At 38.8% G+C, this 72,089-nt stretch overlaps 1 non-coding gene across 1 annotated transcript; it reads right to left on the bottom strand.

The window, feature by feature from the left end:
• Positions 1-56,424: 56,424 nt before the first annotated feature.
• On the bottom strand, positions 56,425-56,531 carry LOC136204396 (small nucleolar RNA R71). The gene has a single exon (XR_010675238.1). It is a non-coding gene; the product is annotated as a small nucleolar RNA R71 (small nucleolar RNA).
• Between the last annotated feature and the right edge of the window lie 15,558 nt (positions 56,532-72,089).

Below are 72,089 nucleotides of genomic sequence, written 5' to 3'. Positions count from 1 at the left end.
GGATACACATACACAAATTTTATTTTATGAACTTAAGTTTTGAGAATATTTTATAAGGTTTTGTTGACTATCTTATAAACTTAAGTTTGAGTATATTTTATAAGGTTTTGATTAAATCCCTTTACAAATGTATATATATAGCTATGTTAAGTAAAGTTGGTTTTTATAGCTGATAGTTTCTTACTGAGATTTCTGTCTCACGTTTTTAAATGTTTTAATATTTTTAGGTGAAAAAGTACAAGTATAGAGAAGATTACCGACCGATTAGGCGAGGATTGGAAGTTGTTACTTATTGTTAGAATTATTATTAGAACCTTAGTATTTCAATTGTAATGTAATGGAGTTGGTAAATATGTTGATGTTCTTGAATGACTAGTGTAGTAAGGATATTGATTTATTCAGAATATATATCTAAGAGGAATACTTGAAAAGTTTGAAATTTATGATATTTGGATAATTTGGAGACTCCTAAGTATTGATTGTGATCTTTCTATTTCACGCCCGATGCCGATTGAGGTCGTCTAGGGTCGGGTGTGACATACCCTATCTTATCGAACTTCAAAACGATTTTGAGGTTGCGATATCAGTCAGTGAAGTTTGAACCGTTCAACTTGTTATCGGTAAGTATATTTTGTAGATTGGTTTTAGTCATGATTTTAGGAGTGTTTTAATTTAACCTGAGAGTGAGAAAGAGTAAACGTATGTTATTCATTTGCTTTAAAGTACATCAATCTAAAATTATAGGTCTTTTAATTCATTTTAAATTTCTCCCACTATTTTGCCAAATTAATAGCCTTCCATATTAATTCGAAGAATTTCACAAATCCTTTAGTGAGCTAGGAGCCTAACTCCTAAAATTTCACCTTGAGTTTACTCAACAAGCTAGTCTCATTTGTTAGGTAGATTCATACACCAATCACATCAACAATGTGATTCCTAGGTTATTGGGTTACTAAGCACATTAGTAACTAATATGTTATTCATATTAATCCCAACCATATTGCCCATTAGTTTATGACAACATGAGTTTACCCATCCAATTATCATAATCTAATTTAAGTATTACCCCATATTCATGAAAAAGCGATTTTCGACAATTCAGGTGTTACCATAAGACCCCGAGCTTGAGTTTACTCAACAACCCAAAGGCCCCCAGTACTGCCGGCTGAATTATAATATTAGGGAGGGGCAACCGATTTTAATAACTTGCTTATTTACTTAACTTTTAATTAGTGGGAGATTTTTATTTTAAGTCTCATAATCAAACCTAGTCTTGATTTGCTTTAGCATACATCAGACACATACATTGGCGTTATGGACATATTATCTAAATTATTCCGTTGAGCCAGAAACGGAATAAAAGGCCAAACCTAGGGAAATACTAATTATTACATATTTCTCTTTAGGTCATCCGTCTTCTCCATGGCGCCTCGAAATTACATCAATAATAATTTCTATACTACTAAAGAAAACTTCAATTAACTTGAAGGGAATTAGATGAGAGGAGAAATTACAATAGATAATAGATAGGCAGGACACGCATGTCCTATTTCAAAAATACCAAAAGACTAAATAGAGGGTCCAAATATGTTCATAACTCCAAACATGCACAGACTCAATTAAATAAATTTAATTGGTTGATTACATAAAATATTTATGTAATATTTACGCTAATCACATTAACTTGTCAAATTAACTTTCATCCAATTTTAATTCTATTAGTTCTGTATCTTCTATATTTAATCTAATTAAAATGTAACAATTACATATTAGATTAATACAACTATACAAAACTTTTGTTATGCATATCCCGGTTATTTTGTTTTAATTCATTTAACACTTTTGATTTACAAATAAGTAAAACAAACTTTTAAATAAATTCTTTTATTCGATAATCAAAACAGAAAACTATTAATTTCTGAAACATATATATATAAATATATTTAAAATTATTTTATTTTAAAACGGTTTAAAAATTAAATGGATACGATTTCGGGCCGGGCCCTTGAAGGGCCCCCGAACACGACCCGCTGCTGCCGTCTGGCAGCAGCGCCGCAACTGGTCGCCGCTGCATTATGGCAGCGATGCCCAGTCGCATTCGGTTGCTGTCGCGAGGCAGCAACCGCGAACAGTAGTTCGGGTTGCTGCCTCGCGGTGCAACCTGGACTACTGTTCCTTTTTTTTATTAAATATAAATATATACATATATACATCAGTTTTAAAATGGTTTTAAAACGATTTTTAGAATATTAGAAAAGCTTTTAAAGATTTTCTATTTTATCTTTAGAATTGATAAAACTAACTTTTATCAATCTAACTATAAAACTAATAGATTTTGTTATAATGATTATCAACCAAAATAATTAGGAACATATGCATAATCAATTTTAATTAACAATTAATTAAAACTTATTTATCTTTAGAATTAATTAATCAAAACAATTTTGTTAATTAACCTAACAATAAATATTTATTCAATCTGATTGAAAAACCTTTTAATTTTCATGTATGAAATAACGGATTTAACACAGGCTCTGATACCACTGAAGGAAAATAGCCAAACGTTTGGTAGCGGAAATATAAAATTTTTAACCTATTTCCTTTAACCAAGATTCGTTAATCGTTATTTCATATAAAGAAGGATAGAAGGAAATACCTTTTGAAGTTCTATCTTTTGTTGCAATCGAAGTGCCCTCAACTCTTACTCCGAGTTCACGAGCACAAAACAAAAACACAATTCAAACAAAGATTAGAACCCAACCGTATAATGGCAACCAAAGCAGATTGCCTCTAATTAATCAACATAAGATCAAGGAATAAAAGAAAGAGATGAAAATCGATTGATCGGAAGCAAGCGGTGAACGATGATCCACTACAGTAGGGGGTCGAAATTCACTGTCTCCGGGATAGCTAGGCTGCTCGAAATTTACAGTTAAGGGGGGTATATATAGCCTCTTCCATCTAAACCCTAGTAAGATAGAATTAGGTTACTGAATAAGAATTTAATTCGGAATAAAATTCTTATTGTTATTATCTATAATTATATTTAAATATAAAGATAATAATAACTTATTGATAGGATAATAATAGAAGCAATTTAATCTCATTAAACCTCCTAACTTATTTATCTTATAATTAATTTAATTCATAATCATAATCTAATTATAATTGTTTGAATTAAATCAATTCCTTTGTGTATTTAATACACTAAATTCGCCCCCTATACTACTGGGCCTTAGTGGACTCAGTTGGGCTTCCTTCAATTAATTAACATCTGTTTCTCTTTTGGGTTCCAAGTCTTATGTGTGACCCATTAGGTTCTTATTGCTTCTAACTGTATACACCTATTAAATTAATTTTCTCAGAATCATATTTAATCTTTGTATAACGGAATGAGTACGCGAACTGTGATTGGTAGATCCGAAACATTCCCCTAGAGCTATAAGAAGACAGATTGATTCTGTCGTTGACCTTTCCGTATTAGTTACAGTATAATTCGATCCTTCATCAACTACATCCTTGAACAGAATCTTATGACTATGGGCAATGTAAAGTCACATATAGCGAGACGTTCGTTTTACTTGTACAGGCCGAGTTAACTCTAATTAGATAGGTTTAAGTGAAATCTGCATTTCAAGTCTTAAGCTATCACCTTGCAAGGATTTAGAGTTAAGTCTTCCACAAGCGATCCTTGGACGTATCTCCCATTTATCAGGAGTGACAAATGCTCAATCCAATGTATAACTATCCTGCAATTACTTTTTATGATACCCAACGTCTGCCGCACACACCCCAGAGTCATCCCTGTTATGGATCGTGTTACAACAGGATCAAAGCATCACATTCCATAATCCAGAATCACTAATTAACATTCCTTTGAGTCTTAGGATTACTTATACCTATTAATACCAATGAGATGAACATGTGACAATGATAAATCTACCCATCCTGTTATCTCAAGTCGGGTCCCCAATCCTAATGAACTCCTTTCATTGGATCCATGTAACTGTCCAGATATCTGCATATCTGAAGCTTATGAGATCAGCTCTCTGTCTCGATAGAAAACATTGTTACATGCAAGTGTCAACAATGTTATGTCAATCCCTATTCAAAACATATCATTTGACTTGGGGTGAATTTAAGTTTATTAGTGTATTATAATGTTTCGTCTCACTTCATTCTTGTATGAACACTTTATAATCACTTTAAATAAACTTAAGGATTTCCTTTTATTAGACTTATTTAGTTCTTTAAGGAGGTTGCCTTTATACAGTTATGAAACCATATCTTATTAAAACAAATGACATAAAGAACAATTCATTTACATTAGGTTTATATCCTGGAACAATTGTCTATAGGACACTAAACCCCAACAAAGTCTGCTGAGTAATATTTTCTAACTCTTACTCCTTATATACTTGCTTTGTGTTGTGCCTAGTAAAACGTAAAACCTATATACTGAGTTGCGTGATCTAAGCACTGAGTTCAGGAATAGACTTAAGTGTTATCTCTTGACTCACGATAGAAGCAGTTTTAGTTACTAGTTAACTAAACTTGCCTCTGATCTTACTCAACATCACTGTGCTAAAAGACTAAGTAAAAGTCTTAACTTAAAAGAAGTCAGCCTTAACATGGAATTTTTTTAAATAGTTCCTAACCCCCCTTGGAACTAATCTTATCACGTTACATGGGACCAACAAGTCGTATCAGAGCTCAGTAGCTCAACGCACAAGATAAAACTATCTTGAGCTGATCCCTATAATGGCTGTTAACAGCACTCGTTTCCTTCCTGGAAATGAAACAACTCAGATTCTACCTGAGGGTTTATCTATCACTAGGCCTTCCCTATTCTTCGGGTTAAACTATACATTCTAGAAGAATAGAATGAAAAATTTCATCCAAGCAACAAACATGAGTGCATGGCTAGCAATAGTCCAAGGCCCGTTTGTTCCCTATGAAAATATTGACAACGTAAAAGTTGTCAAGCATGAGGCAAAGTGGATTGAGGATGACCTCAAGAAACTGCAAAACGACGCTGTTGAGCGATTTCCGCAAGTACACGGTTTCGCTTGTAGTAATAAAAAGATATCGATCCCACAAGGAACGTTTTTTCACAAAAACTTATTTAAATGTAGTATAAATACGACTTAAGGTTTATAAAATAGATAATCGTTATTTGAAATTGATTTTGAGATTGATTAAATAAGAATTAGGTTAGAATATATGTAGAATGTTAGAAATCAATTCTGTTTTGAATATGAATTACAAAATAGAAACGTTTAGTGTTTAAAATAAGAGATTAATTGTATTCCTTTGCATTAAGCAAAGAAAACAACTTTAAACTTTGTATAAATTATAAAAGTGTAATAACGCAAACTCCTTCAATTAAAAGGCTTTGAACCGCAGACAATCCTCCTACGGTCGGGTTAGATTGCTACCTTAACCAAATTAATACTTATTTCCGATAAGCCGACTTAACGATCATATCGTCCTTAAGAATGAATTTGCCTAAGTGTTTAACAAAGTTTCCTTGTAAAGATATTGAATTTAACTACGTTTTAATGAAAACACCAGAACTCACTTCGGATCCTTTACCAAAGTGCTACATAAAATTATATTGAATTGAATGAACTTTATTAGATGAAGTGTGAATTTGATACAAGTTTATAGAGAATAAAAAGCATGGAAGCATTCAAAACGACATTGGAGTTCCGGGTCGTCAATCCTTTCCTCAAACCTCGTTAAAGTTTGTCAGGCTCCGGGGTCGAATCCGCTACATAATCTTCTCGCTGAATCTTTGGAATAGAGATGGTTCTTCTACTACCAAAATGTAAACTAGTTTGAACAGATCTTAATCTAAATCTAATTGCTACTGTGTTTGTAATTAATGAATAAACAATGTGTGTACATCATATCGTTTTTACAAAATCGAATTTCTAACTCTGAATCGTTTCTGACTCAGAATTTCTGCATAAATTCTGTACTTAATCTTAATAATCTAACTCTCCTATACAACTCTGAAATCAACTCTTTATTTATAGATGTTGAAGAGTCGTGTTCAAGGGTCGTGTCCGCTGCGAAGAGACGTTTCTATCCACCCGAACGGACGCGTTTCTTTGAAATTAAACATGTGAAGGATGTGCTGCAGGAATTTCTGATGTTACCGAGATCGTGGAATCCCTGCTGAGATTAGGGGAGCAATTTTTATCCTTCGAAACGAACAGGAGAAGTGCCTGAAAAAGGCGTGTCGCGACCGAGATTAGGGAATTTCGGTCGCGACCAAGAATCTCTACCGAGATTCCAGAATCTCTACCGAGATTCCAGAATCTCTACCGAGATTCCAGAATCTCTGCCAAGATTTGGGATTTTCCTCTCAGTTCTGACGCCGTTCCCGTCTTCCTCGTATCGGTGTGCTGAATTCTTCGTCTTTTGGCTCGTAACTTAGGGTTTTTCCTTCGTTTTTGACCTGTTTTCGTTCTTATTTGGATTTTACCAAATATTTAGGTACCTTGCATGAAAGAAACATATTCGGACGTAAAAGTACTCTAAATAGATATAAACAGCACAAATTCATAACAAAACTGATGTAAATATTAATGATATTTTAGGTATATTTTGGGCTTAACAGACGCCTCGCTGTTAGGCACGAAAATGACTACAATTAAAATACCATTTGTGATAAATTGGGGATATTATAGGCGTAATATTGCTTAATAGAAGGACTAATACGTGTTTTATGCAGATTTGAATTGCTAAAGTCAAAAAGGCTGTTATACAGCCTGTTTTGCAACTACCAAGAGGAGAAGAGCACACTTTGATCCAACGGATAACGCTGCGTACTGATGACGGACATCGACGTTACAAGCGGGCAGGAATGGGTAGAAATGGGTGGCTAGGAGCAACATGATGACAAGACCAAATCGACTATTGAGTGTTCGAGAGTCAAAACATATTACCACCACTTTTAGCAATCTCCTATCTTTTGAACAATCTTTTCGGTTTTGTAATATAATAATTTATTTTGTGTACTCTATATCTTTTTCCCTCCTATTTATATCGGTAGTGGAGGGAAAGAAAGAAATATACTTTTGAGGGGAAGATAATTTTGGTACTGAACAATTTTAGAGAGAGAAGCTCTCTACGAAAGACATTAAGACTCCTTCCATGGAGTTCTGTAGATACAACTCAGGATGTTCACTCTTTAGCATGAGTGAGTAGTCATTTTGAACTGGTTAGGCCAGCAAGGGCTGGTTATATAAGTCTTCTATTTTCCCTTTTATGAATGAATGGTGATATATGATGTTGTGTTTGATAAAGCTTTTATTCCCATGTTATATGCATGTATCTTAGTGTAAGATGAATGATAGGGAACTGCTTTCATCTTCATAGAAATTTTTATCAAACGTCCAAGACCCGAAACAGGAATGTTAGGGGATTGTATCAAGGGTTTTCTAAAACAGAAATGTTGTTTCGCTCGTAATGCAAGAAAGAACCAACATTAAGGACGCTTAAGGTTGTAGTACATCTTAGAATCTTAAGAACACATGGAAGTTGACTTAAGTGAGCTTTAAAAGCAGAGATCTTGACTTCACTTTACGTCATTCATGAATAAATAGGATGTTTAGAGGCTGAGAGTAACCTGTTCCGCTATGGCTTAACCTGTTCTCTCTTTTTATTATAACAAAACACATTTTCTGAGACTAAATCTTTATCATTAGTATTTCTATTCATAATATCAAATCATTTCTCAACTAAAGAAAATCACACACCATGAACACCCTGTTCTGCAAGGTTTTTCTATTAAAATTTGGTCATCAATCCCTGAGGAGACGATACTCTACTTATCATTTTATTACTTGTATCTAGTGCACTTGCTAGAGTCTGTTTCGAGGACAACAAGTTTTTTGGTTCCTACTGGTGTCTTGTATAAACATGCTTCACTGTGCTCTAAATGCTGCAGAGTACAATAAGATTTCAGGTTGTGAGTCAGCACAAGAAATCTGGAAGAAGCTAGAGGTCACATACGAGGGAACCAGCAAGGTCAAAGAATCAAATGTGAATCAGCATATGAGGATGTACGAGATTTTCGAGATGAACGAAGGTGAAGGGATCTCTGAGATGAACTCAAGATTTACCAACATGATCAACGAGCTCAAGAGAGTTGGCAAAATCTTCTCTGAAGAGGAGCAAGTAAAGAAAATAATGAGAAGCCTCCTCAAGAGCTGGCAGGCAAAGAAAACTATCATTGAGGAAGCTCAGGACTTGACCACCTACAAGTATGATGAGCTCATTGGATCTCTGATGACCCATGAGATCTCAATGAAGAACTTTGAGGTCAAGGAAAAGTCTGAGGACAAGAAGCAAAAGTCTGTTGTCATGAAAGCAGACTCCACCGACGACAGCACATCAGATGATGAAGAAATGGCCATGTTCACAAGAAAGATGAAGAGGCTATTCCGGAAGAATGAGAAGTATGGCAAGAAGCCATTCCGGAAGTATGACAAGTACAAAGCTAAGCACAACGACAGCAAAACCAGAAAGGAGAGCTCAAAGCCAATCACCTGCTTCGAGTGTCATCAGCCTGGCCATATCAAGTCAAATTGCCCTACACTCAAGAAAGATAAGAGAAACGACAAGAAGGCAATGGTGGCAACCTGGAGTGATAGTGACGAGTCATCATCCTCTGAAGCTGGTGCCACTAAGTCAGCAAACATCTGCTTTATGGCTGATGAGTTTGCTGAGCCTCACGTTTCTGAAAAGGGTGAAACCTCCTATGCATCAGACAATGAAGAAGAAACCACTGAGGTAATATCTCTTCATATGCTTAGGAATGAAATGATAAACGCACTGAGTGATCTTTACTCATTAGTCAAACGGTGTAACAAAAAGGTAAAGGCACTCAGTAGGCGGTGTGATGAGATAGAAGAGGTCAAACTCAGTGACCTTCGACATCTCCTTCAGGACAATACCGGGCAAGATGAAAATCTAAAAATCATGCATAGGTTTGTCACCGAGGTCCAATCAGATTCTAAGAAACTGAGAAAGGACATCACATCTATTCAGAACCAACTCGGGGTTCTGAACAAAAGAAATTCCCATCAGAACGCTCAGTACCAACGTACTAGTTGGTGGAGATGGAATCCCCAGCAAAAGGTTGATGCGTCCTCACCTAAGTTGGGATGAAGACTCACTAAGGGATAAGTGTACCCCGTCATTATCAAGTAATAAATCTGGAAAGTCCAGGTATCGAATCCACAGGACTTATTTACCACAAGTATCGAATTACTAGGTTTCAGGTGTTATCTAGGCTTTGTGGGTTTTGAGTTGGTTTTTCTAAGTTAATCTACTCCTAGGTTGAATTATACTATTCCTAGCTAAGTTATCTGATTCTAACTAAGTTATTCTACGCCTAATTAAGTTACTCTACCCCTAATTAAGTTAAACTACTCCTAAGTGATCTTTTACCAAAGCCATTATCCGAAGGAACATGAAGGGATACGATGATAATGAAAATAGATTGTTTAAGCAATTGAATTAAAACCTAAGTCACTTGTGACCGAGGCGATTAACCCGACCTATCCTCCTAAAGTCCCTAGTTCGTGATTCCCTTGTAAGGCCGAAACTAGCTCCAAGGCTCAGCAATTTGGGCTTAATCTTCTATAGGGTCGTCAATCCTATAGGCACTGACTAGGTCAGATTCAGCTCGCAATATGTGCCAACTTGATTTTGGGATTATCGAATGAGTTAAACCAATCAGACAAAGCGTAAGACAAAGATTAAAGCATTAAAACAATTGAATGAACAAGAACTATAATATATATCAAAGATGAAAGTATTGTCACGAAGTTACAATGAGCCTAGGATTCATAACATGTATCAGAGGCTAGACAGAATATAAAAGAAGAAAAATCCCTTTCAGGGAACCTGTCTACCAATGCAGCGTCTTCCTAGGACTTAAGGATGGAGCTTGAGCAATCCTCGGTGAACGGAGCTTCGGAGGTGTCTTCAATGGAGGTTTGAAGGATATGGAGGAGGTGGAGAGGATTTCTCAAGATGAAAAGCTAAGAAAATTACAAAGATAAAAGATGCCTAATTTACATTGGAAAAATCCTATTTATAGACGCGGTTCGGGCCCTTTTCTTGACCTAATTCGTGTCCTTATGCGTGTAGGAAGTCGTGGGGTCCGTAGTGGCATCGTGGGGGCGGAATTGGTCTTTTTGACCAATTCCCGCAGGTCTGCTCGCCGAGCAGGCACTGCTCGTCGCGAGCAGGCACAGTGCCTGGGCGGTGCCTGGGCAGTGCCTGGGCAGCTCTCCGAGCAGCGCCTGGGCTGCTCGCCGAGCAGCGCCCGGGCTACGCGCCGAGCAGTGCCTGGGCTGCTCACCGATGCTCAATTTGCCGAGCGACTGCCGGGGGTCCCCGAGACACGATTTTTGCCTGAAATTGATCATGTTTTAACCTGCACACGCACATAAACTCCAAACAACATTAGTCCAAAGGCTAAATTGACCCGCCAATCGCTTATTTTGAGCAAACGCTTCGTTTGGTGCGACTTTTAACGGATCAATTAGCTTCAAAAGATAACGGAATTATAATATGCATGCCATTTTGGCCGTATTTGCCTAAATTGATCATAAAACGAGCCTGAACAACGAAAAGTAAATAAAACATTTCCAATTTCTAACTAACTCACACAAAAGCATTTAAATGCGAGAATTGCTCGCTTATTAACTAAATAATGCTAAAAACCGTTCTAAAACCGTACCCAAAGATAGGGGTTTTTGACCCCTATCAAAGGTCCAATGTGACTTTTGTGGGAAGAATGGCCACACTACAAAAGTGTGTCGCCACCGAGTGAAATATAATGTATCACCTGCTGAGCCTAACAAACGAGGACCCAAAAAGATTTGGGTACCTAAAAGTAACTTGTTGTATTGTAGGTGGGCCTGAGGTGTGCTGAGAAGTCAAAGTCGTGGTACATTGACAACGCATGCTCAAGGTATATGACGGGTAATAAAACTCAGTTCATCACACTTGTGCATAAACATGGAGGAAACGTAAGTTTTGGAGACAATAAAAAGGGTAAGATAGTTGGGTCAGGAACCGTAGCTCAGTTGTGTGACAACGGTAGGAAAGTTATATTTGATGCCTCTGGATGTCAAATACTCGAGGGTAAGACCAATGAGTTAATATTAACTGCTCCGCGTGTCGATAATGTCTTTATGCTGAATTTGGAAAAGAAGTTTTCAAAAGATATATGCTTAGTGTCAAAGGAAGAAAATTCCTGGCTATGGCATAGGAGACTTGGTCATGTAAGCATGGACCTCCTGGCCAAGTTAGTAAGAAAGCAACTAGTTAAGGGACTGCCCAAACTTAAGTTTGAAAAAGATCAATTATGAAATGCTTGTCAGTATGGAAAACAAACTAGAAAATATTTTCAAAGCAAAAACATTGTCTCAACCAAGCGTCCATTAGAGTTGCTACACTTGGATCCCTTCGGACCAGTCCAGCTGATGAGCTTGGGGGGTAGAAGATTTTCCTTGGTTATTGTAGATGACTTTTCTCGGTATACTTGGGTCATCTTGCTCAGTAGCAAGGATGAAACATTTGAGATGTTTTCTACACTGTGCAAAAAGCTTGAAAATGATAAAGACCTAAAAATTGCTCACATTCGAAGTGATAATGGTGGAGAATTCAAAAACCAATTGTTTGATGAATTCTGTGAAGCCAACGACATTGACCACAACTTTTCTACTCCTAGAACTCCTCAACAGAATGGGGTAGTTGAAAGGAAAAACAGAACTCTGGTTGAAATGGCCAGGACAATGCTGAGTGAGAATAGGCTTCTGAAGTACTTTTGGGGAGAAGCTGTTAACACAACGTGCTATATACTCAATAGGGATCTAGTCAGACTATACTGAGGAAAACCCCATATGAACTTTGGAAACGACGAAAACCTAACATAAGTTATTTTCGTGCCTTTGGTTATAAATGCTTCATTTTGAATACTAAAGACAATCTTGCAAAGTTTGATTCAAAGGCTGATGAAGCCATCTTTTTAGGCTACTCAACAAACAGCAAAGCATATAGAATTTTCAATAAACGATCTCAGGTTTTAGAAGAGTCTGCCCATATTGAGTTCGATGAAACTAACCCTATAGAGAAGGTCAATCAGACAACTGAAGATGATCCCAACTCAGCACCTGCTGACTTAAGCGCAACTACTGAGTCACTCCCTCAAGGACTGACTAAAGTAAAAAACGGAACTGAAATCATTTTCACTGACCAATTTACACCTGCAAAGATTGTTGAAACACCAACCACTGAAGACATTACACTGCCGAGAGAGCTCAGAATCCCAAGAGGATATTCTGAAAGCAATATTCTCGATGCTGCTGAGAATCACCTCATGACAAGGAATCAACTCATGAGGTACCTCAACAATATAGCCTTCATGTCAGTTCTAGAACTGAAGAACTTTTCAGAAGCTAAGAACGATGAATTCTGGATAGGTGCAATGCAAGAGGAGCTTGACCAATTCAGAAGGAATGATGTTTGGGACTTAGTGCCAAATCCTAAAAGCCAGAAGACAATAGGAACAAGATGGGTCTTCCGCAACAAGCTTGATAAACAAGGGAACGTAGTCAAGAACAAAGCAAGACTCATAGCTCAAGGCTACAATTAGCAGGAAGGTATTGACTACGGTGAGACCTTTGCCCTAGTGGCAAGGCTAGAAGCTATTAGAATACTGTGTGCCTATGCTAGTTTTATGAACTTTAAATTGTTTCAAATGGATGTCAAAAGTGCATTTTTAAACGGAGTTATAACTGAGGAGGTATATGTTAATCAGCCTCTAGGGTTTGAGGATCCTAAGTTCCCAAACCACGTTTATAAGCTCAAGAAGGCTCTATATGGTCTAAAGCAAGCACCACATGCTTGGTATGAACGACTAATAAGCTTTCTGCTGACTAGAAATTACGTCAAGGGAAAAGCTGATACAACCTTATTTATAAAGAAAAAGGGTAAAGATACGCTTCTGGCACAAATCTATGTTGATGACATCATGTTGGTGCTACTAATGAGTCTCTATGCAAGGAATTTAGTAACCAGATGCAGACTGAGTTTGAGATGTCTATTGATAGGCACGAAATTGATCCTATTTAAGCATACTGATAGGGGTAAAAAACCCCTATCTTTGGGTACGGTTTTAGGACGGGTTTTAGCATTATTTAGTTAATAAGCGAGCATTTCTCGCATTTAAATGCTTTTGTGTGAGTTAGTTAGGAATTGGAAACGTTTTATTTATTTTTCGTTGTTTAGGCTCGTTTTATGACCAATTTAGGCAATTACGGCCAAAATAGCATGCATAGTATAATTCCGTTATCTTTTGAAGCTAATTGGTCCGTCAAAAGTCGCACCAAACGAAGCGTTTGCTCAAAATAAGCGATTGGCGGGTCAATTTAGCCTTTGGACTAATGTTATCTGGAGTTTCTGTACATGCGCAGGTATAAGTTCGGACGAAAAAGGCATCGACGGCAGTCGGCAAGCACACGGGGGCATACCAGGCAAGAATGCTCGACGAGCGGACCTCCGTAGGCCATTCCTGATCGCCGAGTAGGCCGCCAGAGGCCTGCTCGCCGAGCAAGGCGCTGCTCGTCGCGAGTAGCGCCTGCTCGCCGAGCAGCTCGTCCTGCTCGGCGAGCAGACCTGCGGGAATTGGTCAAAAAGACCAATTCCGCCCCCACGATGCCACGACGGACCCCACGACTTCCTACCTGCATAGGGACACGAAAATAGGTCAAAAATAGGGCCGAGCCACGCCTATAAATAGAGTTTTTCCAATGTAATTTAGTATCTTTCATTATTTGTAAATTATCTTAGCTTTCCCCTTGAATTTCCTCTCCATCTCCTCCATCTTCATCAACCTCCATTGAAGCTCCTTCAAAGCTGTTCTCGAGGAATATTCAAGACCCGTCCTTAAGACCTAGGAAGCCGATTGCAGAGTAGACAGGTTCCTTGAAAGGGATTTTCGTATCTCATTTTACTTTTCCTTGTTTTTACTCTTTGATACAGTCTATGAATCTTAGGCTAATTGTATCCTGTGACATTATCATTCATCTTTAATAATATTTTAGCTCTTATTTTGTTCTATGATTAATTGTTTAATCTTTATCTTACGCTTTGTTCAATTGGTTTAACTCATTCAAAAGCCCCAAAATCGAGTAGGCACATATTGTGAGCTGAATCTGACCTAGTCAGAGCCTAGGAGATTGACGACCTCTTAGTTGATTAAGCCCAAATTGCTGAGCCTTAGACCTAGTTTCGGCCTTACAAGGGAATCACGCACTAGGAACTTCAGGAGGGTAAGTAGTGTTAATCGCCTTGAATACAAGTGACTTAGATTAGGTTTTTAATCGATAGACCTAATAACCTAACCTCATTATTATCGTTCATACCATGTTCCTTCGGGTAATTGAATTAGTGAAAGATCAATTAGGAGTAGTTTAACTTAATTAGGAGTAGTTTAACTTAATTAGGCGTAGAATAACTTAGTTAGAACTAGATAACTTAGCTAGGAGTAGCATAATTCAACCTAGGAGTAGATTAACTTAATCAAAACCAATTCAAACCCCACAAAGCCTAGATAAGTCCTGAAACCAAGTAGCTCGATACTTGCAGAAATAAGTCCTGTGGACGATAACCTGGACTTAACCAGAAATTTATTACTTGATAACGACGGGGTACACTTATCCCTTAGTGAGTCTTCATCCCAACTTAGGTGAAGGTGCATCAAGTTTTTGGCGCCGTTGCCGGGGATTTATTTGTTCTACAATATCGAACCAAAGGTCGATTTGTTAGTTTAGGCATTCATTGTGAATACCTTTGTTTATATCATTCATACTTATACTTATTCATATCATTGTGTATATATATACTTGTTTATATCATACTTGCTTATATTTGACTATAACTTACACTTGTATATACAAATACTTGTTGATATACTATTACTTCAATTCTGTAACATTACTTGTACTTATAAAATCATTCTTCCAGCAATTATGGACAATAGAGCTTCAAATCCGTCCATGAACGATCTCAACACAAAAATGGATTTCCTTGTGGCTTCATACAACCGTAATAACCAACCAAGGACACCATTTTGCGAGAGATGTGGCCAGAATCACCCCGGTAAGGTATGCCACGTCAACTACTACGTACCTAGAGGTGAGAATGTAAGTTACTTGGGTAATCATCAAAGGTATAATTCTGAAACCCCAACTTACAACTATTATGATCAGGAGCATACACAATATCCACCGGCGCCCTACATGGCACCCGTGGATACCCTTCCATGTCCCCATTCTATCTCTGATTTTTATGGCAGGTAAACAGAGTGCTCAGAAGGAATAATGACCTCTTAAGAGAGATATCCGTCCGACTGACAGCCAACGAGGAGGCATGCAGGACCCTGAGCAACCAGCTTGCCGCAATCAGACAAGAAGAAAGGGAATGCCAAGAGGCGTTCCTCTTATAAGAGGAGGCAATTCAAGCCATCGCCCTAAGGAGCGGCAAGGAAGTGGACACACTCGTGGCACCTCCATCGAAAACACATCCGTCACCTCAGGTAAGTAGGGAACCGGAAGTGGTAAGCAACCCCGGTCCCGCATCTGAAACTCCAGCTCCTGAAGTAGCTGTAGAAAAAGTAGTTAGGCCTTATGCACCAAAACTGCCATTTCCTCAGAAACAGAAAAAGGCCAACTTAGATAAGAAATTTGCTCGGTTTTCGGAAATCCTTAGTAGATTAGAAATCAATATTCCATTAATGGAAGCACTAGAGGAAATGCCGAACTATGCAAAATTTATTAAAGACATGTTGTCGAAAAAGAAAAAGTTTGGGGAAAATGAGATAGTGGGTTTAACAGAACAATGCTCGGCCATAATCACCCATAAATTACCCCCCAAACTTAAAGATCAAGGGAGCTTTACCATCCCGTGTAGGATAGGCAACATGCACATAGATAGGGCATTATGCGATTTAGGAGCAAGTATTAATCTTATGCCTTTATCAATTTTCAGGAAATTGGGACTCGGAGAGCCTAAACCTACAAACATGACACTGCAGCTAGCGGATAGGTCGATCGCACGGCCTAGAGGCATAGTTGAAGATGTATTGGTGAAGGTGGACAAACTGATCTTCCCGGTCGATTTTGTGGTCCTCGACATGGAAGAAGACGACTCCGTCCCCATTCTTCTTGGGAGACCATTCCTTGCAACCGGTAGGACACTGATAGACGTCCATGGAGGTAAATTGGTCCTAAGGGTGAAGGACGAAGAGGTAACATTTAACGTTTATGGGTCTATGAAATTTCCTCAAGAACGCTCCAAAAGTTGTAACTTTGTAGATGCGCTAATAGATGAATGTATTGAGGAAGTTGACCTTAACATGAGAAATACCTCTTTAGAACTCGGTCTAGGTGGTGAGGAATGTGAAAACTCGAATGAACCATTTGAAGATCTCCCACCTGAAAAATGTTATTGGGTCAAGGGTAGAAAAGAGGACCTTGATCGTGAGATCAAACCTAAACCCAAAACCTCATTAGAGGAACCTCTAGAATTGGAGCTTAAGCCCTTGCCCAACAATCTGAAATATGTTTTTCTTCAACCTCCCACAGATTTACCCGTTATTATTTCTTCTTTGTTGACAGTTGAACAGGAAGAAAAATTGGTGGAGGTGCTGATGCAACATAAAGGGGCCTTTGGATGGTCAATCCACGACATCAAAGGCATCGACCCCAAAATCTGCACGCATAGGATTTTCCTTGAGGAAGAGATCAAGCCATCCGCCCAACCTCAATGACGGCTCAACCCTAACATGAAAGAGGTGGTAAAAGCCGAGGTTATAAAACTCCTCGACGCAGGTATCATCTTTCCGATTTCTGATAGCCAATGGGTAAGCCCGGTTCAATGCGTGCCCAAAAAAGGGGGAACAACGGTAATGGAAAATGAAAAAGGGGAATTAATCCCAACTAGAAAGGTTACGGGTTGGCGTGTATGCATAGATTATAGGAAATTAAACGAGGCCACCCGTAAAGACCACTTTCCTTTGCCATTTATTGATCAAATGTTGGAACGGTTGGCAGGGCACGAATTTTTCTGTACTTTAGATGGGCTATCCGGCTATATGCAAATTCCTGTGGACCCTTTGGACCAAGAGAAAACCACATTCACTTGCCCCTATGGGACTTTCGCATATAGGCGGATGCCTTTCGGATTATGTAATGCCCCTGCCACATTCCAGCGTTGTATGATGGCTATGTTTTCTGACATGGTCGAGGAGTTCCTAGAAATTTTCATGGATGATTTTAATGTTGTAGGACCTACTTTCGACCAATGTCTTGAAAACTTGGACCGAGTCTTAGAACGTTGTGAAGACAAAAACTTGGCACTCAATTGGGAAAAGTGCCAGTTTATGGTCCAAAATTGTATAGTGTTAGGACACAAGGTGTCGGGAAAGGGGATCGAGGTCGATCCGACAAAAATTGAGGTCATTGAAAAACTGCCACCTCCTACCAATGTAAAATTGGTTAGGAGCTTTTTAGGACATGCGGGGTTTTATAGACGGTTCATAAAAGACTTTTCAAAAATCACTAAACCCCTCACTCAATTATTACTAAAAGATGCTAATTTTAATTTCAATGAAGAATGTATGTCTGCATTCAAATTACTGAAAAAGAAATTAATCGAAGCACCTATTATGGTAAGCCCGGATTGGTCCCTTCCCTTTGAGTAAATGTGCGATGCCAGTGATCTGGCTGTAGGAGCCTGTCTTGGGCAGAGGGTGGATAAACTTTTTCGCCCAATCTTCTATGATAGCAAAAACTTGAATGATGCACAGCAAAATTATTCAATAACTGAAAAGGAATTGCTAGCCGTAGTCTTTGCCTTTGACAAATTTAGATCTTATTTGGTGTTATCTAAGGTAATTGTTTTTACTGACCATGCAGCTCTAAGATATTTGATGAGCAAGCAAGATGCAAAACCTAGGCTGATTCGGTGGATCTTACTACTCCAAGAGTTTGACATCGAGATCAGAGACAAGAAAGGGGTGGAAAACGTAATATCAGACCACCTATCCAGGTTAGAGTCAGATCAACAAGCCTTAGAACATGAGGCAATCAAGGAGGTATTCCCGGACGAAACATTGTATTCGGTACGATCTCTCCCCTAGTTTGCAGACATCGCAAACTACAAAGTCGGTAACATTCTTCCCCTTGATTTAGATGCAAGCAAAAAACGTAAGTTTATGTTTGAAAACAAACAATATTTTTGGGAAGAACCATATCTGTTTCGATTCTGTACTGATGGCATGATTAGGAGATGTATACCCAAAGAGGAGGTAGATTCGGTGATTAATATATGTCATTCTAGGGAACCAGGTGGCCACTTCGGGCCAGATAGGACAGTGGCAAAAATCCTCCAAAGTGGGTTTTGGTGGCCACAAATGCATAAAGATGTTAATAACTATGTTAAATATTGTGATGCATGTCAAAGAGTAGGGAATATCTCTAGGAGAAATGAGATGCTTCAACAGGGCATACTTGTGTGTGAGCTATTTGATGTTTGGGGCATAGATTTCATGGGACCCTTCCCCATGTCCCACAACAACCAATACATTCTTGTGGCGGTTGACTATGTTTCCAAATGGATAGAAGCAGAAGCTCTACCCACAAATGACGCTCGAATGGTGATAAGATTTTTGAAAAAGAATATTTTTACCAGATTCGGCACCCCCCGGACCATTATCAGTGATGGGGGGTCCCACTTCTGCAATAGACAATTTGACACGTTGCTTCAAAAGTATAGCGTAGCTCATAGGGTTGCAACACCCTACCACCTTCAGACGAGCGGTCAGGTAGAAGTGTCAAATAGAGAGCTAAAACGTATTCTTGAGAAAACAGTAGGGAATGCTAGGAAAGACTGGAGCCTAAAGCTGGATGATGCCCTTTGGGCATATCGGACAGCTTTTAAGACTCCCATAGGAATGTCCCCCTATCGTTTAGTTTTCGGTAAATCTTGTCACCTACCTGTTGAATTAGAACATAAGGCATACTGGGCATTGAAATATCTAAATTTTGACCCTAAGCTTTCAGGTGAACTACAGTTAACTCAGCTGCACAAACTGGATGAGCTCCGGTACAATTCCTACGAGAATGCCAAACTGTACAAAGAACGGACCAAAAGGGTGCATGATAGGAAAGTACAAAAGAAAACTTTTCAAATAAGCGATCAAGTACTTTTATACAACTCCCGATTGAGATTCTTCCCTGGCAAGCTCAAGAGTAGATGGTACGGGCCATTCTCAGTCATCAACGCGCATCCCTCCGGAATGGTCGAAATCGAGGGGAAGAATGGGATTATCCAGAAAGTAAACGGGCACCGTCTGAAGATCTATCTTGGCAAAGATGATTCGGACGTACAAGTTCTGCGCCTACAGACAATCACATACCCCCCGGCCGATCAGTAAGTTGTCTTCTCCACCCTAACTCTTTACACTTGTTCTTTATGATTTGTGATGCAATGTTGGAACTTATTGCATATTTTTAGTGTGAGGAGGAGGGGTAGACAAACTTACAAAAATTGTATAAATTTTTTAATTTTTGTTGCATCGTGTCTAGTTTAGTTTTGCGTTTTTCGGGTTTTATTTATGTTTTGCATGTTTAGGACCTAAAACCGTGAACCTCATTCGAATCTAAACTTCGTTATTTGTCCTTGAGGGCTGAGAACCGAATCTTAGATTGCATGACAACTAGTTTAGGTGTAGGACACAATCCTTGTATCTGTAAAAGCATGAGCTAAAGTTTGCATTTAGACCCTACTTTTGAAGAAATGCTAAAATCAGTACTTAGGTAGATAACTTAAGAATTGAAGGCATGTGATGTTAAACTTGAGTTTGGGGAAAACTAGTAAACACAAAATTGAAACCCAAAGAATTGTGAGTTGAATTTGAGCCTAAGAGCGAACATCAAAAAGCTCTTTTTCTTGACATTTTTGTGTGAACGCTTTGACTTGTGGAAGATTACAGATTTTGCACCTAATACTGTGTTGAACCTACATGCAATGATTTGAGATGATAAACGATGAAATCAGCCTCATTAGAATTAACCCTTTTTCTTTACCTTATTTTCTCTTTTTCATCTACTCTAGGAAGCCCCTTTGAGCCTATATTTTTGTAGTTTGTAGATTTTTCTTTCCTCCTAACCCAATTTTTGCAAACCATCACTTGGTTTGTTACTTAACCCTAAGTTTTTGCAAAGCTCACATCGAGCCTTTGTTTTCCTCTAGCGCTTTGTCTTTGTTTATGGCATCATAGTAGCAAGCCAAAAGGCTAAGAAGTGATTGAGCATCACTATCCAAAAAGAAAAAAAAAGAGAAAAACAGAAAAAGAAAAGAAAAGAGACGAACAAAAAGGAGAACTTCATTCCTCAGTTCTTAAAATCAAAATGTCTCAAGAAAAAAAAAAGGAAAAAAAATAATGAATAAAAAGCTCAGTCACTTCACATTTGCTAAAGCCATTTTAACTTTGTTTTTCTAGCGCTAGAACTATTAACCCTTATTGTACCTTTAACCCTCTAACCACATTACAACCCCAATTCGAGGCTGTTTTTGATATCATCGGAGTCATATAGCATAGTAGAGGAACTCGGATGAACGTGCAAAATCAACGTAATCCTAAGCAAGAACATAAGCCGAGAGTAAACACTTTAGCCACCAAAATTGTGTGAATTGAGTGAACTACCTATGGTGAGGTGTTTTACTTAGCGATCCCCTCAAGCTCATTTAATTGAACATGTGTCCTTTTGCTTAAAACTATGGCCTATGATAATTGAAATGCGGCTTTTGGATATCGTGTCTCTACTTTGTATTTCCGAATGCATGTAATTATAAATGCTCGAAATTGTGTCAAGCACCTAGTCAAATCGGGAGGTTTTCTAGCTTGCTTGTGATTGCGGGTTTAGTTTTTTTAGTTTACTTGGGGACAAGTAAAGTTTTAAGTGCGAGGAGGTTTGATAGGGGTCAAAAACCCCTATCTTTGGGTACGGTTTTAGGACGGGTTTTAGCATTATTTAGTTAATAAGCGAGCATTTCTCGCATTTAAATGCTTTTGTGTGAGTTAGTTAGGAATTGGAAACGTTTTATTTATTTTTCGTTGTTTAGGCTCGTTTTATGACCAATTTAGGCAATTACGGCCAAAATAGCATGCATAGTATAATTCCGTTATCTTTTGAAGCTAATTGGTCCGTCAAAAGTCGCACCAAACGAAGCGTTTGCTCAAAATAAGCGATTGGCGGGTCAATTTAGCCTTTGGACTAATGTTATCTGGAGTTTCTGTACATGTGCAGGTATAAGTTCGGACGAAAAAGGCATCGACGGAGTCGGCAAGCACACGGGGGCATACCGGGCAAGAATGCTCGACGAGCGGACCTCCGTAGGCCATTCCTGCTCGCCAAGCAGGCCATGCCTGCTCGCCGAGCAGGCCACCAGAGGCCTGCTCGGGCGAGCAGGATGCCTGCTCGCCGAGCAACTCGCCCTGCTCGGCGAGCAGACCTGCGAGAATTGGTCAAAAAGGCCAATTCCGCCCCGACGATGCCACGACGGACCCCACGACTTCCTACCTGCATAGGGACACGAAAATAGGTCAAAAAGAGGGTCGAGCCACGCCTATAAATAGAGTTTTTCCAATGTAATTTAGTATCTTTCATTATTTGTAAATTATCTTAGCTTTCCCCTTGAATTTCCTCTCCATCTCCTCCATCTTCATCAACCTCCATTGAAGCTCCTTCAAAGCTGTTCTCGAGGAATATTCAAGGCTCGTCCTTAAGACCTAGGAAGCCGATTGCAGAGTAGACAGGTTCCTTGAAAGGGATTTTCGTATCTCCTTTTACTTTTCCTTGTTTTTACTCTTTGATACAGTCTATGAATCCTAGGCTAATTGTATCCTGTGACATTATCATTCATCTTTAATAATATTTTAGCTCTTATTTTGTTCTATGATTAATTGTTTAATCTTTGTCTTACGCTTTGTTCAATTGGTTTAACTCATTCAAAAGCCCCAAAATCGAGTAGGCACATATTGTGAGCTGAATCTGACCTAGTCAGAGCCTAGGAGATTGACGACCTCTTAGTTGATTAAGCCCAAATTGCTGAGCCTTAGACCTAGTTTCGGCCTTACAAGGGAATCACGCACTAGGAACTTCAGGAGGGTAAGTAGTGTTAATCGCCTTGAATACAAGTGACTTAGATTAGGTTTTTAATCGATAGACCTAATAACCTAACCTCATTATTATCGTTCATACCATGTTCCTTCGGGTAATTGCATTAGTGAAAGATCAATTAGGAGTAGTTTAACTTAATTAGGAGTAGTTTAACTTAATTAGGCGTAGAATAACTTAGTTAGAACTAGATAACTTAGCTAGGAGTAGCATAATTCAACCTAGGAGTAGATTAACTTAATCAAAACCAATTCAAACCCCACAAAGCCTAGATAAGTCCTGAAACCAAGTAGCTCGATACTTGCAGAAATAAGTCCTGTGGACGATAACCTGGACTTAACCAGAAATTTATTACTTGATAACGACGGGGTACACTTATCCCTTAGTGAGTCTTCATCCCAACTTAGGTGAAGGCGCATCACATACCATATGTGATAAAATGGGGCTAATAAAGGTTTATTCATGTGAAAATGAAGGACTAATTGGTGTGTTATTCAGATTTGTATTGATCAAGTCAAAAAGACTGTTATGCAGCCTGTTTTGCGTCTGCCAAGAGGAGAGGAGCTAGCTTTGAACCAGCGGGTAATGCTGCGATCTGATGAAGGACAGCGACGTGAGGAAGCAGACAGGAATAGGCGGCAAAAAGAAGCATGATGACTTGACATTTCGACTCTTGAGTGTTCAAGAGTCAAAGAAGATACCACCAATTTTAGCACCAAAAACAATATCCATCTCTTTTTGTACAATCTTTCCATTGTAATATTTTAGTTTATTTTGTGTACTCTTTTGAGATCTTTTTCCCTCCTATTTATATCGGTAGTGGAGGGAAAGGAAGATATACTTTGGATACTGAACAATTTTGAGAGAAGAAGCTCTCGAGGAACGAAATGATAACTCCTTCCATGGAGTCTCGTAGATTAAGCTCAGGCTGTTCACTCTGCACCATGAGTGAGTAGTCGTTTTAAATGGGCTAGGCCAGAAAGGGCTGGTTCTGTAAGTTATCCATTTCCTTTTTATGAATGAATGTTAATATATGTTGATGTGTTTGATAAGGTTCTTATTCGCATGTTATATGCATCTAGTAGTGAATGATGAATGATAGGGAATTTCTTTCTTATTCATGGATCTCTTATCAAACTTCCAAGACCCGAAATAGGAATATAAGGGGATTGTATCAAGGGTTTTCTAGGTAGAAATGATGTTTCACTCGTAATGCAAGAAAGAACCAACATTAAGGACGCTTAAGGTTGTAGTAAGTCTTAGAATCTTAAGAACACACGAAAGTTGACTTAAGTGAGCTTTAAAGCAGAGACCTTGACTTCACTTTATGACATTCATGAATAAATAGGAAATATGATGCTGCATGCAACCTGTTCCGCTTTGGCTTAGCCTGTTCTCTCTTTTTATCATAACCAAAACACATTTTCTGAAATAGAATCTTTACATTTAGTATTTTCAGTAACCAGATCAAAATCATTTCTCAACTAAAGAAAAAGTCACATACCACGAACACCCTGTTCCACAAGGTTTTTCTAGTAAAAATTGGTCATCAATCCCTGAGGAGACGATACTATACTTATCATTTTATTACTTGTATCTAGTGCACTTGCTAGAGTCTGTTTTGAGGACAACAATTTTTTGGCGCCGTTGCCGGGGATTGAAAGCAACAAATTTTATCTAAAAATTTCTGTGAAACAAGGTGTTTTTAATCTGTTTGTTCAATAGCGCAGCCAAAGGCAGTTTTTATTGCTGTCTATGCATAGAGCTGGACCACCAGTTTTTCCTATCGATCTTGAGTTAGAGAGAACATGTAGAAGGAACCAAGCGGCAGCTAGGCGAGCAAGGCAGAGAGAAAGACAGAGACAAAGAAGAATGGCTGGACGAATACCAGAACAACCTAATCCAGAAGGAGAAGGTGAAAACAATAATCCACCAGTCATGAGAATCAGGGATTATTCCAGACCTACCACTGAAGGGCACTCGTCATGCGTTGTGATGCCTAATGAAGGGAACAACATGTTCAAGGTAAAAGCATCGATGATACAGATGTTACAAGCAGCTGTGCAATTCAATGGGTACCACACTGAAGATCCAAACGCAGATATCCAGGAATTTGTTACGCTGTGTAACACTTTCCGATCGAATAGGGGAGTTGCCGATGACGTGATAAGGCTGAAGTTGATTCATTTTTCTCTTAAGGATAAAGCAAAGAACTGGCTAAAGAACTTGCAGCCAGGGTCCATTGCAACCTGGCAAGACATGGCCAGTGCGTTTCTGATGAAATACTTTCCACCAAGACAAGCCATCAAACTGAGAAATGAAGTATCCCGCTTTGTGCAAGAAGAGGATGAGTCTTTGGCAGAAGCGTGGGAAAGATATAAGGAGCTGCTAAGGAGGGTACCAAATCATGGCATCCCTATGTGGATGCAAGTGCAAAATTTCTACAATGGAGCAACTGATACTTACAAAATCCAGATAGAATCCAATGGTAACCCCAAGGATCTTGAACCGCAAGCCTTGTATGACCTCATTGAAAAGGTGGTAAACACAAGTTATAATTGGCACTCAACTAGGAGTGAAGGGAAAAAGACGGCAGATGGTGATGTAGTTTCCAAGCTGACCACCCAGGTGGAACAGCTTGCGAGGCAACTCAGCAAAATTAATGTATCATCCATCCATAGTGAACCACCATTTCATGATGTATGTGATTTCTATGGAGGGCCTCACTTCAACATCAACTGCCCTGGAGTAAAACATGGAAAAGGTGATCATGAATAATGCGATTACGCTGGATACAATAAGAGGAACCCACCAAACCCTTACTCTAACATATACAATCCAACCACCAGGAATCATCCAAATTTCGGGTGGACTGGACAGCAAAACCGGCAGGAACAACCAAGATACCAACAGCAGCAGGGAGGACATTATCAAAGGCAACCTCAATAGCCCTACAAACAGCCTGTTCAACCTAAGGAGGACATCGAACAGGACATAAAGACCATGATGATGCAATTTATGAAGCAGACACAGGCTTCCATAAAGAATTTGGAGACTCAGGTGCATCAACTAGCGGCTTCATCGTCATCAAAAGGAAAAGGGATTATGCCTAGCAACACCAAACCAAACCCTAAGGGAGATGTTATGGACATCACGTTACGGTCTGGTAAGGAAACCTCTTCTCCTTTAATTGCTAACAAGAAGGCTGAGTGTGCAGGTACATCTAAAACTGCTGAGAATGAAAAAGAACAGACCATTCAGGACAAGGAAGGGCCAGCCGTGACGGATCTAACATCTGACCTTAATCAGGAGGAACAAGGGAAGAAGTACTATCCACCTCCTCCCTATGTACCACCTGTACCCTATTCGGCCAGGCTCGTGAACAAAAAGCTCGAAGAGCAAAACTCCAAAGTGCTGGACACATTGAGGAAGCTGCACATCAACATTCCCTTTGTGGAAGCACTTGCCCAGATGCCTACATATGCAAAATTTCTGAAGGACATCCTTTCCAATAAGAAGAAATTGGAAAAGATCGCGATGATCTAGCTAAATAGAGACTGTTCGTCCATACTCCAGAACAAGCAGTAGGTTCCTAAAAAGCCTAAGGATCCAGGGAGTTTTTCAATTCCATGTTCTATTGGCAAATTAAACATTGATAATGCATTATGTGACCTAGGTGCTAGTATAAATCTCATGTCATACTCTGTTTATGTTAAGCTAGGGTTAGGTGAACCACAACTAACTAGGATGTCAATCCAATTGGCTGATAGGTCTGTGTGCTACCCTAGGGGGATTTTGGAGGATGTGTTAGTCAAGGTAGGGAAGTTCATACTACATGTAGATTTCATAATCATGGATATAGATGAGGATTTGCATGTTCCTATAATTCTGGGTAAAGCATTAATAGATGTGGGAGAAGGGCAATTATTCTTGAGAATTAATGGGGAAGAAATAATTTTCAAAATGAATGAAGCTATGAGACGTGCTAACACAAATGATGATACATGCTATTTCTTAGATGACTTCCACAGCTTGTCTGATTCGCATGAACAGGGACAGGACACATTGGAGGCACTATTGGGAGAAGAGGTGAACCTTTGTGAAGGAACATGTTGTTCCATTGAAAGAGAAGCCTCACCACTTCCCCCATACATAAATGAGCCCACTCATAAAGAGCCACCGGAGATACCCACTGTTCCATTGTCTAAACCAGAACTCAAACCTTTACCATCCCACCTTGAATATCCCTTTCTTGAACCACCCAATGGAAGCCCCGTAATTATATCTTCAAAGCTGACTCCCGACCAGAAAGCGCAGCTCATGGAGGTCTTGAGACGAAACAAAGATGCAATTGCCTGGAAGATGGATGATATAAAGGGAATTAGCCCGACAGTATGTGTTCATCGGATTCTCATGGAGAAGGACCACAAGTCGCCTGTCCAACCACAGTGAAGGCTGAACCCGCACATGAAGGAGGTGGTCAGGAAAGAAGTAATCAAACTGTTAGATGCTGGCATCATATATCCTATCTCAGATAGTATTTGGACGAGCCCTGTGCACGTAGTTCCAAAGAAAGGTGGCACCATGATTGTTCTAAATGAAAAGAACGAATTGGTTCCTACACGAACGATAAACGGCTGGAGGGTATGCGTAGATTACCAAAAGCTAAATGAGGCAACAAGAAAGGACCATTTCCCCTTGCCATTCATAGACCAAATGCTGAGGATATGCGTTCTACTGTTTTCTTGATGGGTATTCAGGGTACAATCAAATTGCCATTCACTCCGAAGATCAGGAGAAAACAACCTTCACCTGCCCATATGGAACTTATGCTTACCGACGTATGCCATTTGGATTATGCAATGCTCCAGTAACATTTTAGAGGTGCATGATGTCAATCTTTCATGATATGGTAGAGAGAACAACCGAGATCTTTATGGATGATTTCTCCGTCTATGGGAATTCATTTGGAAACTGTTTGAACAACCTGGAGGCTGTTCTAGTTCATTGTAGAGAGACAAACCTGGTGCTGAATTGGGAGAAGTGCTATTTCATGGTCACTGGAGGTATTGTACTCGGTCATCAAATCTCGGAGAAAGGAATGGAGGTCGACAAAGCAAAGGTTGAAGTGAAAGAGAAACTGATGTTCCAAACAATGTCAAGGATGTGCGGAGTTTCCTCGACCATCCTGGGTTCTACCGACGGTTCATAAAGGATTTCTCCAAGATAGCTTTGCCATTAACAGCACTGTTGTATAAAGATGTAGATTTCACCTTTGGCACAGACTGTGTGAAAGCATTTGAGATATTAAAAGGGAAACTGATCAACTCACAAATACTAGCTGCACCTAATTGGGATTTGCCTTTCGAGATGATGTGTGACGCTAGTGACACATGTGTGGGAGCTGTTCTTGGCCAGCGGATTGAGAAGAAGTTTCGACCGATTTACTATGCAAGTAAAATGCTGAATGAAGCACAGTAAAACTACACCACAACTGAGAAGGAGTTGTTAGCTGTGGTGTATGCTTTTGATAAATTCCAACCATACTTGGTCTTGTCAAAAGTAGTGGTCTACACAGACCATGCGGCCTTACGCTACCTGCTTGCAAAGAAAGATGCTAAACCAAGGCTAATTAGATGGTTTCTGTTGCTCCAAGAGTTTGATCTGGAAATCAAAGACAGGAAAGGAACGGAGAATGTAGCTGCTGACCATTTATCAAGAATTTCCACTGAAATTGGCCAGGAACAACCATAAATCCTAGAGAATTTTCCTGACGAACGGTTGTACTCTCTAAACCTTACACCTTGGTTTGCTGATATTGCTAACTATCTTGCGAGCTTAATTAAACCTTATAACTTGTCCACAAATCAGAAGAAGAAGTTCTATATGGAAATCAAATATTATTTTTGGGAAGAACTGTATCTTTTCAGGTTGTGTACTGACCAAATCATACGAAGGTGTGTGACCCAAAAGGAGGGACAGGATGTTCTGAATTATTGCCACGACAGAGAAGGTGGTGGGCATCATGGTGCAAGTAGGACAGCCGCGAAAGTGCTTTAATCAGGATTCTTTTGGCCAACCATATTCAGGGATGCCCACATATTTGTAAGTACATGTAATGAATGTCAGAGATTAGGTAATATCTCAGCCAGTAGTGCCATGCCTTTGAATAACATTGTTGTGTGTGAAATTTTTGACATATGGGGTATAGACTTCATGGGTCCATTCCCTTCATCATTTGGTAACAAATATATCTTAGTTGTAGTTGATTACGTAAGCAAATGGGTTGAGGCAATTGCTAGTCCCACTAATGATGCTCATGTGGTAGTAAAATTCCTAAAAAGGTTGTTCGCCCGATTTGGTGTCCCACGTGCTATCATTAGTGATCAAGGCACCCATTTCTACAATGCACAATTTGAAAAATTGATGGGCAAGCTTAGAGTCACTCATAGAATTGCCACACCATACCACCCACAAACCAGTGGGCATGTGGAGATCTCCAATCGTGAGATCAAAAGAATCCTTGAAAAAACGATGGGCAATTCTAGGAAGGACTGGGCAAACAAGCTTGACAATGCATTATGGGCTTACAGAACTGCTTAGAAGATGCCAATTGGAATGTCACCCTTTCGACTTTTATATGGAAAATCTTGTCACCTCCCAGTGGAAATGGAATACAAAGCATTTTGGGCACTAACTTTTCTAAACTTTGAGGAACAGGCTGTTGGTGAACAGAGACGCATGCAGCTCAGCGAAATGGAGGAATTTAGGCTGTTCTCTTATGAGAACGTGATGAACTACAAGGATAAGACCAAAAGATGGCACGATAAGAAAATTCAGGAAAAAGTCTTCCATGAAGGGCAGAGGGTACTTCTGTACAACTCTAGGCTTAGACTGTTTCCTAGAAAGCTGAAGTCACGATGGTCTGAACCTTACACCGTGAACAAGGTATTTTACCATGGAGCTGTGGAAATCGTCCAAAATGATCATGAACCATTTAAAGTGAACGGGCAGAGATTGAAACCATATCTTGAGAATGACATCCCGGGGGCAATTGATACTATCCATTTCCAAGATCCCCCGAGAACTTAACATCAGAAATAGGGTGTTTGCTGCAAACACCAATTGCAGCAGGAAAGAGGGGTAACCCTAAACCTTTGTACCCTGTTCACATTTTGTATATATTATTTCTGTCAACATTTTTAGAGTCAAATTAATTTCATTATACCTGTAGGGTCCGTAACATTTAACAAGAAATTCACCTCCAAATACCATGGGCAAAAATATAAACTTGCTACCCTTCATGTAGGATAAGTTTTAATTTTTACTTATACGAAAAAGGAGGAATGAATTTCAATTGGGAGGGAAATGTGTTGGCAAAAATTTAAATTGCAAATCTTAAAGATAAGGGCCAGTCACATCACTTCTTTTCGGTTTACTTTTTGTACTTAACCACTGCACACCTCTCTCGATAGTTTCAAAGCAAGTAAATAGTGGTTAATGCTAAAAAGTAACCGTTTACATCACCTCCCAAAGACGTCCTATCTCCATTCCGCTTTTGCTGCCACACCAACTCCTTACATGTGGCATTATGGGAGGCGTTGTAATAATTACGGTACTGGCAACAGTCCATTTCAAGCAACTGCTACTTAAAGGATGAGGGTAAAATACGGACCCTAGTAAAACCCTTTTCTTGTTTCTCTCTCTCACACCTTTCCCCATATCTTCTTGATAACCCTTTTGTGCAGCTATTTAGTCACCATTACAGGATGAGAACTCATGGTTCGGGTAAGGCAGTGAAAATCGAGGGCACGAAGAAGGAAACTAAGAAAGGAAAGGGGATGGCGGGCACTAGTGTTGTTGCGTTCATTCCAGACGAGAAGTTGGTCAAGAAACTCTCCCAGTTCAAAGATGCAAACGTCCAACAGTACTATGAAGATCTGGCGTAGTTAGAATTCGGTCCGGTGAGAATTGTTTGCTGGGACACATTGAAAAAGCTTAAACTGGCAAGCCGGGTGAAGGAACGTATGGAGGCTGGCCGCTTTGGTTGTTTCTTCGAAATGAAAGAGCCGGCCTACAAATAGCTCACCCTGGAATTTTTAGCTACTTTCAAGCACGACCCAAAGATAACAGACCCTGACGAAGAAGGAAAATTCAGTTTTTGTCTCATGACTCACACCCAGCGCCCATCTCAGAACACGTTCAACCTTTTGCTCGGTGCAACAGACGACGATGACTTGGAATCAGAGGCGTTCAAGGGGGCTTTCATTGAAACCCCTAATGAGTTTGATCCTCCGATGTTCTGGCATTCAATCTCGGGCCAGCCAAGTTATGATGGGAGTGCTTCAAAAGTCTCCAATATCGAGGACTACGCCCTCCGTTATCTACATAAGCTCGTGTCCGGGACCATATTTGCAAGAGAGAATCAGGCTACCATTCCGAACGCCGATCTAGCAGCTTTATGGAGCATGGTAAGTAGGCAAAGGATGAACTTGGGTTTCTGGTTCGGTGAATATGTCAGTGCCTGTGGACGTAAGAACTCTTCCCTGATTTGTTGCGGCAGCATCGTTACTCGCATTGCGGAAGCGATTGGGGTCTTCAAACCAGAAGACCGAAACAGGCTCACAGTGGTAAATCACCATGATCAAATTGATTTAAAAAGCCTACAGAGCATGCTGTTCGGGAGGATGATCAATGGTAAATGGGTATGGATGTCGAACTTTGTCGAGTCAAAGAGAATGGAGAGCAAGAAGAGAAAGAATGAACCGGCTGTCTCAGTCTCATCTGAATCGGAAAAGCTTGAACAGGCTAAGGACCTTAGCTTCTACCGCAAGTGTTCCAAGCTATCCAATGAGGACATTCTATCCCAACTAAACGCCATGTTCGCCCAAACAAGAACCAACAGAGACCAAGTACGAGCATTTCAGGCTCAAAATGCTCAGTTGCAAGGCGAGGTCGATGTTCTTAAGAACCTCTGTGTTGAGGAAGAACAAAGGAGAGAGAGACCGTCCGGTGCATCCATCAAAAGTCCGGTAAGGCTGAACTTAACTAACTCATTCAGCCTACTCTGATATCTGAACTTAACCTTCCACGTAACTTAACTGAGTAAAGAGGAAATGTTCCAAGAGCTGACCTAACTCTGAAAACTGACTTTAGAATTACTTGATTAAACCTTGAAATGTCTAAAGTATAACTAAGTCAGCGGCTCAACCCTTACGGGGGAGTATCTTGAGAAAACAAGGTCAACTATCATGGGGGAGCTCAACACTGAGTTCCTTACTGAATATTTTTGCCAACATCAAAATGGGGGAGTTTGTTGAAACACCTTTCCACATGATTTTGATTTGACAAAATTATTTAGATTAATGATAAAATATTCTAAACACATTAAATTTAAATGCTTTGATTTATTCACACTAATGTGTTTGTTCAATGTTGAGTTATTTGATTTATAAGACATTAAGATAAAAAGCCTAAAGGCCCATGAGAGGAAGTCAAACCCAAGTCAACAGATCAAGACCTCACGGCCCAGGAAGACAAAACGCAGTCGTTCTAAGTAAAACGCCAGCCCAACATGAAGAAGGATCGAGAAGCCTTCATCTAAATGGCTTCAAGATGAAGCTGCTGAGTTGAGCGACAAGGTAGTCAGGTCAGCGGCAGAACAGAACAAACTTAGAGACAAAGTATTTATACTTTGGGTAAAGCTCAGAAGACACAGAAAGCTGTCTTGAAGACTTTACTATAAATGTGGAAACATTCTGTTTTGTCTGACGAAAAGCTGCTGAGCACTGCCGAAGACAGAAGATACAAGAATTTGATTGGCCGATGACACTGAGCACGTACTGAGTGAAAGCGACAGGAAGCCGTTTGCCTCCAACGGTTATTTCGAAATTCGAAATCACCGGTGCATCAAGTGTCACTATAAATAGGCCTCTCAAATGCTTCATTCCATGCAGATCTTCAATTAAGTCGAAACGCTGACCAAATTGATACTTGAAGTTCTGTGAGAAAAGCAAAGCAAATCTTACACCAATTCCAATCTTGTGTAAAAGTCTAGAGTGATTTTATTCATCTAAAGTGTCTTAGCAATTGTTGTTTAGGACAAACACTTATCATTTCTAGAAGTATAGAAAGGAGAAGCTGAGAACTCGGTTATAGTACTCAGCGGTAGTAATAGGAGTGAATAGAGGAATAGAGGAAGGTACTCTTGTATACTCAACTTCTGTTGTAAAAGGTTTCGTGCTCTACCTTTAAAGAGCTCAGTAGAGGATTCAAAAAGCTCGGAACGAGTTCTGGGGACTGGACGTAGGCGGAGAGGCCGAACCAGGATATGTCTGCTGTGGAACATATTTCTAACCCTTAACTCCTTTATATATTGCTTGCTATAAAACTGACCAAGTAACGAACTCACGCTGAGTTAAGTGCATTGAGAAGCTGAGTTCAGGAATAGACTCAAGTGCTATCTCCTGACTCAAGAAAAGAAACAGACTTAGTCACCAGTTGACTAAGCTTGTGTCTTAAACTACTCAGCACTACTGTGTAAACCTTTTCTTAAAGAAAAGAAGTCAGCCTTAACGGATAAATTTTTTGAATAGTTCATATCCCCCCCTTGGAACTAATCTTGTCACGTTACACGGGACCAACAAGTGGTATCAGAGCTTAAAAGCTCACTGAGAAAGATATAACTATCTTGAGCTGATCCCCACAATGGCTGAGAATAGCACTCGTTTCCTCCCAGGAAATCAGACAACTCAGATTCTTCCTGAGGGACTGTCCATTACTCGGCCTCCTCTGTTCTTCGGGTCTAACTACACCTTTTGGAAGAACAGAATGAAAAACTTCATTCAGGCAACAAATATGAGTGCATGGCTTTCTATAGTCCAAGGCCCATTTGTTCCTGTTGAAACTATTGACGGCCAAACGGTTGTTAAAGCTGAGACTAAGTGGACAGAAGATGACCTCAAGAAGCTACAAAATCATGCTTCAGCTATAAACATGCTTCACTATGCGTTAGATGCTGCAGAGTACAACAAAATTTCAGGTTGTGAGTCAGCACAGGAAATCTGGAAGAAACTGGAGGTCACCTATGAAGGAACCAACAAAGTTAAGAAGTCCAAAGTGAACCAGCACATGAGGTTGTACGAGCTGTTTGAAATGACTGATGATGAAGGAATCTCTGAAACGAACTCAAAAGACTTGGCAAGATCTTTACTGAGGAAGAGCAAGTCAAGAAGATACCGAGGAGTCTTCCCAAAAGCTGGCAAGCCAAGAAAACTGCTATTGAGGAAGCTCAAGACTTGACCACCTACAAGTATGATGAACTCATTGGATCTCTGCTGACCCATGAGATCTTAATGAAGAACTTTGAGGTGAAGGAGAAGTTTGAGGATAAGAAGCAAAAGTCTCTTGTCATGAAAGCTGACTCCACTGATGGGAGCTCAACAGACGATGAAGAAATGGCCATGTTCACTAGAAAAATGAAAAGACTGTTCAGAAAGAATGATAAATATTCCAAGAAGCCTTATAAGAAGTTTGACAAGTACAAAGCTGAGTCCAGCGACAGCAAGTACAAGAAGGACAGCTCAAAGCCCATCACATGCTTTGAATGTCATCAAACTGGCCATATCAAATCAAGCTGTCCCACCTTGAGGAAGGAAAAGAAGAATAGCAAGAAGGCAATGGTGGCAACTTAGAGTGACAGTGATGAGTCATCATCATTAGAAGCTGATGCCACTAAGTCAGCAAAGATTTGCTTCATGGCTGATGAGCTTGCTGAGCCTTGTGTTTCTAAGCATGATGACCCTTCCATTGCATCTGACGATGAGGCACACTCAACTGAGGTAATATCACTACCCCTGCTCAGAAATGAAATGATAAATGCCCTGAGTGACCTCTACACACTTATCAAAAAGTGTAACAAGAAGGTTAGAGCACTCAGCAGGCGATGTGACGAGATTGAAGAGGTCAAACTCAATGACCTTCGATATCTTCTCCAAGACAACTCAACTTTGCATAGCAACATAGAAACTATGCACAAGTTTGTCTCTGAGGTCCAATCAGATTCTAAGAAACTAAGAAAGGACATCACATCTATTCAGAATCAATTCAAGGTTGCAAATAAAAGAAATATTCCTCTGAGCACTCAGTACCGAAGTACTAGTCAGCAGAGATGGAATCCTCAGCGGAATGTCCAGTGTGACTTCTGTGGGAAGAAAGGACACACCGCAAAGGTGTGCTGGCATGCTCAGCATTGGGGTGCTGACTAGCCAGTGAGATATCCCCAACAGAAGGTCAGATGTGACTTCTATGGGAAAAATGGGCACACTATCCAAGTGTGTCGTCATAAGATTAAATATGATGTTTCACCTGCTGAGCCTAACAAACAAGGACCGAAAAAGACTTGGGTACCTAAAGATAACTAGTTATATTGCAGGTAAGCCCGAGGTGTGCTGAGAAGTCAAAGATGTGGTAGATTGACAGCGCATGCTCGAGGCATATGACAAGTGATGAAACTCAGTTCATCACACTTGTGCGTAAATGAGGTGGAAGCGTAAGTGTCGGAGACAACAAAAAGGGTAAGATAGTAGGGCCAGGAACCGTTGGTGGTAATCCTACTATTGAGTCAGTCTCCCTAGTCAGTGGACTTAAATATAACTTACTGAGCGTAGCTCAGCTATGTGACAACGGCAGAAAAGTTATATTTGATAACACTGGATGTAAAATATTCGAGGGAAAAACAAATGAATTAATTTTAATTGCCCTCGTGTTGATAATGTCTTTATGCTGAATTTGGAAAAGAAATTTTCAAAAAACATATGCTTAGTGTCAAAGGAAGAAAATTCCTAGCTATGGCACATGAGACTTGGTCATGTAAGCATGGACCTCCTGGCCAAATTAGCAAGAAAGCAATTAGTTGAGGGACTGCCAGAACTTGAGTTCGAAAAGGATCAATTATGCAATGCTTGTCAGTATGGAAAACAAACTAAAAAATCTTTTCACAGTAAAAACATTGTCTCAACCAAGCATCCACTCGAGTTGCTACACTTGGATCTCTTCGGACCAGTCCAGCCGCTGAGCTTGGGTGGTAGGAGATTTTCCTTGGTCATTGTAGATGACTTTTCTCGGTACACTTGGATCATCTTGCTGAGTAGCAAGGATGAAACCTTTGAGACGTTTTCAACATTAGTAAAAAAACTTGAAAATGATAAAGACCTAAAGTTAGCTCACATCCGAAGTGATAATGGCGGAGAATTCAAAAATTAACAGTTTGTTGAATTCTGTGAAGCCAGCGGCATTGACCATAATTTTTCTGCTCTTAGAACGCCTCAACAGAATGAGGTAGTTGAGAGGAAAAACAGAACCTTGGTTGAAATAGCCAGGACAATGCTGAGTGAAAATAGGCTTCCAAAGTACTTTTGGGGAGAAGCTGTCAACACAGCTTGCTACATACTTAATAGGGCTCTAGTCAGACCCATATTAAAGAAGACTCCCTACGAACTTTGGAAAGGACGAAAACCCAACATTGGATACTTTCGTGCCTTCGGCTGTAAATGTTTCATTCTAAATACTAAAGACAGCCTTGCTAAGTTTGATTCAAAAGCTGATGAAGCTATCTTTTTAGGCTACTCAACAAACAGCAAAGCATATAGAGTCTTCAATAAACGAACTCAGGTCTTAGAAGAGTCTGTACACGTTGAGTTCGATGAAACTAACCCTGCAGGAAAAGACAAGCAGCTGACTGAGGATGATCCACACTCAGCACCTGCTGACCAAGAAACAGCCGTTGAGTCACTACCTCAAGGGCTGACCAAAGGTAAAAGCGAAACTCAAATTGTCTTCACTGACCAATCTATACCTGCAGAGATTGTTGAAACACAACCAGCTCAAGACATCACTCTACCATAGGAAATCAGAATACCAAGAGGACACTCAGAGAGTGCTATTCTTGATGCTGCTGAAAACACCCTGATGACCAGAAATCAACTCAGGTGATACCTCAGAAATGTAGCATTCGTCTCAGTTCTGGAATCAAAGAACTTCTCTGAAGCTTAGCACGATGAGTTCTAGATGGGTGCAATGCAAGAAGAACTTGATCAGTTCAAGAGAAATGAAGTATGGGACTTAGTGCCAAACCCAAGAAGCCAGAAGACCATAGGAACAAGATGGGTCTTCCGCAACAAGCTAGATGAACAAGGGAACGTAGTCAGGAACAAAGCAAGACTTGTAGCTCAGGGCTACAGTCAGCAAGAAGGTATCGACTACGGTGAGACCTTCGCCCCAGTGGCAAGGCTAGAGGCTATACGAATTTTATATGCATATGCTAGTTACATGAACTTTAAGTTATTTCAAATGGATGTTAAGAGTGCATTCCTTAATGGAGTTATAAACGAGGAAGTCTATGTTAATCAGCCTCTAGGGTTTGAGGATCCCAAGTTCCCAAACCACGTTTATAAGCTCAAAAAGGCTCTGTATGGTCTCAAGCAAGCACCACGTGCTTGGTATGAGAGGTTGACCAGTTTCCTGCTGACTAGAAATTATGTCAGAGGTAAAGCTGATACAACCTTATTCATTAAGAGGAAGGGTAAAGATACCCTACTGGCTCAGATATATGTTGATGGCATTATTTTTGGTGCCACTAATCAGTCAAACCAAGTATGCTAAAGAGATATTGAAGAAGTATGAACTTGACAATTGTAAGTCAATATCTACCCCAATGGGCACTGACACTGTCCTCTGCGCTGACGAAAATGGTAAGTCAGTAGACAGCAAATTGTACCGAGGTATAATTGGCTCTTTACTCTACTTAACTGCTAGTAGGCCGGGCATTCAGTTCACAGTATGTTATTGTGCTAGATATCAATCTAACCCTAAGGAATCCCATTACATACCTGTAAAAAGAATCCTTAGATATTTGCAAGGCTCAGTGAATGCAGGTCTATGGTATCCCAATACTTATGATTTCACACTCATTGGATACACTGACGATGACTTACGGACGAGACAAGCTTGAACGAAAAAGCACCTCAGGAGGATGTCATTTCCTTGGGAGCTGTCTTGTGTCTTGGTTCAGTAAGAAGCAGTCCTTAGTAGCCCTGTCAACCACTGAAGCTGAGTACATTTCTGCTGGAAGCTGTGTTGCTCAAGTCCTCTGGATTAAGCAACAGCTAGAAGATTATGGTGTTCAGACTAAAACAATTGAAGTCAAATGCGACAACAAGAGTGCCATTGACCTATCAAAGAACCCAATCCAGCATAGCAGGATGAAGCACGTAAGCATAAGACATCACTTCATCAGAGGGAGACCCGTTATTTCATTTACTCTTCCTTATCTATGCTAAAGGTTTATCAGCCCTTATGCCAGCAAGGGAGAGATCATGCCTCATTCATAGAAAAAGATCGCCACGAATGCTCCAATTATTTCTCACATGTTTTTTTTTTGCAGACAACGTTTTTCTATTTTTCAAAACTTCCCTTTTTGAAGCCAAAATGGTGCAATCTTGCCTCAGCTATTATGAAAAGGCATCATGTCAATGTATTGACTTCCATAAGTCCTCACTAATTTTTAGTAAAAAAAATCACGTAGATCTATTTATACATATATTTTTCATGATATCCGCATCACCGGAGTCTCTGACTTGGGGTTCTACTTAGGAGCTCTAATCACGGTTGGAAGAAGCAAAGTTCAAACTATTAGCTTCCTCAAATATCGCATCTGGACCCGTATCAATAACTGGAAGAAGAAGTTTTTAACTCGAGCGGGTAAAGAATTCTGATCAAATCCTACTTATCTCATGAGCCTATTCCTCTTGCCTAATAAATTTTCGTAATGTGATGGTTCTTCTCCGTCCAAAATTCATTGGAAGGATTGGCAAAAGCTTTATGTTCCTAAGGTGGAGGGAGGTGTAGGTTTTAGGAACTTACATCTCTTTAACTTGCTATTGTTAGCGAAACAAGGTTGGAGAATTAACCTACTCTGATATCTGAACTTAACCTTCCGCGTAACTTAACTGAGTAAAGAGGAAATGTTCCAAGAGCTGACCTAACTCTGAAAACTGAGTTTAGAATTACTTGATTAAACCTTGAAATGTCTAAAGTATAACTAAGTCAGCGGCTCAACCCTTACGGGGGAGTATCTTGAGAAAACAAGGTCAACTATCATGGGGGAGCTCAACACTGGATTCCTTACTGAATATGTTGGCCAACATCAAAATGGGGGAGTTTGTTGAAACACCTTTCCACATGATTTTGATTTGACAAAATTATTTAGATTAATGATAAAAATATTCTAAACACATTAACTTTAAATGCTTTGATTTATTCACACTAATGTGTTTGTTCAATGTTGAGTTATTTGATTTATAAGACATTAAGATAAAAAGCCTAAAGGCCCATGAGAGGAAGTCAAACCCAAGTCAACAGATCAAGACCTCACGGCCCAGGAAGACAAAACGCAGTCGTTCTAAGTAAAACGCCAGCCCAACATGAAGAAGGATCGAGAAGCCTTCATCTAAATGGCTTCAAGATGAAGCTGCTGAGTTGAGCGACAAGGTAGTCAGGTCAGCGGCAGAACAGAACAAACTTAGAGACAAAGTATTTCTACTTTGGGTAAAGCTCAGAAGACGCAGAAAGCTGTCTTGAAGACTTTACTATAAATGTGGAAACATTCTGTTTTGTCTGACGAAAAGCTGCTGAGCACTGTCGAAGACAGAAGATACAAGAATTTGATTGGCCGATGACACTGAGCACGTACTGAGTGAAAGCGACAGGAAGCCGTTTGCCTCCAACGGTTATTTCGAAATTCGAAATCACCGGTGCATCAAGTGTCACTATAAATAGGCCTCTCAAATGCTTCATTCCATGCAGATCTTCAATTAAGTCGAAACGCTGACCAAATTGATACTTGAAGTTCTGTGAGAAAAGCAAAGCAAATCTTACACCAATTCCAATCTTGTGTAAAAGTCTAGAGTGATTTTATTCATCTAAAGTGTCTTAGCAATTGTTGTTTAGGACAAACACTTATCATTTCTAGAAGTATAGAAAGGAGAAGCTGAGTACTCGGTTATAGTACTCAACGGTAGTAATAGGAGTGAGTAGAGGAATAGAGGAAGGTACTCTTGTATACTCAACTTCTGTTGTAAAAGGTTTCATGCTCTACCTTTAAAGAGCTCAGTAGAGGATTCAAAAAGCTCGGAACAAGTTCCGGGGACTGGACGTAGGCGGAGAGGCCGAACCAGGATATGTCTGCTGAGTAACATATTTCTAACCCTTAACTCCTTTATATATTGCTTGCTATAAAACTGACCAAGTAACGAACTCACGCTGAGTTAAGTGCATTGAGAAGCTGAGTTCAGGAATAGACTCAAGTGCTATCTCCTGACTCAAGAAAAAAAACAGACTTAGTCACCAGTTGACTAAGCTTGTGTCTTAAACTACTCAGCACTGCTGTGTAAACCTTTTCTTAAAGAAAAAAAGTCAGCCTTAACGGACAAATTTTTTGAATAGTTCCTATCCCCCCCTTGGAACTAATCTTGTCACGTTACATGGGACCAACACTACTATGATCATGTTATGCATATTCCCTGTACCTTCTGAAGTTAACATTGAGGACAATGTTGTGTTTTAATTTGGGGGTGGGGATTACATAGTTATTGCAATATCTTATTACCATAATATGATAAATGCTTGTACAGTCGCAATGGTATGTTTAGAGGATACTAGCTTGCCCCTTTGAGTCTACTTGGCATACAAATAAATTTTTTGTTTGTCCTCAGTTAATAGTTGTTTTAAAGCTGGTTGTTCCTGTTGGTGTGCGCTAGTTCATAGGCATTGGTTCTTATAAAATGTATTTGTGTCACATTAATAAAGGCATTAATCTAGTTCATTTATATCTTGTGCTATAATATGAATAGAGAATCCATTGATTGATAATCATAAAACCATATCCCAAGTCTATTCTATCATAGGAATGATTAGGACCACAGACTTGTATATTCGACGACTGTATGGTAGCAATTGATACTAGCCATAGCACTTGATAAGTCAGTTGTGAATATGGGTACATGTTGTATACATGTGACTGGATCGATCCGCCCGAGAAAACTACATGGTGGTTGTGTCATTAGTTTTCTTAAGTAGGTCTCTAACTGTCTTCAGACTAGATTTCATTATAATATCAATGTGGGAGCCGGTTCACTTTGACATACGCCTAACAGGTCTGTAACAGGATGCCAAATACGGGTATGATTGGGTGAACAGGTGAACACATTAGTATTGATATTGAAGTGATGGAATTACCACTCATGTAATAGTGAGATGATATCACATGCCACTTGATAAGTGAGATTGATAAGTGTGTGGCCACACCCTGATAAGTAGTTTACTTATCTGTTTCATCAATCTACTTAAGATCAAGAAATATCATAAACAACAAAGAGGATGACAGCCGCCATGCCTCTAGTTTATCATATCGATATCAAATGGTAAAAGACGTTAAGAGATAACTACAGGGTCTCTGCATCTTTAGACTGCTGAAATAGCTGTATTGGTTAGGGACAGTAATGGTTTGCTAGAATCCACTTACTGTATGTGGACCGTGAGCCCACTGCTAGCTAAGGACAGTCCCATAGGATCGTGCACATTGAACATCTGAGTTAGAACTTATAGAACGGTACACTGGAGGGATGAGATTAATTAATTGATTGACAGTAAAATGTCAAGGTAATTAATTGGTGGTTAATTAATTGATTAATTGATACTTTGTATCAATGTAATTGATTAATAGATTTAGGCGTTGAGTATTTAATTGGTTAATTAGTTTACGGGTTGTGATTAATTAATTTGTAAATTAATGAAATTGCATTCGTGAATAATTAATCGAATTAATACGTCAATTTATTAATTAGTGTTGTTTATTTAATTGGGGTAATTAAATTTAATCTAATTGTAACTAATTGCATAGAATAAATACTATTGGTATTTATTTAAGTGATGATGTTAGGATTAGATTAGTTTTGTAATTAACCAATTAACCCTAAACCAATTAGGTTTAGAAATAATTACACTATATATAATAAAAGCCTAAAACCTAAAAACTATCTAACTAATATATGTTTTGCGGCCACCACAAACATTCATTGATAAGTGAATTCCGCCAGAAACATAGTTTTTTGAGAAAGTGGGTATTTGTTTGGCAAATATCACAATCTCTCCAGTTCTTCCTCGTTCTTCGGCTAGCACCGGTTCTAGCTCAATAGCTGTTCGTGCACCTGACTACGGAGATCTTACTATCTTGTGGATTCTTCAGCCGTCTCTAGAAGAGACAGTCCGGGTATGTTTATATCCTTAAACGGATCAAAAGGTTTTATTTAATCAATGGTTAACGGACAAAGATCAAACTAAAGGGATTAGAAATAAATTTTAAACCGCAATTCTGCTGCGCTACAATTGATTAACTGGCAATAATCCCTAACAGTGGTATCAGAGCTATGGTTTAGTCCGTTTTGATGGATTGAAAATTAATAAGATTTGGTTTTTTTATTATTTTTCCAAATCAGTTTTGAGAATTCCTATTAATTCCTCGTGTAGAAATTGTTCTAGGAAGTTTTCTATTTATTATTTCTATCTGTATTTTGTATTATTTGGTTCTGAAATTAATTTTGAAATAATTGAAAATTAAATAAAAACTACAGCAGCAATTTTTAAACAGAAAAAGAAAAAAAAATAGTTTTCGGACACGGAATAGCAGTCACGGGACTGCTGTCCGCGAACAACAACCCTGCGGCTGCTGTTGGGCGGACAACAGCACTGCTACTGTCCGCCATACAGTAGCCATGGGGCTGCTGTCCGCGGACAGCAGCCCCGTCGCTGTTCCGTGTCCGTTAAAAATTCAGAATTTGTTTAATTTTGGATTTGACGGGACTGATTTTAATCTTTAAATTTTTCTTGGGTAATTTTAATAAAATCAGGGCCCTAATACCGTTTAATTTATTAAACATGTTTTGAATGAAAATTAATTGGTATTAAAACGTTTTTTATTGGCATGCATATTTAATTTTAATCGAATTGATAATTTGTGTAAAATTGAATATGGTTAATTTGTGAAATTGGCCCAATAGACCGTGGCACCGGTTTAGATTGGGAGGGCTAAATTTTAGATATGTGACGACCCTAAAATTCAGTGGGAGCGAAATTGTAATTTTGCATACAAATGGATGTTAACTGTTTGGGCCTTTATGGGCCTTAGTCACATATGGTAAAATTGGCGATTTCACCCTAAGTAACTCGGCTTAACTTTATTAGATGATTTTGGAATGCCATGATCATGCATTATATTTATATGTCTTACCGTGCAACAATGTGTTATAGAGTTCTATGGGCCCTAAATTAAAGTCGGTTTGTAATTTAATTTATTTTGGGAAATATGGCCTGCGTGCCATTCTTTCATTAATGTAATTTTAGAATAGGTTCTATTCATAAAATTGTAATTGGTCGTGAAGAAGCCTAGATGGTCCAAGCCCATGGTGGGAGCCCAAGGAGACTTGAAGCAAGCCCGTGAAGATTAGATAGTATATCTAGTTTCACTAGGATGTATTATAAGGCCCATAGAGTCTCTATGTTTATTTTGATTATACAATTGCTTAGTATAACATGAAATATAAGTAGCAACGATCACCAGATCATCACCCGTGATAATTATATGTTAAAGCCGTATCACTTAATTAATCCGGGTAATGAAATATTGAGTCGCTTAAAAGTGCTTTCCAGATTCACACCTCTTCCTCCCAGGTAGTGCTACAGTGTATGACGTGCCCTAGCAGGTATGCTGTAGTAATTAGTGGGCCATCGAGGGTTAGGATACTTCGGTATGGCTAACACGTGTATGGTGGTTGGACTCAACGTGGGTAGCATTAGCTCAGAGCGGGCCCTAAGCACAGATAGGCTAAGTGTCACAAAGCCCATCAAACCAAGAGTCCTTAGGGAGGATTGGATAGTTTATCCTACCAAATCGTCAATGGTCGACGGCGGAGCCCTAGCTCGGTTGATTATTGATGGATTGTGGATCTTGGTCAAGACAGCCAAATAAATATCACCAATAACGAATTAAAATGGATTATTAATTTGATCTTTGGCTTAAGTCCTTTATTCTAACTCTAATGTAATTTTTCCACGTAGATTAAAATCCACATCAAAATTACACGAAAAGAAAATTAAATGGCTGCAACAAGCAACAACTCACTCAGACCACTCCTGGAAAAGGAAAAGCTTCCAGGGACTAATTTCCTTGACTGGTCCAGGAACTTGCAAATAGTTCTTAGACACGAGTCGAAGGAATATGTGCTGACTGCTGCCTTACCAGCAGCTCGTCCTACAGGTCGGGGCGTAACCGCTGATCAAATGGCGGAGTACGACCAACATGTTAAGGATGATAGAGATGTGTCATGCATTATGCTGGGTACCATGGTTCCTGATCTTCAGAAACAGTTCATGGAGCAGCACGCCTTTGAGATCATGGATCAACTCAAAAGGATGTTCCAAGATCAAGCTCGTCAGGAAATATACTTGACAACAAAGGCGCTATGCAGCACTACGATGCAAGTCGGGACTTCTGTTAGCACACATGTGCTAAAGTTGAAGGGTTTTATTAACACATTGTCAAGGCTTGGCTCACCAGTGCCTGCACAACTAGCAGTCGACATCATTCTTGGATCACTTCCGGCATCCTACAATCAGTTTATCATGCACTACCACATGCAGGGCGTTGATAAGTCTATAGTAGAATTGCATGGCATGTTGAAACTTGCTGAGCAATCCTGCAAGAGGACTCCAGAAGTGTTACTGGTTAACAAAGGGAACGTGCCTAAGGGAAAGGCCAAGTCCAAGTCCAAAGCGAAGGCCCAAAAGGCCAAGCCCAAGGCTAGGAAGGCGGTAGCTTCTAAAGGTAGGTTGGCCTCAGCAGATGATATCTGCCATGAGTGTAATGAGAAGGGACACTGGAAAAATGCGTGTCCAAAGCTAAGGGAGAAACAGAAGGACGAAGCTTCTGGTTCAGGTATTTATGTTATTGAATTTAATCTGGCTATTTCTACATCTTGGGTTGTAAACACTAGGTGTGGCACTCACATTTGTTCAAATGTGTAGGGACAAAGAAATAGGAGATTGCTGGGATCTGGTGAAGTGGATCTTCGAGTCGACAATGGTGCTCATGTAGAGGCCTTAAAGATTGAAGATTATTCTTAGAGATACCTAGTGGATTAGTTTTAGAAATTAGAAATTGTTATCTTGTACCTGCAATGTGCAGGAATATTATTTCAATTTCTATGTTGGATATTTATGGTTTTAATTTTAATGTTGGACGTGGTATGATTTCTATACATCGTGGCAATATTGTTTATGGAACCGCATTTCTAGAAAATGGCTTGTATATCCTTGATCTAAAACATAGTGAATCAATCTATAACATAAACGCTAAAAGGATTAAGACTAATGAACTAAATCCTACATATATCTGGCACTGACGTCTTGGCCACATAAATGAGAAACGCATAACTAGGCTTTACTCTAGTGGAGCGCTAGGGTCATTCGACATGCAGTATTATGACACGTGTGAATCTTGTTTAAGAGGGAAGATGATAAAGGCGCCTTTCAGCAAGACTGGTTTAAGGGCCACAGAGCTGTTGGAGCTAATACACTCAGATGTATGCGATCCAATGAGCACAAGTGCTAGATCTGGTTTTCTGTACTTTGTTACCTTCATAGATGACTATAGCCGCCGGTATGGGTATGTGTATCTGATGAAACATAAATCTGAAACTCTTCTGAGATTCAAAGATTTGAAAAATGAAGTAGAAAATCAACTTAGCAAAAAAGTAAAAGCGCTCCGGTCTGATAGAGGGGGCGAATACTTGAGCCAAGAGTTTGTCTCATTCTTGAGAGAGTGTGGGATTGTTTCCCAACTCACTCCTCCTAGTACACCCCAATGGAATGGAGTGTCGAAAAGGAGGAATAAGACCCTGCTCGATATGGTCCGCTCAATGATGAGTCAAGCTTCTCTATCCCTATCTCCTTTTGGGGATTTGCTTTGGAAACCGTTGCTCACATAATTATATACCAAGTAAGGCATTTGAAGGAACATCATATGAATTATGGATGGGCCAAAAGCCCAATGTTTCGTTCATGAAGATTTGGGCTATAATGCACACATCAAGAAATTGATGAGTGGCAAACTTGAGTCCAGATCTGTGAAATGCCAGTTTGTGGGTTACCCTGAGTAAACTAAGGGTTATTACTTCTACAACCCAGCCAAGAATAAAACATTCATGGCTAGGTTTTCAAACTTTTTGGAAAAGGAATTCCTTTCCAAAGTAGACAGTGGGAGTGATATTGATCTCGTTGAGATTCAAGACTCACAAACTCCTGCAGCTCATGCTGAGGATGCTTTGGGAACCGATATAGATCCGCAAAACATCGAGGAGGCTAAACCGGTAATACAGGTGGTGTTTCAAGTAGATTCGTACAGAATTCTGATGAACCCTGTGTGTATATGAAATTCAGTGGGAGCATATCCATTTTCCTAATATTGTATGTCGATGACATACTACTCATTGGAGGCAATATGTTCACACTGCAAGATCAAGCAGTGGTTGAGTAAATGCTTCACAATGAAGGAATGGAAATATCAGGTTACACTGATCGATACTTTGAGGATGATAACCAGTCACATACTGGTTATGGATTCTCCTGAATGGTGATGCCATTAGTTGGAGATCCTTAAAGTAGCCAACCATTGCCGATTTTATGATGGAAGCTAAGTACATCGTTGCATGCGATGATGCAGAGGAAGTAGTTTGGATTAAGAAGTTCATAACTGATTTAGGAGTAGGTCAAACTCTCTTAAGATCAGTTGATGTTTTCTATGACAATACAGGGGTCATAGCACAAGCACTGGATCCCATGTCACACAAGAGATCCAAACGCGTACTTAGATAGTAACACCTTACCCGGTGACATTACATTGTAGAGGGTTGACACTGAGAACAATGTCGCTGGTCAGTTTACCAAGGCAATTGGTAGTACTAGATCTATAGTGTTTAGGGCAATGCCCGCTTGGAACTAGTTCAAGTGGGAGACTGTTGGTGTGCCCTAGTTCATAGGCATTGGTTCTTATAAAATGTATTTGTGTCACATTAATAAAGGCATTAATCTAGTTCATTTATATCTTGTGCTATAATATGAATAGAGAATCCATTGATTGATAATCATAAAACCATATCCCAAGTCCATTCTATCATTGGAATGATTAGGACCACAGACTTGTATATTCGATGACTGTATGGTAGCAATTGATACTAGCCATAGCACTTGATAAGTTAGTTGTGAATATGGGTACATGTTGTATACATGTGACTGGATCGATCCGCCCGAGAAAACTACATGGTGGTTGTGTCATTAGTTTTCTTAAGTAGGTCTCTAACTGTCTTCAGACTAGATTTCATTATAATATCAATGTGGGAGCCGGTTCACTTTGACATACGCCTAACAGGTCTGTAACAGGATGCCAAATACGGGTATGATTGGGTGAACAGGTGAACACATTAGTATTGATATTGAAGTGATGGAATTACCACTCATGTAATAGTGAGATGATATCACAGGCCACTTGATAAGTGAGATTGATAAGTGTGTGGCCACACCCTGATAAGTAGTTTACTTATCTGTTTCATCAATCTACTTAAGATCAAGAAATATCATAAACAACAAAGAGGATGACAGCCGCCATGCCTCTAGTTTATCATATCGATATCAAATGGTAAAAGACGTTAAGAGATAACTACAGGGTCTCTGCATCTTTAGACTGCTGAAATAGCTATATTGGTTAGGGGCAGTAATGGTTTGCTAGAACCCACTTACTGTCTGTGGACTGTGAGCCCACTGCTAGCTAAGGACAGTCCCATAGGATCGTGCACATTGAACATCTGAGTTAGAACTTATAGAACAGTACACTGGAGGGATGAGATTAATTAATTGGTTGACAGTAAAATGTCAAGGTAATTAATTGGTGGTTAAGTAATTGATTAATTGATACTTTGTATCAATGTAATTGATTAATAGATTTAGGCGTTGAGTATTTAATTGGTTAATTAGTTTACGGGTTGTGATTAATTAATTTGTAAATTAATGAAATTGCATTCGTGAATAATTAATCGAATTAATACGTCAATTTATTAATTAGTGTTGTTTATTTAATTGGGGTAATTAAATTTAATCTAATTGTAACTAATTGCATAGAATAAATACTATTGGTATTTATTTAAGTGATGATGTTAGGATTAGATTAGTTTTGTAATTAACCAATTAACCCTAAACCAATTAGGTTTAGGAATAACTACACTTTATATAATAAAAGCCTAAAACCTAAAAACTATCTAACTAATATATGTTTTGCGGCCACCACAAACATTCATTGATAAGTGAATTCCGCCAGAAACATAGTTTTTTGAGAAAGTGGGTATTTGTTTGGCAAATATCACAATCTCTCCAGTTCTTCCTCGTTCTTCAGCTAGCACCGGTTCTAGCTCAATAGCTGTTCATGCACCTGACTACGGAGATCTTACTATCTTGTGGATTCTTCAGCCGTCTCTAGAAGAGACAGTCCGGGTATGTTTATATCCTTAAACGGATCAAAAGGTTTTATTTAATCAATGGTTAACGGACAAAGATCAAACTAAAGGGATTAGAAATAAATTTTAAACCGCAATTCCGCTGCGCTACATTTGATTAACTGGCAATAATCCCTAACAGTTCCATCCCGTGAACAACTAGTTCCTCTTTTGTTAGTTACAGCAGTAATTTTAAATTGCTAAATATTTGCATGCTTGTGTTTAACATGTGTGGTGAAACCCAACATTAATTCTAGGTCCCAAAAATAGAAGTTCTAAAAATTTTAAGCTTTAACTCAAACTTCATTTGGAGGACCTTTAGCCTTAATGCATGTAAGCCCTAAATTGTGAGAACTTCAACCCATGTTAGCATGTAAATGCATTTATTCTTTGAAGAGTGGGCTAGTACATATTGTCCTTAGAGAGAGTTTGCTTTGGTAGCCCTGTTAACATGGAAAGATTTTGGAAAAACATTGAATGAAAAAGGCACTTAGGCACCCAACTCAATCCATCAAAGACATGACCCGTGCATTGCACCCACATTATAGGATAACCCACTTAAGCCTAACCTTTTCTTTCGTTAAATTCACCAAAAGTGGCCACACTTCCTTCACTTTGATCCCAAAGCACCGAAAATTGTTTCATGCCTCAAAACAAGCTGCTCTAGTTAAAGAAATATGTATTTCTGAGAAAATTTGAGCGAATAAAGATAAAATTGTGAAATGATGACATGTAAGGATAGTGGTCACGAGGGGAACCATTTTCTGAATAAATAGGAACACCTTCTGATTCATGGCACACGATCATATCGTGTGCCTAAAAAGAAATACTTGAATTGGTTGTTTATTGGTGTGTTTAATGGGAGATTTGGGTAAAAATTGTGTTAAACCAGGTGTGCAGAGTTGTAGGTTAAGACAAAAGTCATTTAAGTACAGAGTATAAGCTGAAATCGCATGAAGACATAATTCTTACACTTAAAAATCCATTAACTTCCATACCTTCACCTTAACCAGCATTACAACCCGTAAAGACCTTTAGACTTTGTTTGGAAAATTTTAATCCATAAAAACGGGACCAATAAGCAAATTCACGCCCTACTGATGTGTGTACTGAGCTGAGGAGTGAAGTTGCATTCCCTTTCTAATGGCTACAAGGGCCATTCGAGAGTGAGTGACACGTCCCCTCCTTAGTGAGGCATTTAGGGTGAATATGTTGTTCAACTGAAAGTTGAAGTAAATCTTAAGCTTTAAGGAATTTCTTGATTTGGGAATGCGGGTTTTGGACCTGGTCTAACCACACTTTTAAAGGTTTCTTTTCATAAATAAAATATCAAGCTAGTTTAATTTTTGCTGGTAGTCATAGACTATTCCTACCACTATTCTTGTGTTATCTCATCTTTCCTATTTTTACAGTTTCTCATCTTATCATGTTCTTTCTTTTCTCAATTCTTCCTTCTTCTTGACTCTGTTCTCTACTCTGTTTACTTGAGGACAAGTAAAGATTTAATTTGGGGGTATTTGATAGGCACGAAATTGATCCTATTTAAGCATACCATATGTGATAAAATGGGGCTAATAAAGGTTTATTTTTGTGAAAACGAAGGACTAATTGGTGTTTTATGCAGATTTGTATTGATCAAGTCAAAAAGGCTGTTATGCAGCCTGTTTTGCGTCTGCCAAGAGGAGAGCGGCTAGCTTTGAACCAGGGGGTAATGCTGCGATCTGATGAAGGACAATGACGTGAGGAAGCGGACAGGAATAGGCGGCAAAAGGAAGCATGATGATATGCCATTTCGACTCTTGAGTGTTCAAGAGTCAAAGAAGATACCACCACTTTTAGCACCAAAAACAATATCCATCTCTTTTTGAACAATCTTTCCATTGTAATATGTTAGTTTATTTTTCGTACTCTTTTGAGATCTTTTTCCCTCCTATTTATATCGGTAGTGGAGGGAAAGGAAGATATACTTTGGATACAGAACAATTTTGAGAGAAGAAGCTCTCGAGGAACGAAATGATAACTCCTTCCATGGAGTCTCGTAGATTAAGCTCAGGCTGTTCACTCCGCACCATGAGTGACTAGTCGTTTTGAATGGGCTAGGCCAGCAAGGGCTGGTTCTGTAAGTTATCTATTTCCTTTTTATGAATGAATGTTAATATATGTTGATGTGTTTGATAAGGTTCTTATTCGCATGTTATATGCATCTAGTAGTGAATGATGAATGATAGGGAACTTCTTTCTTATTCATGGATCTCTTATCAAACTTCCAAGACCCGAAATAGGAATATAAGGGGATTGTATCAAGGGTTTTCTAGGTAGAAATGTTGTTTCGCTCGTAATGCAAGAAAGAACCAACATTAAGGACGCTTAAGGTTGTAGTAAGTCTTAGAATCTTAAGAACACACGAAAGTTGACTTAAGTGAGCTTTAAAGCAGAGATCTTGAATTCACTTTATGACATTCATCAATAAATAGGAAATATAATGCTGCATGCAACATGTTCCGCTTTGGCTTAGTCTGTTCTCTCTTTTTATCATAACCAAAACACATTTTCTGAAATAGAATCTTTACATTTAGTATTTTCAGTAACCAGATCAAAATCATTTCTCAACTAAAGAAAAAGTCACATACCACGAACACCCTGTTCCACAAGGTTTTTCTAGTAAAAATTGGTCATCAATCCCTGAGGAGACGATACTCTACTTATCATTTTATTACTTGTATCTAGTGCACTTGCTAGAGTCTGTTTTGAGGACAACATCTATGATGGGAGAACTCAACTTCTTCCTTGGACTTCAAATCAACCAAGGCAAGAATGGCATTTTCATCAGCCAAACTAAATATGCGAAGGAAATATTGAAGAAGTACGACATGGACAATTGTAAGTCAATATCCACCTCAATGGGCACTGGCACTGTCCTCTCTGCCGATGAAAATGGTAAGTCAGTAGACATCAAGTTGTACCGAGGTATGATTGGCTCTCTACTATATCTTATGACAAGTAGGCCGAACATTCAGTTCTTAGTATGTTACTATGCAAGATATCAAGCTAACCCTACGGAATCTCATTACATAGCTGTAAAAAGAATCCTTGGATATTTGCAAGGCTCAGTAAATGTAGGTCTGTGGTATTTGATGTGCCTCACGGCGTCGGTACCGCAAGGCTCACTAAGGGATAAGTGTACCCCGTCGTTATCAAGTAATAAAATCTGGAAAGTCTAGGTATCGAATCCACAGGATTTATTCCTGCAAGTATTGAGCTACTTGGTCTCAGGTGTTATCTAGGCTGTGTGGGTTTTGAGTTTGTTTTGTTTAAGTTAATCTACTCCTACTCAAACTACTCCTAATCAAGTTAAACTACTCCTAGGTGATCTTTCATTAATGCAATTACCTGAAGAAACATGGTGTGAAACGATAATAATGAGGATAGATTATTAGGTCAATTGATTAAAAACCTAATCTAAGTCACTTGTATTCGAGATGATTAGCCCTACTTATCCTTCTGAAGTCCCTAGCGAGTGATTCCATTGTAAGGACGAAACTAGGTCTAAGGCTCAGCAATTTGGGCTTAATCAACTAAGAGGTCGTCAATCTCCTAGGCTCTGACTATGTCAGATTCAGCTCACAATATGTGCCAACTAGATTTTTGGACTTTTGAATGAGTTAAACCAATCGAATAAAGCGTAAGACAAAGATTAAACAAATAAATCATTGAACAAAATAAGAGCTAAAATATTATTAAAGGTGCAGAACATTGTTACACGGATACAAATAGCCTAGGATTCATAGACTGTATCAAGGGATAAAAACAAACTATATGAAAGAGATGAGAAAATCCCTTTCAGGGAACCTGTCTACCCTGCAGCCGGCTTCCTAGGACTTAAGGATGGACCTTGAATAATCCTCAGTGGACGGAGCTTCAGAAGTTCTTCAATGGAGGTTGAAGGAGATGGAGGAGGTGGAGAGGATTCTTCAAGGGTGAAAGCTAAGGAAAATTACAATAATGAAAGATGTTTTACAATTGAAGCTAATAATCCTATTTATAGTCGCGGTCTGGGCCCTCGTTCTGACCAAATTTATTTCCTTTTGCAGGTGGGAAGAGTGGGGACAGATCGTGGCGTCGTGGGGTCGAGAATCAGTCTGTCAGCTCATCGAACTGGCTACTGCCAGCTCGCCGAGCTGGCCCAAAAAGGCCAGTTTCGACAAGCGGGAGTGCCCAGAATGCCTTGTACGATTGCCGGATGTCCCGAAACGCAATTTTTGCCCGAACTCGTTCCTGCTTTAACCTGCACACGCACGTAAACTGCAAATAACATTAGTTCCGAGGCTAAATTGACTCGCCAATCGCTTGTTTTGAGTAAATACTCCATTTGGTGCGACTTTTGGCGGACCAATTAGCCATAAAAGATAATTGAAACTTAACGTACATGCTGATTTGGCCATATTTGCCTAAAATGATCAGAAAACGAGCCTAAACCACGAAAAGTAAATAGAACATATACAATTTCTAACTAACTCACACAAAAGCATATAAATACGAGAATTGCTCGCTTATTCGCAAAACTAAGCTAAAAACGTCCTAAAACCGTACCCAAAGATAGGGGTTTTTGACCCCTATAAAACCTCCTCACTTAAAACTTTACTTGTCCCCAAGTAAACTAAAAAAAACTAAACCCGCAATCACAAACAAGCTAGGAAACCTCATGGTTTTACTAGGTGCTTGACACAATTTTGAGCATCTATAATCACATGCATTCGGAAGTACAAAGTAGAGACATGATATCCAAAAGCCGCATTTCAATTATCACAGGTCATATGCTTAGGAAAAGGATACATGTTCAATTAAACGAGCTTAAGGGGATAGCTAAGCAAAACACCTCACCATAGGTAGTTCACTCAATTCACACAATTTTAGTGGCTAAAGTGTTTACTCTCGGCTTATGTTCTTGCTTAGGATTACGTTGATTTTGCATGTTCATCCGAGTTCCTCTACTATGCTACATGACTTCAACGATATCAAAAACATCCCCGAATTGGGGTTGTAATGTGGTTAGAGGGTTAAAGATACAACAAAGGTTTAAGAGTTCTAGTGCTAGAAAAACAAAGTTTAAAATGGCTTTAGCAAATATGAAGTGATTTGAGCTTTTTATTTCCTTATGTATATTTTTTCTGAGACGTTCTAATTTTAAGAACTAGGGAATGGAGTTCTCCCCTTTTTGTTCGTCTCTTTTTCTTTTTCTTTTGGATAGTGCTGCTCATTCACTTCTTAGCCTTTTGGCTTGCTACTATAATGTCATAAACAAAGAGAAAGCGCTATAAGAAAACAAAGACTCAATGTGAGCTTTGCAAAAACTCGGGTTAGGTAACAAACTAAGTGATAGTTTGCAAAAAAATCGGGTTAGAATGAAAGAAAAACTACAAGTTACAAAATACAGGCTCAAAGGGGCTTCCTAGAGTAGATGAAAAAGAAAAAATAAGGTAAAGAAAGGTTAGTTCTAATGAGGCTGATTCATCGTTTATCATCTCAAATCATTGCATGCAGGTTCAACTCAGTATTAGGTGCAAAATCTGTAATCTTTCCATAAGTCAAAGCATTCACACAAAAATGTCAAGAAAAAGAGCTTTTTGATGTTCGCTCTTGGGCTCAAATTCAACTCACAATTCTTGGGTTTCAAATTTGTGCTTATTAGTTCTCCCCTAGCTCAAATTCAATATCATATGCCTTCAATTCTTAAGTTATTTACCTAAGTACTGATTTTAGCATTTCTTCAAAAGTAGGGTCTAAATGCAATCTTTAGCTCATGCTCTTACAGATACAAGGATCGTGTCCTACACCTAAACTACTTGTCATGCAATTTTAGATTCGGTTCTCAGCCCCCAGAAACAAATAACAAAGTTTAGATTCGAAGGAAGTTTACAGTTTTAGGTCCTAAACATGCAAAAACATAAATAAAGCATAAACAAAACCCAAAAACGCTAAACTAAACTAGACACGACGCAACAAAAATTTAAAAATTTATACAATTTTTTGTAAGTTTGTCTACCCCTCCTCCTCACACTTAAATCATGCAATAAGTTCCAACATTGCATATAAAACCATAAAACACATGTGCAAGAAGTTAGGGTGGAGAAGACAACTTACTAATCGACCGAGGGGTATGGCCATTCCATGCCATAGCACTCACAATAGTCCACTACCATATGCTCTAATCCGGATAGTCTCCAGTCCATCGTTTGCTCAAAGGCGGCGAAGCGCTGATCCATATGCTGTACAATATCATAGGTTTGCATGTTGAGATTGCACATCTCAGCCATCATGGTGTTCATGGCATGGAGTTGAGCCTGAACCCCCGACTCCTGGTATTCCACTTGGTACCCGTCTACTGCAGTTGTAGCTCCTTCCTCTTCAGCTCCCACTTGCTCTTCCTCTCTCTGTCGTGGTGGTCTCCGTGCTCGTTTCCGCGTCTGGCCGCTTGAGCTTGCTCCTTCAGCTGGATCTCTAGTAAAAACTGCCTGAAAAGTAGATCTTCTTGGAAAATCGGAGTTAAGCAGTGTTGGATGGTAACTATTAAGCACGAAAATGACTACAATTAAACATACCGTTTGTGATAAATTGGGGGTATTAGAGGCGTAATATTGCTTAATAGAAGGACTAATTAGTGTTTTATGCAGATTTGAATTGCTAAAGTCAAAAGGCTGTTATACAGCCTGTTTTGAAACAACCAAGAGGAGAAGAGCACACTTTGATCCAGCGGATAACGCTACGTACTGATGATGGACATCGACGTTACAAGCGGGCAGGAATGGGCAAAAATGGGCGGCGAAGTGCAACATGATGACAAGACCAATCGACTCTTGAGTGTTCAAGAGTCAAAACATATTACTACCACTTTTAGCAATCTCCTATATTTTGAACAATCTTTCCGGTTTTGTAATATAATAATTTATTTTGTGTACTCTATATCTTTTTCCCTCATATTTATATCGGTAGTGGAGGGAAAGAAGATATACTTTTTGGGAGATAGATAATTTTGGACTGAACAATTTTAGAGAGAGAAGCTCTCTACGAAAGACATTATGACTCCTTCCATGGAGTTCTGTAGATACAACTCAGGCTGTTCACTCTTTAGCATGAGTGAGTAGTCGTTTTGAACTGGTTAGGCCAGCAAGGGCTGGTTATGTAAGTCTTCTATTTTCCTTTTTATGAATGAATGATGATAAATGATGTTGTGTTTGATAAGGCTTTTATTCCATTGTTATATGCATGTATCTTAGTGTATGATGAATGATAGGGAACTGCTTTCATCTGCATGGAACTTTTTTATCAAATGTCCAAGACCCGAAACAGGAATGTTAGGGGATTGTATCAAGGGTTTTCTAAAATGAAATGTTGTTTCGCTCGTAATGCAAGAAAGAATCAACATTAAGGACGCTTAAGGTTGTAGTACATCTTAGAATCTTAAGAACACACGAAAGTTGACTTAAGTGAGCCTTAAAGCAGAGACCTTGACTTCACTTTATGTCATTCATGAATAAATAGGATGTTTAGAGGCTGAAAGTAACCTGTTCCGCTATGGCTTAACCTGTTCTCTCTATTTATCATAACAAAACACATTTTCTGAGTCTGAACCTTTATCATTAGTATTTCTAATCACTATATCAAATCATTTCTCAACTAAAGAAAATCACACACCACGAACACCCTGTTCTGCAAAGTTTTTCTTGTAAAATTTGGTCATCAATCCCTGAGGAGACGATACTCTACTTATCATTTTATTACTTGTATCTAGTGCACTTGCTAGAGTCTGTTTTGAGGACAACAAGTTTTTGGCGCTGTTGCCGGGGATTGAAAGCAACAAAGTTTATCTGAAAATTTCTGTGAAACAAGGTGTTTTTAATCTGTTTGTTAAATAGTGCAGCCAGAAGTAGTTTTTCTCACTGTCTATACGTAGAGCTGGACCACCAGTTTTTCCTATCGATCTTGAATTAGAAAGAACGTGTAGACGAAACCAAGCGGGAGCTCGACGAGCAAGACAAAGAGAAAGACAGAGAGAAAGAAGGATGGCTGGAAGAGTACCAGAACAACCTAATCAAGAAGGAGAAGGTGAAAACAATAATCCACCAGTCATGAGAATCAGGGATTATTCCAGACCTACCACGGAAGGACACTCATCATGCATTGTGATGCCAAACGAAGGGAACAACATGTTCGAAGTAAAAGCGTCAATGATACAAATGTTACAAGCAGCTGTGCAATTTAATGGGTACCCCGCTGAAGATCCCAACGCACATATCTAGGAATTTGTTACACTGTGTAACACCTTCCGATCGAATAGAGGGGTGTCCGATGACGTGATAAGGCTGAAGTTGTTTCCTTTTTCTCTTAAGGATAAAGCAAAGAACTGGCTAAAGAACTTACAGCCAGGATCCATTGCAACTTGGCAGGACATGGCCAGTGCATTTCTGATGAAATACTTTCCACCAAGACAGGCTATCAAACTCAGAAATGAGGTGTCCCATTTCGTACAAGAGGAGGATGAATCATTGGCCGAAGCATGGGAAAGGTACAAGGAGCTGTTAAGGAGGGTACCAAATCATGGCATCCCCATGTGGATGCAAGTACAAAATTTCTACAATGGAGTCACAAACATGTACAAAATCCAGATTGAATCCATTGCGAATGGTAACCCCGAGGATCTTGTATCGCAAGCGCTGTATGACCTCATTGGAAAGGTTGTAAGCATAAGTTATAATTGTCACTCAGCTATGAGTGAAGGGAAGAGGACGTCAGATGGTGATGTAGTTTCCTAACCACCCAGGTGGAACAGCTTGCCAGGCAGCTCAACAAAATTAATGTATCATCCATCCATAGTGAACCACCATTTCATGATGTATGTGATTTTTGTGGAGGGCCTCACTTTAACATCAACTTCCCTTGAGTAAAACAAGGAAAAGGTGAGCAGGAACAATGTGATTATGCTGGATACAATCAGAGAAACCCACCAAATCCTTACTCCAATACATACAATCCAGCCACAAGAAATCATCCGAATTTCGGATGGACTAGACAGCAGAACCAGCAGGAACAACCAAGATACCAACAGCAGTAAGGAGGACATTATCAAAGGCAACCTCAACAACCTTACAAACAGCCTGTTCAACCGAAGGAAGACATCGAACAGGACATGAAGACTATGATGATGCAATTTATGAAGCAAACAAATGCCTCCATAAAGAATTTAGAGACACAGGTTCATCAACTGGCGGAATCATCGTCATCAAAAGGAAAAGGGGTTATGCCTAGCAACAACCAAACCCTAAGGGGGATGTCATGGCCATCACATTGCGGTCTGGTAAGGAAACCACGTCTCCTTTAATAGCAGATAAAAGTGCTGAGTGTGCAGGTACATCCAAAACTGCTGAGAATGAAAAGGAACAGACTGTTCCTGACCAGGAAAAGCCAGCCGCGACAGATCTCACATCTGACCTCAATCAGGAAGAACAAAGGAAGAAATACTATCCACCTCCTCCCTATGTACCACATGTATCCTAACCGGCTAGGCTCGTGAACAAAAAGCTTGAAGAACAAAACTCAAAAGTGCTGGACACATTGAGGAAGTTGCATATCAACATCCCCTTTGTGGAAGCACTTGCCCAGTGATAGCTCCCATTTGTATAGTGTTTTTAGGATTAATTTAGTTTGTTTTAATTAGCTTTTTAGTTAAGCTTTTGTATTAATTTGATAGTTTTTAGTTAAAATTAGTATTTTCCGTTATTTATGGCATTTTCGGTGTTTTCAGGGATTTTCATGGACTATTCGAGCATTTTCGAACCAGACCCAAGCCTATTGGAGCATTCTCGGATTATTCAGGGACCATCAGAGCACTTTTGGGATTCGTTAGGGACCATTAGAGCATATTTCGGAAGCCCAAGGACCTAAACAGATAAAAGCTGGAGCAAAATTGCCCCATTTAGGACCTGTCTCGTTGAGACACTCATTGTCTCGATGAGACGAGGCGGGGAAAGGCGCACCAGCGCCTTCCCCCTTGCTGAAATCCGCGGATCGGGCCCTGAAGCCCATTAAAAACACTTTGTAAATGTCTTTTTCACCCTTGAGGCATTAGGGTTTCCTCCCTAACTCTATAAATAGGGAGCTAATCCTAATCTTTGAGGAAACATTCATTATTTTTCTTTTAGCCGTCACAATGTAGAATTTTAGCTTTTAGTTTAGTTTTATTTTCCTGCTTTCTAGATTAGGTTTATTTCAGTTTTTATTTCTTTCAAGAACGATTGATGGGAGAAGCGCTTGATCTTCTACTTTTGTAATCGGAATCGACAAACGGGTTTTAGATTTCTTCTCTCTTACCCTTTTATCTTTTACTTTTATAATCTATTGAAGCTCTTTTCCATTATTCCAATTGTCCTATCGCTATGATTGGTTTGTCTATGAACTGATCTCCATCCAATTTGGGATGGGGATGAGATTGATTGTATGATTTGTTGGAGTTTAGTGTCCTAAAGACAATTGTTTTAGGATATAAATATTAATGAATAAATTGTTTATTTAATTATTTGTTTAATCAGATATATAGCATGAAAATGTAACTATATATAAAGGCACAAATCTTTCATAAAGAAAGTAATCCTAAGTTTATTTAAGTAGTTATAAAGTGTTCAAGCATGAAGTGAGACTATACTTTATAATAAGATCAATAAACTTAAAATCAACCCAAGTCAATTAATATGTTATAGGGGTTGGCATATCACTGTTGAGACTTGCATGTAACAATGTTTTCTGTCGAGACAGAAAGCTGATCTCACAAGCTTTAGATATTTAGATATCTATACAGTTATATGGATTCGGTGAAGGAGTTCATTAGGATTGGGACCCGACTTGAGATAACAGTATGGATTGATTTATCTAATGTGTCAACTGTTCATCTCATTGGTATTAGTAGGTATAACTAATCCTCAGACTCAGACATTCGTTAATTAGTGATTCTGGATTATGGAGTCTGGTACTTTGATTCTATGCGAGCACGATCCAACAAGTGAGAGCCTGGGGTGTGTGAGAGCAGGGTTGGGTATCACACAAAGTAATTGCAGAATAGTTAATGTCAGATTGAGCATTCGTCACTCCCGATAAGTGGGAGATATATCCAAATGGCCGCTTGTGGTGAATTAACTGAAATCCTTGCAAGGTGATAAAGTTAAGAGTAGAAATGAACATTTCACTTAACTTATCTTTCAGAGTGAATTCAACCTGTACAAGTAACACCGGACTCTTCATTATATGTAACCTTGACACATTCCATGGTTATAAGGAATTGACTGACAAGATATAGTTGATGAAGGATCGTATTATACTGTACCTAATACAGAAAGGTTAACGTCAGTTATCAACCTGACTTCTTAATTGCTCTGGGGGAATATCATAGGTTCTGCTAGTAACAGCTCGCGACGGTATTTCGTTATATATATGTTGGAATTAATCGTGATGAATAATTTCAAAGGATATATACGGCTAGTGGCAATAAAGAACCTAATGGGTCGCATATGGGACTTGGAATCGGAGAACGAAAATGTAATTAGTGAGACACTATATATATGGGCCGAAATTTGTAGATTAATTAAGGATAAATTAATTTGATTAATAATTATAATTTGATTATGGTTATGAATTAAATTAAAGGATTATCTAATAATATTAATTAGAAGTTTTTATGTGATTGAAACTCTAATTAATTATCCCTAACATTAATTAATTATTAATTTGATTAATAATAATTATCTAGATATAATTAGTTATTATTTAGATAATAGTAAAGTGTTTATTTAATTATCTAATTAGGAATCCTATTCCGAATAAGATTCCAATTATTTAATTACCTAACACAAATGGGATTAGGGTTTTGAGAAGTCTATAAATAGACTCCCTAACCCTATAATTCGGCTAATATAAAAAACAGAAGGGCTAGAGGAATCGTTCCGCAACCGTCTCGGCTAATTACAATCTTTCTTACTCTCTCTTTGATCTCGTATCGATTTTTGTTAGAGTCAATCATTGCGATTGCTATTATTAAGGTTGATTACTGATTAGTTATCTTTTTCTGTGTTGTTTCTTTTGTTGTTCGTGATACACGGATTAAGAGTTGTGGGCACTTCGTTTGCAACCGTAGATAGTTCTTCACCGAAGGTATTACTTTCTATCCCTCTTTATATGAAATAACAATTAACAGATCTTGGAAAAGGAAAATAGATAAAATTTTATTATTCCACTGCGCCTAGGCTTGTCTATTTTCCTTCATGATTATGTATGATTAGGGATCTAGGGCCTTTGATTGATCAGTTTATGCATGCTTAATGCCTAGAAATTGTTAGGAATGTGAGTATTGCTAGAATGAGAATCGATGATGATCAACTAGCATGTTTAATGTAAATATTGTGCCTAATGCCTATAAACCTGACAAAGATATGATTATAGATAGATAAGAACCTGACCATGGAATTATCTATGCTGAATCTGTGTAAACCTGATCTCGCTAGAGACCACTAGGAGTGTGGCTTCGTGGCTGGGCAACGACTTTAGCCTTAGTTGCCAAAGAACCTAATGCTTTGCATGACCTAGGGTATATGCCTAATCAATCCGTCACCCGAATGCATGTGAATAGGTTAGATGGATCTTGATCACATTTGTCTTTCTTATTAGGGCGATTACCGTCAATCACTGGTAAAACATAAATCTAAGCTCCCTGAACCCATACATAGGATTTAATCAAAGGATTCCTCATCCTAGATTGTGTCATCCGTTAATCCACCTTCTACCCTGTCAATTGTTCACTTTATTTTGTTATTTCAATTCATTTAATTCAATTAGTTAATTATCAAAAACCCAAACTATCATTAAACCCTCTAAACAATTAGATCACTCTAGGTAGATTTACTAATTATAACAAATAGTCTTTGTGGTTCGATCTCGTGCTTAGCACAATATTACTTGTTGCGATAGGATACACTTGTCCTATTAAATGCTATATACTTTACGAGCATCAAGTTTTTGGCACCGTTGTCGGGGACTATTTCGATTTTAATCTGTGTAAATTGAATAGGTTGAAATAATTGTTTAGATTTGTACATAAAAAAAAATTCGGGTTTTTCGCCTCGCCTCGTCGAGACACTGTTCATCTCGACGAGACGCACCTGGAATTTTTTTTTTAATTTTAAAAAAATTTTCCATGTCGTCTCGTTGAGACATTGTTCATCTCGACGAGACGCACCCGATTTTTTTTTAATTTGAAAAAAAAAATTAAATTAAATTAAAACTTTTTTTTTCTTCTTTTGCTTTCTCTATTCTTATGTTTGTTTTTTTTTCTATTGGCAGAACCCTCTAATCGGAATACTCACCGTCGCCGGATTGATTTTCAGGACTTCCACTTGGCTTTGAACAATTTAGCATCGGGCATTTGGGGTTGGATTGACCGCCACCCCTGAGGGAGTTTTCTCTCCTATTTCCTTTCTGCACTTTACGTTTATTTTTATACATTTCTGAACGTAAATGCATGTATAAGTGTGGGGATGAGGTAATAGGATAGATGATTTTGGATTTCTGCCATTTGCATGTTTTTCATTGTTTTATTTCATTTATTTATTTTTATTTTTTTCTTTTCTTTGTTATTTTGCATGATTGTATGTGTTTGCTTTAGTTTTATCTTAGGATTTCATGCTTTCTGTTCTTGTTTGCCTCTTATTTTGATTCTAGGAATGAAAAGAATCCTAGGTAGTTGAATTTGATACACTTAGCTAACCCGACAATACAGTTGACAATGCGCTTAAAAATTTGCACATTCTAAATGAAATTGATGCATGCGAAATTTTTTGAACAACGTTTGAGTCTCCAAAGAGTATTATTTGCCTAAAATTGACATGGAACAGAACGTTAGTTGAGGCTAGTATTGATACAAATAACCCTTAAATTGTGAGTTAGAGCTAGAAAGATCAATATTTTTAGACTCATAATTAGGAACAATTGATCTCTTAGGTGTGGGATTACATTTATTGTCTTTGTGCTCATAGGAATTGCATCCAATACTGGTTTAATTTTGTGTTTCTATTAAACTTGAAATGATTAGGCAACCTAGGTATAGCCCTTTGTGAATTTAGCCTATTTCTTTGTTTAGCCAAAATCCCTTAACAATTCCACTAGATAAGCCCCTTTGAGCCTATATTTACCCCCTTTCTTTGACCAACCCTGTTACAAACCTTAGCCTTCTTAAATATCCTTTCTCACCCTAGTTAATTGACTCAATTTAGTTTTGATAAATCCTTAGACACACCTATCCTCCAATTTCCAGCTAGCAATCATTAAAAGGTTGTAATTTTGATAGAAGAAGCAACCTTTACCCATTTGAATTTCACTCTTTTTTCCCCTCTATTAAAAAAAAGGTTAAAAACCAAATAAAAAAAATAAATTATAGAGGAAAGGGTAAAAGACGTGTTTATATTTTTAGTTGCTTCCCGCATACTTCATTGAATCACAAAAATAACCTTGAGCCTACACCTTCCATATACATAGCGGAAAAAGTGTCCCTTTTGGATTCTGACTTGCTTGAGGACAAGCAAGATTTAAGTGTGGGGAGGTGGTTGATAGCTCCCTAATGAGAAAAATGTGTCATTTTTGCAAAAAATTTAACTATTTGAGTCATTTAACTTTTTGCCTAAAATTCCCTTTTTCCTACCTCAACCTTTAGCCCATGTTACAACCCTTTAAAGATCTATGATTTTGTTTAATTTTAATGCATTAATTTTGACCGGATGGATGATGCAATCTCATGTGACCACTTTGTGTAATAAAATGTAGAGCGTTTACAAAAAATATTTTACACCCAAACACTTGAGCGTTAGAGTGACCACTTGTGAGCTATCAATTTTAGTTCTCTTCTTTCGTTTTCATGAAGTGTCGATCGATAAAACCAATTAATCAGTTTTGGAGACTCGTGTGAGGTTCATTATGTTTTTAATTGCAAAATGAGTAGTCTGAACTGTTGTGGATAATAAAGTGCAATAGATTCTTGTTTTTGTACGGGAACTATTTGTTGATTTTTCTCTGTTTTGGATTCTGTCTTGCTTGAGGACAAGCAAGATCCAAGTGTGGGGATGTTGATAGCTCCCATTTGTATAGTGTTTTTAGGATTAATTTAGTTTGTTTTAATTAGCTTTTAGTTAAGCTTTTGTATTAATTTGATAGTTTTTAATTAAAATTAGTATTTTCCGTTATTTATGGCATTTTCGGTGTTTTCAGGGATTTTTAGGGACTATTCGAGCATTTCCGAACCAGACCCAAGCTTATTGGAGCATTTTCGGATTATTCAGGGACCGTCAGAGCACTTTTGGGATTCATCAGGGACAATTAGAGCATATTTCGGAAGCCCAAGAACCTAAACAGATAAAAGCCGGAGCAAAATTGCCCCATTTAGGACATGTCTCGTCGAGACATTACATGTCTCGTCGAGACACTCCTTGTCTCGACGAGACGAGGCGGGGAAAGGCGCACCAGCGCCTTCCCCCTTGCTAAAATCCGCGGATCGGGCCCTGAAGCCCATTAAAAACACTTTGTAAATGTCTTTTTCACCCTTGATGCATTAGGGTTTCCTCCTTAACTCTATAAATAAGGAGCTAATCCTAATCTTTGAGGAAGCATTCATTATTTTTCTTTTAGCCGTCACAATGTAGAATTTTAGCTTTTAGTTTAGTTTTATTTTCGTGCTTTCTAGATTAGGTTTATTTTAGTTTTATTTCTTTCAAGAACAATTGATGGGAGAAGCGCTTGATCTTATACTTTTGTAATCGGAATCGACAAACGAGTTTTAGATTTCTTCTCTCTTACCCTTTTATCTTTTACTTTTACAATCTATTGAAGCTCTTTTCCATTATTCCTATTGTCCTATCGCTATGATTGGTTTGTCTATGAACTGATCTCCATCCAATTTGGGATGGGGATGAGATTGATTGTATGATTATGTATGATTATGTATGATTAGGGATCTAGGGCCTTTGATTGATCAGTTTATGCATGCTTAATGCCTAGAAATTGTCAGGAATAGGATTATTGCTAGAATGAGAATCGATGATGATCAACTAGCCTGTTTAATGTAAATAATGTGCCTAATGCCTACAAACCTGACAAAGATAGGATTATAGATAGATAAGAACCTGACCATGGAATTATCTTTGCTGAATCTGTGTAAACCTGACCTCGCTAGAGACCACGAGGCATGCGGCTTCGTGGCTGGGCTACGGCTTTAGCCTTAGTTGCCAAAGAACCTAATGCTTTGCATGACCTAGGGTATATGCCTAATCAAGTCGTCACCCGAATGCATATGAATAGGTTAGATGGATCTTGATCACATTTGTCTTTCTTATTAGGGCGATTACCGTCAATCACTAGTAAAACATAAATCTAAGCTCCCTGAACCCATATATAGGATTTAATCAAAGGATTCCTCATCCTAGATTGTGCCATCCGTTAATCCACCTTCTACCCTGTCAATTGTTCACTTTATTTTGTTATTTCAATTCATTTAATTTAATTAGTTAATTATCAAAAACCCAAACTATCATTAAACCCTCTAAATAATTAGATCACTCTAGGTAGATTTACTAATTATAACAAATAGTCTTTGTGGTTCGATCTCGTGCTTAACACAATATTACTTGTTGCAATAGGATACACTTGTCCTATTAAATACTATATACTTTACGAGCATCACCCAGATGCCCACATATGCAAAATTCCTGAAGGATATCCTGTCCAATAAGAAGAAATTGGAAAACATCTCGATGATCCAACTGAACAGAGACTGTTCATCCATACTCCAGAACAAGCAGCAGCTTCCTAAAAAGCTTAAGGATGCAGGGAGTTTTTCGATCCCATGTTCTATTGGCAAATTAAACATTGAAAATGCATTATGTGACCTTGGAGCTAGTATAAATCTGATGTCATACTCTGTTTATGTTAAGCTAGGGTTAGGTGAACCACAACCAACTAGGATGTCAATCCAATTGACTGATAGATCTGTATGCTACCCTAGGGGAGTTGTAGAGGATGTGTTAGTCAAGGTAGGGAAGTTCATACTACCTGTTGATTTCATAATAATGGATATAGACGAGGATTTGCATGTTCCCATAATTCTGGGTAGACCGTTCCTAGCAATTGGTAAAGCATTAATTGATGTGGGAGAAGGGCAATTATTTTTTAGAATTAATGGGGAAGAAATCATTTTCAAAATGAATGAAGCTATGAGACGTGCTAACACCAATAGCGACACCTGCTATTTCTTAGATGATTTCCGTAGTTTGTCTGATTCGTAGGAAGAGGGGCAAGACACATTGGAGGCGCTTTTGGGAGAAGAAGTGAACCTTTGTGAAGGAACAGGTTGTTCCATTGAAACAGAAGCCTCACCACTTCCCCCAGATGCAAATGAGCCCAATCATAAAGAACCACCAGAAATACCCATTGTGCCTTTGTCTAAACCTGAACTCAAACCTTTACCATCACACCTTGAATATGCTTTCCTTGAGCCACCAAATGGAAGTCCTGTAATTATATTTTCCAAGCTAACTCCCGATCAGAGAGTGCAGCTCATGGAGGTTTTGAGACGTAACAAGGATGCAATTGCTTGGAAGATGGATGATATCAAGGGAATTAGCCCGGCGGTGTGTGTTCATCGGATTCTCATAGAAAAATACCACAAACCGTGTGTCCAACCACAACGCAGGTTGAATCCGCACATGAATGAGGTTGTAAGGAAAGAAGTAATCAAGCTACTAGATGCAGACATCATTTATCCTATATCTGACAGTATCTGGACAAGCCTTATGCACGTTGTGCCAAAGAAGGGGGGTACTACGGTTGTTTTGAATGAAAAGAATGAATTGGTTCCTACACGAACCATAACCGGATGGAGAGTGTGTGTTGACTACCGGAAGCTCAACGAGGCAACGAGGAAAGACCATTTTCCTTTGCCATTTATAGATCAGATGCTGGAACGCTTGGCAAGATATGCATTTTACTATTTTCTTGATGGGTATTCAGGGTACAATCAAATTGCCATTCACTTTGAAGATCAGGAGAAAACAACCTTCCCCTGCCCCTATAGGACTTATGCTTACAGACGCATGCCGTTTGGGTTATGCAATGCACCTGCAACATTTCAAAGGTGCATGATGTCAATCTTTCATGATATGGTGGAACGAACTGTGGAGATCTTCATGGATGACTTCTTCGTGTATGGAAATTCATTTGGAAGTTGTTTGAACAACCTGGAGCCCGTTTTAGTTCGTTGTAGAGAGAAAACCTAGTCCTAAATTGGGAGAAGTGCCTTTTCATGGTCACTGGAGGCATTGTACTCAGACATCAAATCTCAGAGAAAGGAATGGAGGTTGACGAAGCGAAGGTCGAGGTAATAGAGAAACTTGCTGTTCCAAATAATGTCAAAGATGTGCGAAGTTTCCTCGGGCACGCTGGATTCTACCGACGATTCATAAAGGACTTCTCCAAGATCGCGTTACCACTATCAGCTCTGTTGCATAAGGATGTGGAATTCGCTTTTGGAACAGACTGTGTAAAGGCATTTGAGATATTGAAAGGCAAACTGATCAACTCACGCATTCTAGCCGCACCAAATTGGGAACTGCCATTTGAAATGATGTGCGACGCTAGTGACACATGTGTGGGGGCTGTTCTTGGCCAGCGAATTGAGAAGAAGTTTCGGCCAATCTACTATGCAAGTAAAACATTGAATGAGGCACATCAAAACTATACGACCACAGAGGAGGAGCTTCTAGCCGTGGTATACGCTTTTGAAAAATTCAGACCATACTTGGTTTTGTCAAAAGTCGTGGTCTACACTGATCATGCTGCCTTGTGCTACCTGTTTGTAAAGAAAGATGCTAAGCCAAGGCTAATTTGATGGTTGTTGTTGCTCCAAGAGTTTGACCTTGAAATCAAAGACAAGAAAGGAACAGAGAATGTAGCTGTTGACCATTTGTCAAGAATTTCTCCTGAAGTCAGCCAGAAACAACCAGAAATCCTGGAAAATTTCCCTGATGAACGGTTGTACTTTCTGAACCTTACACCTTGGTTTGCTGACATTGCTAATTATCTTGCTAGTTCAATTAAACCTCACAACTTATCCACCAACTAGAAGAAGAAGAAGTTCTATGCAGAGATCAAATATTATTTTTGGGAAGAACCATATCTTTTCAGGTTGTGTGCAGATCAGATCATAAGGAGATGCGTCACCCAAGAGGAAGGACATGCTGTTCTGAGCCATTGCCACGACAGAGAAGTTGGTGGGCATCATGGTGCAAGCAGAACAGCCGCAGAGGTGCTCCAGTCAGGTTTCTTTTGGCCAACCATATTCAAGGATGCCCACATGTTCGTAAGTACATGTAATGAGTGTCAAAGATCAGGTAATATCTCGGCCAGGAATGCTATGCCCTTAAATATTATTGTTGTATGTGAAATATTTGACATATGGGGCATAGACTTCATGGGTCCTTTCCCTTCATCTTTTGGTAACAAGTATATATTGGTTGCAGTTGATTTGTTGGAAATTAGGCTAAGGTATAGCAGCGGAAATATAAATTTTTTAACCTATTTCCATTTAATCACAAGATCCGTTAACCGTTATTTCATATAAAGAAGGATAAGAAGAAATACCTTTTAGAAGTTCTATCTACCGTTGCAAACGAAGTGCCCACAACTTCAAAAGAGATAGAAACTGTCTACCAATCTGCCCCTATCCGAAACAGACCTTCAAGACCTCCGAAAATCACAAGTAGGGTATGGCTTCTTAGATTTCGAAAATCTCAAGGGGGAAGGGTATTTATAATCTCTTGTATCTAATCCCTAGTTAGATAGAATTAGGTTACTGAATAGGAATTCCATTCGGAATAGAATTCCTAATTATTATCTCACTATATATCTAATATATTAAGGATAATAATAATAACCTTATTGGATAATAATAGGAGTATATTAATCTAATTAAAACTCCTAACTTAATTATCTCTTAATTAATTTAATTCATATTCCTAATCTAATTAGGATTAACAAAATCAAATTAATTATTCATGTATATCACTACATGAATTTCGACCCCCTTATGTCCATGGGCCTTATTGGGCTCAATTAGGCTTCTATCAATTAATTAACATCTATCTCTCTTTTAGGTTCCAAGTCTTATGTGTGATCCATTAGGTTCTTATTGCTTCTAGCCGTATGCAACGTTATTAAATTAATTTTCAAAGAATTATATTTAATCTTTGCATAACGGAATGATGTACAGAGTATGTAATTAGCAAGTCCGTAATCATTCACCCAGAGCTATAAGAAGACAGGTTGATTCTGTCGTTAACCTTTCCGTATTAGTTACAGTATAATTCGATCCTTTATCAACTACATCCTTGAACTGAATCTTATGACTATGGGTGATGTCAAGTCACATATAGCGAGACGTTCGTTTTACTTGTACAGGCCGAGTCAACTCAAAAAGATAGGTTAAGTGAAATCTGTATTTCTTACTCTTAAGTTATCACCTTGCAAGGATTTAGAGTCGAGTCTTCCACAAGCGATCCATGGATGTATCTCCCATTTATCGGGAGTGATAAATGCTCAATCCAATATATAACGACTCCGCAATTACTTCCTGTGATACCCAACGTCTACTGTTCACACCCCAGAGTCATCTCTGTTAAGGATCGTGTTACACCAGAGTCAAAGCATCACATTCCGTAATCCAGAATACCAATTAATATTCCTTTGAGTCTGAGGATTAGTTATATCTATTAATACCAATGAGATGAACAGGTGACAAGGATGAATCTACCCATCCTGTTATCTCAAATCGGATCCCCAATCCTAATGAACAACGTTTCATCGGATCTATATAACTGTCCAGATATCTGTATATATGAAGCTTGTGAGATCAGCTTTCTGTCGGACAGAAGACATTGTTACATACAAGTCTCAACAGTGATATGTCAATCCCAAACATATCACTTGACTTGGGGTGGTTTTAAGTTTATCAGTTTACTATAAAGTTTTATCTCACTTCATGCTTGTATGAACACTTTATCATCACTTTAAATAAACTTACGGATTTCCTTTTATTAGACTTTATTTAGTGCTTAAAAGGGATTGCCTTTATATAGTTATAAAACATATATCTCATTAAACAAATGATATAAAGAACAATTCATTTACATTAAGTTTGTATCCTAGAACAATTGTCTATAGGACACTAAACCCCAACATACTCCCACTTGGACTAAAGCCAATTGTTTCTAAAACTTATCCCATTAGAAGTTAAATGACGATCATGTATTCTCTGGGTTAAAGGCTTTGTCAACGGATCTGCAACGTTGTCCTCTGTAGGTACTCTTTCTATTCTCACATCTCCTCTAGCCACAATCTCTCTAATGATGTGGTATCGCTTAAGGTAATGCTTGGATGCATTATGAGACCGTGGTTCCTTTGCTTGCGCAATGGATCCATTGTTATCACAATACAGTGTAATGGGATTGACAATGTCAGGCACCACACCTAGTTCTGTAATGAACTTTCTAATCCAAACCGCTTCCTTTGCTGCTTCCGCAGCTGCGATATACTCTGACTCGGTCGTAGAGAAAGCTACGCTTCCCTGCTTGGAACTCTTCCAACTGACCGCTCCCCCATTCAAGATAAACAGGTATCCTGATTGGGATTTATAATCATTCTCATCTGTGAGATGACTTGCGTTTGAAAATCCTTCTATTTTCAGATCACCTTCTCCATACACTAGGAACATATCTTTAGTTCTTCTCAAGTACTTAAGAATGTTCTTGACGGCAATCCAATGCCCGTCTCCCGGATTCCCTTGGTAACGACTCATTACAGATAACGCGAATGCTACGTCAGGTCTAGTGCATAGCATAGCATACATAATCGAACCGATTGCGCTGGCGTATGGGACTACAGCCATGCGTCGTTTATCATCATCGGTTTTAGGACATTGATGATTGTTTAACTTTACTCCATGTAACATGGGTAAGTTACCTTGTTTCGATTCAAGCATGCTAAACCGATTTAGCACCTTTTCAATGTATGTAGCCTGTGAAAGACCAAGCAGTCTTCTCGATCTATCTCTATAGATCTTTATACCAAGTATATAAGCTGCTTCACCAAGGTCTTTCATTGAAAAGTTACCAGATAACCATACTTTCACTGACTGTAAGAGAGCAACGTCATTTCCCATTAATAATATATCGTCCACATATAGTATGAGAAATGCTATAGAGCTCCCACTTGCTTTCTTGTAAATGCAAGCTTCTTCGCAATTTTATTAAAAACCAAATTGTTTTATGGTTTCGTCAAAACGCTTATTCCAGCTTCTAGATGCTTGCTTGAGTCCATAAATGGATCTCTGAAGTTTGCAAACTTTATTTGCATCCTTCGATATGAAACCTTCAGGCTGCATCATATATACATCCTCAAGCAGGTTTCCGTTTAGGAAAACTGTTTTCACATCCATTTGCCAAATCTCATAATCGTAGTGAGTGGCAATTGCAAGCATGATTCTGATTGATTTGGACATAGCCACATGAGAGAAGGTTTCGTCATAATCAATTCCTTGCTTCTGACGATATCCTTTCGCTACTAACTAGCTTTGTAGGTGCTAACCTTTCCATCCATGTCTGTCTTCTTTTTGAAGATCCACCTGCACCCAATGGGTATTATCCCTTCGGGTGGATCAACCAAAGTCCACACTTGGTTAGTATACATGGAATCCATTTCAGAATCCATGGCCTCAAGCCATGCTTTAGAATCTGGACTAGTAAGAGCCTCTTCATAGTTTTCGGGTTCGTCGTCTAACACGGGAACCTCATTATCATCTCCCACTAGAAAACCATATCTAACTGGGAGTTCACGAACTCTTCGTGATCTACGAATAGGTGGCACTGGAGTCTCATCTAATGGGACTCCTTCGGGTACCTCAACCGCCTCTGTTGTTTCAATCGGTGTTTCTTCTTCTTGAACTTTGTCATGTTCAATCATGCTTCCCTTTTGTGTTTCTTCGAGAAACTCTTTCTCTAAGAAGGTTGCGTGCTTGGATATGATTACTTTCTGATCATCTGGATGATAGAAGTAATATCCCATAGTTTCCTTAGGGTATCCAATGAAGAAACATTTATCAGATTTCGAATCTAGTTTGTAGGACGCAATACGTTTGACAAAGGCTGAACAACCCCATATTCTCATAAATGAAAACACGGGTTTCCTACCAACGAACAATTCATATGGTGTGGAACTAGCGGATTTAGTTGGTACTCGATTTAGGGTGAAGAGGGCAGTTTCTAAGGCATAGCCCCAGAACGTCTTTGGAAGTAAGGCCATGCTCATCATGGATCGTACCATATCTAATAGGGTACAGTTTCTCCTCTCGGACACACCATTGTGTTGTGGTGTATAGGGAGGTGTCCATTGTGAGCATATCCCACATTCAGTTAGATAATTCAGAAAATCATCTGAAAGATATTCGCCACCTCGATCAAATCGAAGCATCTTTATTTTCTTTCCTAAATGATTTTCTACTTCATTCTTGAAGCATTTGAATTTCTCAAAAGCTTCTGACTTGTGCTTCATCAAGTAGATGTAACCATATCGGGTATGGTCATCTATGAAGCTTATGAAGAATCTGAATCCTCCTCTTGCTTGGAATGACATAGGACCACATACATCTGAATGAATGAGTCCTAGAGTGTCTGATACACGCTCACCTTTATTGCTAAAGGGTGTCTTTGTCATTTTACCTTTTAAACATGATTCGCATGTTTCCAATGATTCGGGATCGATTGGATCTATAAGCCCATCTGAATGTAGCTTTAGCATGCGTCTCTTATTTATATGGCCTAAACGACAATGCCACAAGTAAGTTGAATTATATAGCTTATGTCTTTTTGTATCAATTGCAAAAGCAGGAATTTTGTTATCTAACACATAAATCCCATTTTGTGAAATTCCTGAAAAATAAAAGATCGAATCTTTATAAAAATTGCAACTCTTGTCTTTTATTGAAATATGAAAACCGTCGTCAACAAGACGACTAATAGAAATAATGTTA

The sequence above is a fragment of the Euphorbia lathyris genome, chromosome 8 (assembly GCF_963576675.1).
Source record: "Euphorbia lathyris chromosome 8, ddEupLath1.1, whole genome shotgun sequence".
Lineage (NCBI taxonomy): Eukaryota > Viridiplantae > Streptophyta > Magnoliopsida > Malpighiales > Euphorbiaceae > Euphorbia > Euphorbia lathyris.
This window is presented reverse-complemented; position numbering and strand designations above follow the sequence as displayed.